The 64,790-nt window shown below is 42.3% G+C and overlaps 1 protein-coding gene across 1 annotated transcript; it reads right to left on the reverse strand.

The window, feature by feature from the left end:
* Positions 1–5,036: 5,036 nt before the first annotated feature.
* LOC132897222 (centrosomal protein of 83 kDa-like) lies at positions 5,037–46,798 on the reverse strand. Its single transcript, XM_060938692.1, has 9 exons — positions 46,672–46,798; positions 46,493–46,572; positions 23,536–23,658; positions 7,409–7,501; positions 7,040–7,219; positions 6,690–6,782; positions 6,371–6,532; positions 5,270–5,362; positions 5,037–5,104 (listed from the first exon to the last, which is right to left on the reverse strand). The coding sequence occupies exons 1-9, from the start codon at positions 46,796–46,798 to the stop codon at positions 5,060–5,062; spliced, it is 996 nt and encodes a 331-aa protein (XP_060794675.1). The 3' UTR covers positions 5,037–5,059.
* Positions 46,799–64,790: the final 17,992 nt, after the last annotated feature.

Raw genomic sequence — 64,790 nt, forward strand, 5'->3', positions numbered from 1 at the left:
GAAAATTCTACCGTACAGGCCGCTATTTGGAATGGTCCAAATAACCGTCTCTCAGAAGAACTTTCAGAAGAGCTCAAGCTCCGTTGACGACGAGACTTGTGACCATAGACTGTCCGTGCTTGCGACTGAAGAAATTTGCTTCAACAACACTGGCCAGTTCTCCTCTTTGTGGTAGTGTGGTTAAAAATAGTGGTTAAGTGAACATGTGCTTGTACACATGGTACTCTGATGGACAAGAACCCCATCCCACCTCACGCCCAGTGTTCCTGGCATAGGCTCCAGATTCACCACCATACTGAGTAGGATAAAACAGTGACTGAGGATTACTATACAGACTTATTATGACATGTTATGTATTCTCATCTCATTATCTCTAGCCACTTTATCCTTCTACAGGGTTGCAGCTGACTATGGGCGAAAGGCGGGGTATCTACACCCTGGACAAGTCGCCAGGTCATCACAGGGCTGACACATAGACACAGACAACCATTCACACTCACATTCACACCTATGGTCAATTTAGAGTCACCAGTTAACCTAACCTGCATGTCTTTGGACTGTGGGGGAAACCGGAGCAAATATTCAAATATTTTCTTAGTCAGGCAGTTATTTGAATTGTACAGCAAGTTTAACTGCTAGTACTGTATTTAGGCAATATTTTCTTGTCCAGGTAAAGACTGTATAATCCTTTCTGGTTCATATCATATCTGGTTCATGTCCACAGACAGGCCTTTCCATCATTGTGTACGGTAAAACATCAACATCAACCCAATTTCTCACGGTGGTGCAGTGGTTAGCACAGTTGCCTCACAGCAAGAAGGTTCCAGGTTTGAACCCAGTGGCTGGCGAGGGCCTTTCTGTGTGGAGTTTGCACTTTCTGTCTGTGTGGGTTTCCTCCACAGTCCAAAGATGTGCAGTTAGGTTGACGTGGGGCGGCCTTGGGCTGAGGTGCCCTTGAGCAATTCCCAAATAGCAAAAATCAGTTGAATCAACATTGAAATAGCGTTTGGCAGAAAACATTGAAATGATATTGAAAGTGTCCCCTTGAATTTGGGTTGAATCAACGTTGAATTTTCAACCCTATCAGCATTGAATCAATAGTGATTCAACCATCATCTAAATATTTAGATGATGGTTGAATCACTATTGATTCAATGCTGATAGGGTTGAAAATTCAACGTTGATTCAACCCAGATTCAAGGGGACACTTTCAGTATCATTTCAACATTATTTCAATGTTTTCTGCCAAACGCTATTTCAATGTTGATTCAACTGATTTTTGCTATCTGGGTGGTTACTTGGGGAAAACAGTAAAGAGAGTTATTAGTGTGCTTGCTAAGCACAAAGCCGCGTGAAGCACACTGTTGTTCTTCTTAAGTTTACTTTATTATTATTTAGATCTACCTAAGGAGAACAATGACTACCGAGGTATAAGTGTCACCCCCATCATTGCAAAAGCTTTGAGAAGATAGTGTATCACATTCATCCATCCATCATCTGTAGCCACTTATCCACTTCTACAGAGTTATTAGTGTGCTCACTAAGCACAAAGCCGTGTGAAGCACACTATTGTTCTTCTTAAGTTTACTTTATTATTATTATTACCACCTTGCCCAGGACGGAGTCCACCAGGGGGTGAAGTACTGTTTTTGGTTGGGTTTCTTTGTTTTTTTTTGTTAATGATATTACGGGAAAACGGCTGGATCAATCTTCATGAAACTTTCAGGATAGATGGGCATTGGTCTCAAATAGAACTGCCAACATTTTGAGGGTCATCCGGTCAAGGTCACCAAAAAGGTCAAAATTGTTTTTGTTGTGGCTACTGCCTCATATAGAGGTGCTAGCCACTATGTCATCATGCTGTAAGAATGTAAGAGTGTAACAATCACGCACTGCGCATGCACATACACGTGTTCTGATTAAAATGGCCGGTGAGTGTATACAATTCAGTTCACCACTTGAAATAAATGGACTAGACTAAAGAAATTGCTTTCAGACATGTTTATGCTTATTACAGAGGGAAAGTGCATTCCACTGAGCTCTAGCACCGGGCCATTTCTGGGAAATAAGAGTTTTAGTCATGGTGACAGCGTGTGCATGTCAGCCTCAGTTCAGAGGTTTCAGTTTCAAAAACTGTAAGAGGTAAGAGTAGAATAATACAGACACTTGGTATATTTTACTTCTGTGATTTTTAAATCGTTCATTTTTGGATTACACTTCATTTTTGTGGCTACTGCCTCATAGAGTAAATATATATGCTATATTTACTGTATGGACATGGCATCAGAAAACAATTTTATTTATAAGCAGTAGCCACATGTACACATAGGGTATCTATTTTTTTCGCAATATATTCCTTCATATTTATCATAAGTGCTACCGGGCGAGGTTTGTTTTGCCTGGCAACACTTAATAATAATAATAATAATAATAATAATAATAATAATAATAATAATAATTCACCTTTTTTTGGCACTGCTACTCCTCCTACAGCTTTTGAGATATCAACACTGTTCCAAATCTGACACGTCCGGCCAGAACCATGCTACACACTCTCTGTTAATTTACCCAGCACCATGTAGGTCATGTAAAAAACATTTTAGAGTGCAAAGTGTCATGTCGCGCTGCGAGTTGAGCCATTTTAAACTGAGATTTTAGACCATGCAGGTACACATACTTTGCCACACACACACGCGCACACTCTCTCGACACACTACACACACTTTGCCACATACTTTCTGTAGATCATGTACAAAAAAAAAAAAAAGATTTTGCAGCACAAAGTCTCATGTCTGATCCAGTTTCTGTCGGTGACCCAAGCAAGCACACTTGACATTTTCTCTGTGGAGATGGAGTCTAGTTCCAGCTTGTGCTTTAATTTTAGCATCATTGTGGCATTTACAGTGGGTATTAAAAAAAAGTGTACACACCCCTTTAAAATGGTAGGTTTTTCTGATGTAAAAAAAAAAACGAGCCCATGATAAATAATTTCAAAATTTTTCCCACCTTTAATGTGACCTATAATCTGTACAATTCAATTGAAAAACAAACAAATCAGTTAAGGGGAAAAAACATAAATTAAAAATGTACAATTAGCTGGTTGTATAAGTGTGCACACCCTTAAACTAATACTTTGTTGAAGCACCTTTTGATTTAATTACAGAATTCAATCTTTTTGGGTTTACACCTGCCATCAATTAAAATGACTCTGATTAACCCCAAATAAAGTTCAGCTGTCCTAGTAGGATTTTCCTAACATTTACTCAGCTGCATCCTCCAGCAAAAGCCATGGTTCACAGAGAACTTACAAAGCATCAAAGGGATCTCATTGTTGAAAGGTATCAGTCAGGAGAAGGGTACAAAAAATGTCCATGGCATTAGATATACCATGGAACACAGTGAAGACAGTCTTCAAGAAGTGGAGAAAATACGGGACAACAGTGACATTACTGAGAACAGGACGTCCCTTCAAAACTGATGAAAAGACAAGACGAAAACTGGTCAGGGAGGCTTCCAAGAGGCCTACATCAACACTGAAGGAGCTGCAGAAATTTCTGGCAAGTACTGGTTATGTACTACATGTGACAACAATTTCCCGTAAGACAAAAGCCTTTTTTTTTTTTTTACAAAGAAAAACACCCAGGCCTGGCGAAATTTTGCAAAAAAAAAAAAAACATCAACTCTCCCAAAAGCATGTGGGAAAATGTGTTATGGTCTGATGAAACCAAGGTTGAACTTTTTGGCCACAATTCCAAAAGGTATGCTTGGCACAAAAACAACACTGCACATCATCAAAAGAACACCATACCCACAGTGAAGCATGGTGGTGGCAGCATCCTGTTTTGGGGTTGTTTTTCTTCAGCTGGAACAGGGGCTTTAGTCAAGGTGGAGGGAATTATGAACAGTTCAAAATACCTGTCAATTTGGCCCAAAACCTTCAGGTGTCTGCTAGAAAGCTAAAGATGAAGAGGAATTTAATCTTTCAGCATGACAATGACCCCAAGCATACATTGAAATCAACAAAAGAAAATTTAAGTTTTGGAATGGCCCATCCAGAGCCCAGACCTAAATCCAGTGGAAAATCTGTGGGGTGACCTGAAGAGGGCTGTGCACAAGAGATGCCCTCGCAATCTGACAGATTTGGAGCACTTCTGCAAGGAACAGTGGGCAAATATTGCCAAGTCTAGATGTGGCAGGCTGATAGACTCCTACCCAAAAAGACTGAATGCTGTAATTAAATCAAAAGGTGCTTCAACAAAGTATTAGTTTAAGGATGTGCACACTTATGCAGCCAGCTTATTGTACGGTTTTTATTTTTTATGTTTTTACCCCTAACTGATTTATTTGTTTTTCAATTGAATTGTAGAGGTTATAGGTCACATTAAAGGTGGGAAAAGTTTTGAAATTATTTATCGTGGTCTCTTTTTTTTTTTTACATCAGAAAAACCTATCATTTTAACAGGGTGTGTACACTTTTTATATCCATTGTATATGGTATACAATGAGGCATACTTGTTTAAAAACTGATAAATTCGGTAAACTACTTGTAAAACGAGCAAAACTACGATGTAATCAGAGAATATAAACAGCCAAGATGCTCCAAGCGACCACTATATGACGTCATCACATACGACAAGCCCATCTGGCATTTTAAAGAAAATTCCTTTTTCTCGAACACTATTTGGTCTCTGAAAATGAAACTTTGATTTTTGAAGTCTGCGACTACTTTTACTTAAAATAAGTTTGAGAATAAATCCGCTGCAGGACCCCTTTAACCATTACATGACAATTAGCTGTTTTTTCTCAAAGTTTCTTACACATGTCTTTTCAGGGAATTTTTCCTGGTCACCTTTGGAATTTATATATTTCTGTAAAGCTGCTTTGTAACAATGTCCATTGTTAGAAGCGCTATGCAAATACAACTGTATCAAATTGAACTGAAATAGAATGCTAGTAGGCACTTGGCCAGTAGCTTACAGAAACCACAGTGACAATTAGGTTGAGTTATAGTAAGTAGAAATTCAAGTGTTAAATACTGTCCCTGGCAGGTATTTAGGGTTCATAAAACCACAGGCTCCTCAGATCCAAGAGATATGTGACGATTCTGTGAAAATACAGATTTAATTTCTAAGTTAGATGATCATGTAAAAGCTTGAATATTTGCTTCTAAATGTTCATGTGTGAATGAGGTACTGTGTTTACTTTTCTGACTTATAACTGACACATGGTGTACTTCATCAGTCATGACGTAGTGAGAGGGAAAGCTTACTTTAAGTAACTCACGGCACTGTTCTAAATTTTCCCTCATCTCTTGGTACTGCAGCTTCAGGATACTATGTACCTCCTGCTCATGCTCCCTCTCCTAAAACAGCATGAAGAAAAAGAGGTTAAAACAAGTTTCTGTTCTTCACATCTGCAGTGAGCCATATCCTTTCAGTAAAAAATGAACCCAATATTTTAAACTCATTCTCATTATCTCTAGCCGCTTTATCCTGTTCTACAGGGTCGCAGGCAAGCTGGAGCCTATCCCAGCTGACTACGGGCGAAAGGCGGGGTACACCCTGGACAAGTCGCCAGGTCATCACAGGGCTGACACATAGACACAGACAACCATTCACACTCACATTCACACCTACGGTCAATTTAGAGGCACCAGTTAACCTAACCTGCATGTCTTTGGACTGTGGGGGAAACCGGAGCACCCGGAGGAAACCCACGCAGACACGGGGAGAACATGCAAACTCCACACAGAAAGGCCCTCGCCGGCCCCGGGGCTCGAACCCAGACCTTCTTGCTGTGAGGCGACAGCGCTAACCACTACACCACCGTGCCACCCTATTTTAAACTGGAAATCATTTTTATTTTAAATAAATATAGCCTAGGCGGCACGGTGGTGTAGTGGTTAGCGCTGTCGCCTCACAGCAAGAAGGTCCTGAGTTTGAGCCCCGGGGCCGGCGAGGGCCTTTCTGTGCGGAGTTTGCATGTTCTCCCCGTGTCCGCGTGGGTTTCCTCCGGGTGCTCCGGTTTCCCCCACAGTCCAAAGACATGCAGGTTAGGTTAACTGGTGACTCTAAATTGAGCGTAGGTGTGAATGTGAGTGTGAATGGTTGTCTGTGTCTATGTGTCAGCCCTGTGATGACCTGGCGACTTGTCCAGGGTGTACCCCGCCTTTCGCCCGTAGTCAGCTGGAATAGGCTCCAGCTTGCCTGCGACCCTGTAGAACAGGATAAAGCGGCTAGAGATAATGAGATGAGATGAAATATAGCCTATGGTGTAACTCATCATGCAGCATGAACATCACAAGTCCTCGCATTATTAATTTATCATTATTATTTAAGAAACTGCTTAATGCAGTCAATTTCTCACTTACTATCGTTATTTCATCACACTTTCTGCGAGTCTCACAGAGCTCTTCCTCCAGCTGCTGCACTGAGGCTTGCAGTGTGCTCACCTGGGACATCAGGTAAGACTCCAGATGAGCAAAGGACGCATTCACCAGCTCATATTTCTCTTCAACATCAGCCAGAGACAGCTGGAAGTTTTTACAGCCAAAGTTTGTTAGCTTTATTTACTTCTACAGACAAGTTCAGACAATTTTGAGACTTGATTCATCACTTGTTAGAACCTCCTGAAATGTTTTGTGGACAAAATGTCACCAAGACATGACTAAACAAGGCATAAAACCTTACCTTTAGTGACTCCTCGTTTTGGGTAAAAGTTTCCTTCATCTCATTGTACTGTAACTTCAGGATACTGTGAGCCTTCCGCTCATGCTTACACTCCTAAAACACAGGCATGGAGCAAAAGAAGTCTAAAGGTTTGTGCTTAATGTTTTACAGTACACCACTACAACACACCACTATGATGCAGTACTTCTATTCAAGTTTTAAAAAACAAGCATTTTAAACGATAAATGCAATTTTTATTTTGTTCAAGTAGATATAGACTGTGGTGTAACTCATCATGCAGCACAAATAATGATGAGTCCATACATTATTTCTAAAGGTTTTGCTTGATGCAGGATATCACCTGCACTCACTTTTCTTATCTTATTATTCCTGCGCTTGATCTTAGAGAGCGCTTTCTCTTGCTCATGCGCCCAATCTTGTAGTAAGGTCAAGTCAGGTCTCAGGTTGGAGTTCTCTTTCTTTAGCTGCGCATTAGACTCAATCACCTGCTCATATTTCCTTTCAGCTTCAGAAAGAGTGACCTGCAGGTTCTACAACCAAAGTGCATTGGCTTAATTTATTTCTACACACACACACACACACACACACACACACACACAAAATTTTGAGGACTCATCACTTATTGTAACAGCTTGAAGTGCTTTGGGGTTAAGAGAAAACGTCTCAAAATGGGGATTACATAGAAATGGAAAATGAGTGAGTGAGTGAGAGAGGTTTACCCTGAGTGACTCCTCGCAGTGTGTTACAGATTCCGTCATCTCTATGTAACGTGATTTCATGATACTGTGAGCTTCCCGCACCTGCTCACACTCCTAAAATACAGCCATGGAGCAGATGTTTAAACTTTTGGACTTACTTTTCACAACTTCAGTCAGCCACAGCCAGTCAGTTAAAAAAAAAAAAAGAGAGAGACCCCGCATCTCAAAGTACAAATACACTTTTTTATTTTAGTTTGTATATATAACATGTGGTGTAATTTATCAAACTGGAAAAGAATGAATTTATTCATAAAACATTTGTAAGAACATTTCTACAAGAGATCGGAGTTTCATGAAAATCCTGAAAATTCTGAAAAACGTTTGTATCCTACTCATCGCGAGTATATGTAAATTTACGCAATTTAAGACTAAGATTAATGTAATCCTCGACTTGATCAAAGTACAAATTCCATAACTTGGATGGATTACTGCATATATATATATATATATATATATATATATATATATATATATATATATATATATTAGTGCTGTCAAGCGATTAAAATATTTAATCGCAATTAATGTCGCGACTGTCATAGTTAACTCGCGATTAATCGCAATTTAATCGGACATTTTTGTCACATGAAAAACCATTGTAATTCTCTTATCAGCATAAAAATGTGAATGGGCTTGCTTTGTACCAATGTTTTTTTTATTGCAAAGCATAACACGTCTTGACACAGCCACTGCAAAGTGAAACCTAAGCCGAGCACAGGGGCTAGCAAAAGAACCATGAGTGAAGTGATCTACTGCTTGAGTTAGTCTAATCAGAGAGACAGGTTACACAGTGACGGTAGGCTTGACATGCTTGATTATAATATAAAGTACACTATTATATTAACTTTAAGTTGTTCGTTGATAAATATTGCATTGAATCTGATCTTTACTGTTTCAGCTCACTTAACACATTTTGTACTTTTACACTTTCTGCCTGTTGATGTGTCGCGCTGTCCAATCAGAGGCGGCCAAATTTGCATATTACAGTAAGGATTTCTGGGATAGCATTGAGTTTACAGTTCAGAGGGATCTGGCTTCTTTAGACGCTGTCTTCTTAAAACTGAATAAATATTTAAAAAGAACCAAATGAGTCAGTCTTTTGAACGGCTCTTTTCAAAGAACGGATCACAAAGATGCGGATCCCATCAAAGAGCCATAAATCCCATCTCTACTAGCGCGCCCTGCCCGCGCTGGTTCTTTGGGGGGAGGGCAGAGGACTCTGGCTGTGCGGGGCATTACAGTCTAGCTGCTATCGTTTTTCTAAGCAAAGTCTCTGTTCCAAGTTCCTGGCAGTTTCAAAAGCTTATGAAAAACCTACATCATGTCACAGAGCGTTAATCTCGCGCTAAAAAAATTATCGCCGTTAAAATTGAGTCAAGTTAACGCATTAATAACGCGACACTTTTGACAGCACTAATATATATATATATATATATATATATATATATATATATATATATATATATATATATATCGAATATACTGTTGAGTTGAAATAGTTTATTTTTATTACGTTTACAGCATTTAGCAACCTGCAGTAGTGCTCGGGAGTCTCTATCAAAAACACGTCCTAATGCTAGTTCAGGAGGGTCAGGGACTGAAAGAATATGAAAAATGAAGGAAGCGAGCCAACACATGCCTGCAAATTAAGACAACTGAACTGGTCATTCAAGTTGGAAAAAATAAATTTCATTGTATAAATGGAGGATGCACCATTCCATCTGCACATAGCTGTTAGCCATAAACAAATGCCTCAATTACATTATGTTACAGGCATTTAAAAGATAACCTTAACCAGCACAACATACCACGGGCGATTGCTCTAAGACAACGAGGGAGGCTCAGCCTCCTCTAAAAATGACGAACATCGTGTAGGATGAATTGTGCTAGGCTTATGTTATAGCCGACCTTATAACATTGCTATTTCAGATCCAGAATCATAGAAATATATGTGCTCAACCCAACTACAGTGCGAAATCATTCCGTTATAACTTTCCCCAGTTCGCCTAATGTGTGCGTGAGTTTTTCCCCCTCGTGACAGCGCGATGCAGCCCAGCCTCAGTGGATTGGGAGCTTGTGCTTGTCAATCTCAAAATGCAAGACGATTATTGGACAAATACTGCGAAAACGCCCGCCCACGGAGTCTCACGGACTCCCAGCCTCAATGGACTTCAACGGCATTTGGGAGCTCTGCGCTTTTCAATCTCAAAATGCAAGATGGTTATTGGACAAATACTGCGAAAATGCCCGCCCACGGACTCCGAGCCTCACATGGGAGGGACATGGCAGTTTCCGCGAGGAGACTGGTGATTGGTGAAAGCGGCCGGATATTTTCTTTGATTGACAGCTCGTTTCAACTATAGACAGGCAGTGGTACAGTGTTGCCAGATTGGGGGGTTTCCCGCCCAATTGCGCGGTTTTAAGTGCATTTTGGCGGGTTTTGAACATATTTTGGGCTGGATAACGTCAGCAGTATCTGGCAACATCAGTTCAGTCCTATGCGGATTCACAAGTGCTGTGGTGTATTGTAAGAGATCAGCTTACATTTCGATTTCATTCATTACATAGGTTTCTACCAGCTTTTTTAGTTTGTATATATTTTCATTGTAAATAAAGTGTAAATATAGTGTTGTCAAGTTTGCTATCTTAGTTCCAGAAATTTCGTTTATTTGAGTGACTGAACTTGAACTTGAGGGGGCTAGTCAGCTAGCAAGAAAGCTGCGCACGGATGCCAAGCATTGCTGATTTAATTTTGGCGAAGCCATTTGCCAGTCTTCCTTTCGAGGAAAAAATTAAAATTAAAGAGCAGGGTAGACCAACGCCTCAAATCGACTTGGTGAAAAAGGTCGGGAATAATACTCGTTCCTTTCAGCTCTCCTGGTACGAGAAAGTGAATTGGCTAACAGCAAGTGACCCACATCAACAACAGTAAATAGGCTACTTTAGTAATATGTCATGGATGGACCAAAAATATAGAATCTATTTAAAATGTTTATGCTGAGTATATTATATTGGAATATATATTTTTCTGGATATGAATTAAACACAGCTACAATTTGGAAAACATTTTTAAACAAAAACACAGCCGAGAACATTTCACACTACAGACCTGGATTAAAAGTGAAGGGTTATCAAAATTGTCAATAAAACATTTCTCAGTCAAAGTAAGTAAAATATAGGGAAAGTGTCATTGAATGAAATGTGTGGCACCCAGCTCTATGTTTGGCTCCCCAAGGTCAATGCTTGTGCCTATTCCAGAACACTCTGCTGTTACTGCTGAGGTTCCTGACAAAGAGCTGCTTTCAATAATGATCAATTTTTAAACAACATGCCACAATTTTAAAATATAAAATGTTAAAATATACCCCCCCAACACCACCATCATGTATATTGGACTGTAGGCTAATGGGCCAAAATAACCTGTTATTTCACAGTTTGTGACGCTGCCAACAATCAGCCAGATCAGAGGCAAGAGTATGGGCAAAATTGATGTTTTTTCTTTTAAAATCTGGAAATATCATAACCGACCAGCCTCCCCTGTTTGAAAGGCTACCAGCCACCACTGCAACATACCCAGAGCAGACCAGGGAGAAGTTAGTAATTAAGTGCTTGCTCAAGGTCACATCAACCATTCCTGCTGGTCTAGGGAATTAAACCAGCAACCTTTTGGTCCCAAAGCTGCTTCTCTATCCATTAGGCCATGGTTTCCCCATGGCTTTAGAACAAGTTTTATTATTATTGAAGATTTTTAGCATAATATTAAGCCAAAATTACTTCAATTTCTGCCTTTCAGTTTTTACTCTCAGTGCTCATTTCACGCTCTGAGTGGTTTGTGAACTTGACCTTTTCTGGAGTTTTGAGGACATCACTGAATGCAAATGAACTGTGTCAGGAACACTCTTTGCACTTTATGAGTGATCAACATATGCACAAGAATATGAAGAAAATCAGTGTCTGAAACTTTTGTAAATCCATTTTTTTTGAAAATCAAACAATTTTAAGTTTGATTTGGTTTACACAAACTCTTACACACATCTTTACTGAAAGAATGATAGGCCCATTGTGAATACTCAGATTATTTATACAGGAACTGCAAAATGCAAGGAGTTTCTCACTTACGATCATTATCGTGTCATACTTCCTGTGTGTCTCATGGAGCTCTTTGCCTTGCTTACGCACCAAGTCTAGCAGTATGTTTGAGTCAGATCTCAGGAAGGCGTTCTCTTCCTCTAGCTGAAGATTGGACTCAATCACCTGCTTGTATTTCATCTCAGCTTTAGCTACAGTGACCTGAAAGTCAGACAATCAAAGCATGTTAGCTTAATTTACTTTTACACACATTCAGATACCCAAAGCTCATGACCATAGGTTTCATGAACAAATTTCAAGAACAAATTTCACATGAAGGACTAATTATTTCTCCTCCACAGTGGAGGAGTTTAAGTATCTCGGGATCTTGTTCACGAGTGAGGGAAGGATGGAGCATGAGATCGACAGGCGGATCGGTGCAGCCTCCGCAGTGATGCGGTCGCTTTACCGGTCCGTCGTGGTGAAGAAGGAGCTGAGCCAAAAGGCGAAGCTCTCAATTTACCGGTCGATCTACGTTCCGACTCTCACCTATGGTCATGAGCTTTGGGTAATGACAGAAAGAACAAGATCGCGGATACAAGCGGCTGAAATGAGTTTCCTTCGCAGGGTGGCTGGGCGCTCCCTTAGAGATAGGGTGAGAAGCACAGTCACTCGGGAGGAGCTCGGAGTAGAGCCGCTGCTCCTCCACATCGAGAGGAACCAGCTGAGGTGGCTCGGGCATCTTTTTCGGATGCCTCCTGGACGCCTCCCTGGGGAGGTGTTCCAGGCATGTCCCCCCGGGAGGAGGCCCCGGGGAAGACCCAGGACACGCTGGAGGGACTATGTCTCTCGGCTGGCCTGGGAACGCCTCGGTGTTCTTCCCGAGGAGCTGGCCGAGGTGTCTGGGGAAAGGGAAGTTTGGGCTTCCATGCTTAGACTGCTGCCTCCGCGACCCGGTCCTGGATAAGCGGAAGAAGACGAGACGAGACGAGACATTCAGATACCTTTGAGGACTCAGCTCATCACTTGTTATCACAGCTTGAAGTGCTTTGGAGATGAGAGACGTTTCCCAAAAAAAAAAAAAATGGGACTATGTGACAATGGACACATACAAACAAAGCACTGATATACATGGTGAAGAAATGCTGAAAAACAAATGTGAATTCTGTGTTTCACTGTAGGAATAATAAATAGAAGATAACAAGGACATAATTTTGTTTTGTGCTGGGGAAAGAAACTTCACATACTAGTTGATAAACCAAGTGAATTCTCACAAAGTATTTCTGAAGGCTTTTAACTCGGCTGTATTCAGCAGTATGAGTGGCTTTCATATTGAAGTGCTTCAGTGTAAGTTGTCTTTAAATCCACAATTCTAACAATCACAAAATGATACATGTTACATCACTGACACAATGGCCCTCATTTCCAAAAGAAAAGTAGGACAGAAAACTGGGCAGTGGTCATTTCCATGCAAAGCTTGTCATTTATCAGTGTGGATATGAGTGGAGTCTATGATCAAATTTCATGTCAAATCTTAACTTATGGATGCAAATTTTCAAGTCAGGATGGACTTGCGGTGCAGCACAGTAAATCTGGCTGATTCAGAGACACAGGTCCTAGTAATGATCTGCTGTGTTAGGCAAGGTTGCTCATGACATTGTTAAAAGCAATTAAAATTAAGCATTAAAAGCAATGGGAAGGCTAACCAATTTGGAATGCAATTAGGTTAGTGACGGCATCCCAGGAAATATGTCAGCAATGCAGCACATCGCTCCTCGCACAGCCACTCCCATGGTGTTGAAGAAATAGTGGCACTTCAGCACCATTGTTTTGAACAGCCTGAGACAGTGTGACAATGGGGCAGAGCCAGCTGATCATGCATGGATGGAATGGCATGACCTACACCTTAATTCACCCTCCCTGAGCAGCCAGGAGAGTATAAAAAGGCACTGCAACAAGCACAGGTTAGTTAGAGTGCTCTGGACTGAGAACTCATGTGTTTTCTCTCTCTCTGTGATCAGGCCATTTTGCAGTCGTGGAAGATGTGGACGATGAGCTCAAGCTCCGTGGACATCATACCCGTGATATGCGTCATCACCAGACCACCACTAGGACACAACACAGCCAGCTCCCGCCAGTGACCTCATCCAAGGCCTTCATTAGAATGTGCAGAAACACAGATGGTCCCTGAGACCCACACCAGAGCAACAGAGTCATCCGCAGTGGTGGCATGAATGGCCTGGTTAAGCTGCTATGGAATGTCTGGTTTCATGACCTCTTGTATACTCCCTTTGATGCGTGTCTTCAATTGCAGACACTGAGCTTTTAACTATGCTTCTCCATGTTGCTCTACCCGAGGCATGCCTTTCCTATGTCTGATCGATAACTCCAGCATTCTTCATGTTCCTCTTCAAAACATCTTTGTACCTCAGTTTCTGTCCTCCTTGTTTCCCTCTTTCCTTGGCTCAGTTCTCCACCGAAAACGTCTTTGGGTAGTCGCGTGTCAGGCATGTGCCAGATGTGTCCAGCCCAACCACATCTGGAGGCTGTGATAAGGGCTTTGACGCTTACAGTTTTGGCTCGCTTGAGGACTTCTACATCAGGGACCTTGTCCTGCTATCTTATTTTGAGGATTTGACGCAGGTGTCAGAGTTTTAGCTTGGTCAGTTTCTTGAAGTGTTTATGGTAGAGTGTCATGCATTTGGTGATATAAAGCAGAGATGGTAAGACTGTGCCATTGTATACTTTCAACTTGGTGGTTCTCTTGATGTCATGGCAAGAACATGGTTGTTTTGTAATGCACCAAAGGCTTTGGTGGCAGCTTGAATCCGGCGGTCTACCTCCAAGTCTGATGAGTTTGTGTTGATAACTGCACTGCCTAAGTAGATTAAACTCTCAGAACTTATAAGAAGCATTCTATTGACCAAAACAATGTTGTTTGGCATTGCCTGTGGCTCAGGTGAGGGTTGGTACAAGAGTTCTGTTTTTGTGGTACTGATTGTCAATCCAATCCAAACAGGGTTGCAGCTATGGCAAAGCGATCAACAATTTCCTGCATGTTGTCCAAATTTGTTGCTACAAATGCAGAGTCATCTGCATACAGCAGTTCTTGCATGCAAATTTGTCAAGTTTTGGTTGAGGACTTGAATCTGGCAAGATTGAAGAGTTTGCCTTCCGATTGAGTTCTGATGCAGACCTCCTTTATTTAGGTTAGTGCCCATAGTCTCTAGGACTGCTGTAAGGTAGAGTATAAACAATGTTGGGGCAAGAATGTATCCTTGTTTGATGCCATGATTGACAGGAAAAGCTTCAATGATGTCTTCTCTGATCGAAACCTTCCCAGACATGCTCTCATGGAAGAGCTTAATGAACCATATCAGTCTTTCCAGGCATCCATACACTTCTAGTACCTTCCAAAGCATCTCTCGGTCAATGGTGTCAAAGGCCTTTGAGAAGTCTACAAATACCATGTACAGAGGTTGACACTGCTCGATGGCTTTCTCTTGGAGTTGTCTTGGGGTAAAGATCATATCTGAGGTAGATCTGGAAGCCCTTAAACCGCACTGACTTTCTGGAAGTACAACCCCGATTCCAAAAAAGTTGGGACAAAGTACAAATTGTAAATAAAAATGGAATGCAATGATGTGGAAGTTTCAAAATTCCATATTTTATTCAGAATAGAACATAGATGACATATCAAATGTTTAAACTGAGAAAATGTATCATTTAAAGAGAAAAATTAGGTCATTTTAAATTTCATGACAACAACACATCTCAAAAAAGTTGGGACAAGGCCATGTTTACCACTGTGAAACATCCCCTTTTCTCTTTACAACAGTCTGTAAACGTCTGGGGACTGAGGAGACAAGTTGCTCAAGTTTATGGATAGGAATGTTAACCCATTCTTGTCTAATGTAGGATTCTAGTTGCTCAACTGTCTTAGGTCTTTTTTGTCGTATCTTCCATTTTATGATGCGCCAAATGTTTTCTATGAGTGAAAGATCTGGACTGCAGGCTGGCCAGTTCAGTACCCGGACCCTTCTTCTACGCAGCCATGATGCTGTAATTGATGCAGTATGTGGTTTGGCATTGTCATGTTGGAAAATGCAAGGTCTTCCCTGAAAGAGACGTCGTCTGGATGGGAGCATATGTTGCTCTAGAACCTGGATATACCTTTCAGCATTGATGGTGTCTTTCCAGATGTGTAAGCTGCCCATGCTACATGCACTAATGCAACCCCATACCATCAGGGATGCAGGCTTCTGAACTGAGTGCTGATAATAACCTGGGTCATCCTTCTCCACTTTAGTCCGAATGACACGGCATCCCTGATTTCCATTAAGAACTTCAAATTTTGATTCGTCTGACCACAGAACAGTTTTCCACTTTGCCACAGTCCATTTTAAATGAGCCTTGGCCCAGAGAAGACGTCTGCGCTTCTGGATCATGTTTAGATACGGCTTCTTCTTTGAACTATAGAGTTTTAGCTGGCAACGGCGGATGGCACGGTGAATTGTGTTCACAGATAATGTTCTCTGGAAATATTCCTGAGCCCATTTTGTGATTTCCAATACAGAAGCATGCCTGTATGTGATGCAGTGCCGTCTAAGGGCCCGAAGATCACAGGCACCCAGTATGATTTTTTGGCCTTGACCCTTACACACAGAGATTCTTCCAGATTCTCTGAATCTTTTGATGATATTATGCACTGTAGATGATGATATGTTCAAACTCTTTGCAATTTTACACTGTCGAACTCCTTTCTGATATTGCTCCACTATTTGTCGGCGCAGAATTAGGGGGATTGGTGATCCTCTTCCCATCTTTACTTCTGAGAGCCGCTGCCACTCCAAGATGCTCTTTTTATACCCAGTCATGTTAATGACCTATTGCCAATTGACCTAATGAGTTGCAATTTGGTCCTCCAGCTGTTCCTTTTTTGTACCTTTAACTTTTCCAGCCTCTTATTGCCCCTGTCCCAACTTTTTTGAGATGTGTTGCTGTCATGAAATTTCAAATGAGCCAATATTTGGCATGAAATTTCAAAATGTCTCACTTTCGACATTTGATATGTTGTCTATGTTCTATTGTGAATACAATATCAGTTTTTGAGATTTGTAAATTATTGCATTCTGTTTTTATTTACAATTTGTACTTTGTCCCAACTTTTTTGGAATCGGGGTTGTATGTCCGCGCAGTATGATGTAAACAAACTGTAATCTGTTGGCTACGTCAAGATCACATGTTCAAACCGTCCAATAAAAATATCGAAAGAAAACGTCAGACATCCCGGAAGTTTCCGATTCATTATAAGCAATCTCATTGGCTGCCGATCTTGTCTCGCACCAGACGGACAAAGCCGACTGATTTTAATCAGCTAGGAGAAGACTCGCTGGAAAATTTGATCCACATCAGCATGGATGACAGTGAGATGGACTATGAGAGGTTTGCCCAACATTGGGCCAAGCAAAAGCCAAGGAGAATTAATCTGCTTTAAAGGAGTAGAAAACTTAATTCATTAGTTTGGGTTTGCAGAAAGATTATGTACTTCTACACACTCTCACGAAGTGAAGTTGTCCAAATGTGTCAAATGTAGCATAATTTCAAATAATAATCATAAGCAGTTTTGGCAGTGTGATGTCACTGGGATCCATTTAACAAAAGAAGGCTCCGGATTATTCTTTTGTTAAAGGCTCATAGTGACGTCATACTGCCAAATATGCTTATCATTATTATTCGAAATGATGCTACATTTGACACTTAACAAATTCTCTTCATGAATGTGTTAAGTACATAATCTTTCTGCAAACTTAAATGTATGAAATAAGTTTCATTTTCCTTTAAATATGTTTTAATCTTAATCTAGTCCATTTAATAAAGTGCCAAAATTTAAACTTTATAATATGCAGTTGCCTTACTTTTCAGTATATCTTAGTTATACATATATTATGGTAATTGCATCAGAAACATTCTAAATCATTACAGTTATAGTAATACAGCAACTTATTTTAAGGTGGCAGTTCTTAGGTTCAGATCCCTTTGTGATCAACAGGAGGTCATGATGATCGATTCTCTTCATTGGATTGCATAAGATGGAGCAAACCACTGTTCATATTTTCATGCACATTTTTGTTACAACACTACTTGATCATAGATAATTAAGTGCAAGGTATCCCTGTAGATTTTCAAATCTATCGTATACCTAAGTAATCTATAACAAAACAGTTTAACTTGCATGTTGAACTTTAAGGTGAAATTTCAAATATGTATACATTAATACTATTTAGGTCAGAAATCACTGAACCACTGTTAAAATCTATCCTGTAATCATGTATCTAAAACCTCTCAGAGACCCTGAAAATGCATCTGAGAGCATCTATTTTCAAAAAATTTTCCGGCGGGGCATGCCCCCGGACCCCCCTAGTTTCACTTCACGCCGTTGGCACTCAATTGTCTGTGTCTTATCATGCCAGAATTTAGAGCTTTAATTTTTTTCTGGGGAAAACACTGCAGGGCGGCACGGTGGTGTAGTGGTTAGCGCTGTCGCCTCACAGCAAGAAGGTCCTGGGTTCGAGCCCCGGGGCCGGCAAGGGCCTTTCTGTGCGGAGTTTGCATGTTCTCCCCGTGTCTGCGTGGGTTTCCTCCGGGTGCTCCGGTTTCCCCCACAGTCCAAAGACATGCAGGTTAGGTTAACTGGTGACTCTAAATTGACTGTAGGTGTGAATGTGAGTGTGAATGGTTGTCTGTGTCTATGTGTCAGCCCTGTGATGACCTGGCGACTTGTCCAGGGTGTACCCCGCCTTTCGCCCGTAGTCAGCTGGGATAGGCTCCAGCTTGCCTACGACCCTGTAGAAGGATAAAGCGGCTAGAGATAATGAGATGAGATGAGAAAACACTGCAAGTGCCAGGTACATACATTCTTGGGGCTGGCAGGATACTACCAAAGATTTGTGCCTAACTTCTCTCTAGCCTTTCCCCTCTCAGACCTGACCAAGAAAGTCAAACCGGAAAAGGTGAAGTGAACCATCAACCAGAGCAAGCATTCCAGTCTCTGAAGAAGGCCCTCACAAACACCCACATCCTCCAAAGTCCAGACCTCGACTTCTCATTCATTGTCCAGATGGATGCCTCGGAGACAGGCCTGGGTGCCTTGCTCTCACAGGTCATAGACGGTGAAGAGCATCCCATGCTGTACATCTGCCGGAAGCTGCTCCCAGCTGAGAAGAACTATGTGGCTGTGGAGAGAGAAACCCTGGCCATCAAGTGGGCAGTAATCGAGTTGAGGTAATCTATTTGTCCAGTCATCATTTCACACTGGTCACCAACCATGCCCCACTTCAGTGGATGGCAGCTACCAAAGATACCAATGCTTGAGTTATTCACTGGTTCTTGTCTCTGCAAGACTTCTCTTTCCAGATCCAGCACAGATCTATAAGCCTGCGCTGGAACACCGACGGCCAGTCGAGGAGATACAGCCTCGGGGCCAAGCCTGGGAGGATGGCAGTGTCACAGTTAAGGGAGGGGATATGACAACAGCCCAAGAAATCCTCTGACAAAGCAGCGCATTGCTCCTCGCACAGCTGCTCCCACGATGCTGAAGAAAGCAGCACTTTGGCACCATTTTTTTGGACAGCCTGAGACAGTGTGTCTATAGAGTGGAACCAGCATGTCTATGAGGTGGAGTCAGCTGATCACACATGGCTGGAGTGGTATAACTGGTGCCTTAATTAACCCTCTGAGTAGCCAAGGGAGTATAAAAAGGCGCAGCAACAAACACCGGTTCGTCAGAGTACTCCAGACTTCACTCTCTCTCTGGGCTCAGGCCACTTCACAGATACAGAAGAAGAGGATGATGAGTTCGAGCTCCATGGACATCACGCCCGTGATCTGCGTCATCACCGGATCACCACTAGGACATGGTACAGCCAGCCCCCACCAGTGTCCTCGCCCTAGGCCAGTTGGGCTGCCTGCTGCCCGCACTGACTGCACTCACCTCACACTTCTTCAGTACTTCCCCATTCCCTGCTTTTTATTAAAACGAGACACGTTTTTTGCACTGAAATTTGGGTTGTGTGTCTCTGCTCTCTCTCACCCTCGCAGCATGAGTCTATGAGTTTAACAGCTTTAAAGAAGCTGTTTTAACACCAATAATAAAGAAAGGTGAGGTGCTGAAGCGATTTATTATGCAAAAGGTTATGTGTCAAAGCAAGCTGTCACGCAAGAGGTTAGTTGCCAAAGCAATTTGTCACACGAGAGGTTAGGTGCCAAAGCAATTTGTCACGTGATTAGATGCTTATTCAGTCACCTACTGCTGGGTTTCATGTGACGTCACATACGCTTCATTAGTTATTCAAAACTTTAGCTGTTGGTCTACCAAAGCTCAGTTGACAAAGTGTTTGCACGAAGAAGGTGCATTGCTCGCATGAAAAATGCCTTACGCTTGCATTGTTTTAGGTTGTTCGAATCAATCAAACCGTGAAACTGATAAAAGTTTCTTCAGGGTTCCCCATGAACTAATAAAAAAGGGTGAACAAGCACAGGATTTCACAAAAAGATGTTGAGAAAGGTGGCTTTTCTCACTGAAATCGAAGGGAGCCAAATCGAAGCGCTCTCGAGTTTGCAGTGATTATTGTGTGAAAGGTTTGTATATCCCTCTCAGCTGTCATTAGTGTTTTCCAAGTACTTTTCTTGCTATGTGTCGTTATTTTATGGTACTTTTTTTAGTCACGAAGCACTAAAGTCCCCAGCTGTTTCTTTGTTTACTCCTCACAAAGTCCATATGCATGAAGGTCGCAACAAAATTCTTACCCAGCCATACAGTTACAATGCGCCATGATCACTTCTCCATCTTGTTTAACTAAGATCCAGGTCTTTAAAGGGGTTTCTGATGAGCTTTGTGAATGATTAACCTGAGAGATAAGAGTGAACACAAGTGAGAATGAAGCAAACTGTTGTTTTCACTTCAACTTGCAGCGCTTCGTTGTAAAGACGCGAACGAAAAGCTTAAAAAAAACCACACTTACACGGGTAAAAACAATACAGGATTCATTCAGCAGCGACTTGATACCGAGGTCCTTTACCCAGCCGCATTCAAAAAAAGTTGTAAGCCTCCATACTCTTCCACGCTTTCATCTGTTTTGATGTCTGCAACACCAGATAGTTCGAGATGTCAGGGAACTCGACTGAAGGGTAGTTTTTGAAATCGTATGACAAGTCCTTTCCCAGACTGTAGGGGTCTATTCCATTGCACATAGCAATCTTCTGAATATATCTAAAGTGAGCAGTGGCTTCTAAATTACGAGCATACTCTAAGTTATCGCGAGTTGTTTGCACTATAGCAGCCTGTGGCAGCGGGGGCATGGTCAAGCGTCGGTCTGTGACCAGAGGGTGGAGTCAGGTCAGGCGGAGGTAAGTGGCAGAATCACTACACCTGATATCAATTAACCTGTGGTTGTGTGTCTTCCCAGCGACCACACCCTATATAAGGAGAGAGAGAGCAGAGGAACGGAGCTTTCTCCCCAACCAGACGGCCGATGAGTGTGTGCGTGTGTCTGAGTGTCTGTGAGAGTAAAACACTGAAAAGTGTTGTAATAAAGAATTTTTGGAAACTCCGTTCTGGCCTGCCGTGGGAACAGCCGCCAAATGATCCTCCGCCAACTTGATGGCCCGATCCAGAGACGCCAGGCGATGGCACTGGACCCACTCCGCTGTTCCTTCAGGAAGCCGGACAATGAACTGCTCCAGTACCACCAGATCGATGATTCCCTCTGCGTCGCAGTTGTCAGCCCTCAGCCACCGTCGGCAGGCATCCTGGAGTTGCTGGCCAAATGAGAACGGCTGGCCGACCTCCTCTAGGCATAGAGTGCAAAAGCGCTGGCGTTGTTGTTCGGGGGTGCGCCCCACACGCTGGAGAACGGCCCGGCGCAGGTCTGCGTAGACCAGCCGGCTGTCGGTGGGGAGCTGTAGCGCGGCCAGCTGCGCCTCGCCCGTTAGCAGGGGGAGGAGGCGCGCCGCACGTTGTTCCACCGGCCAGCCCGAGGCCTCTGCTGCTTGTTCGAATAGTGCGAGGAAGGCCTCGGGGTCGTCGTGCGGGCCCATCTTCGTTAGGGTGAGGTGGGGTGGGCCCACGGCGGTGGAGGTGGTGGACCCCGCCGACGCAAGGAGGTGCCGGAACGCCTGTCGATCTTCCTGTTGCGCCAGCACCAAGGCCTCGAACCGTTGTTCTTGCTTCTTTCAGAGGGCGACCAGCGCCTGGTGCTGGCTCTGTTGGGCCGTGGCGAGGGCGTGGACCAGGTCCGCGAAGGGGGAGGACTCCATGGGACTATTCTCCTCTGTGCTCCGTCCCGGGTTTCGGCACCACTGTAGAACTTTGCGCAGGTGGGTGGAGCACAGAAGCACGGCAGGCCAGAATGGAGTTTCCAAAAACTCTTTATTACAATACTTTTCAGCGTTTTACTCTCCAAGACACTCAGACACACGCACACACTCATCAGCCGTCTGGTTGGGGAGAGAGCTCCCTTCCTCTGCTCTCTCTCTCCTTATATAGGGCGTGGTCGCTGGGAAGACACACAACCACAGATTAATTGACATCAGGTGTAGTGATTCTGCCACTTACCTTCCCTGACTCCACCCTCTGGTCACAGACCGACGCTTGACCACGCCCCTGCTGCCACACAGCCGTTTAGACCACCAGCTATTTCACTTCCAGTAAAACCACTAAGAAAAGTGACATGACTGAAACCCAGCAATTTAAACAAGAACTTCACTAGTCACCAAATCTCTGCAGTATCAGATCTGGGTCTGATAGAAGTAATATGTAATATGCATCCAGAAGACATGAGATGGCTTTTCAGCACTGCAGATATTTATCTGCCTTCCTTTAATATTGTACACATCTCCACATCATAACCTCAAGGGATGAGGCCTCTACATATAAGGGCATGATATGTATATGATGACTGTTTTCAGCCACCATATTTATCAACACCCGTTCATTCTTAAGCTGTGATTGGCAAGATACGAACATTTCATCAATCACATGTGAACCCTGTCTTAAGATGATTTTTGCACTCGGGCCTGCAATGGTTTCTATGTTCGATTGATAAATGAAAGTGGGATGGACAGTGAATTCTTTGATCAGTAAAAAAAGGAGCAACTTATTAATTAGCACTCACAGACTTTTGCCTCATATTTTTCTAATGCATATCTTTTTTCTACAGTTGCTAGAATTTTCATGCTGTCTCCATCAATGAATAAATAAGCTCCTCATGAGCCGGGTCAGGTGTGAACATTTCAAAAATATTGCTTGAGAAGCATCACTTACACAACACAGGGATTCACTTTTTACTTTTTGCTCTTTGATTGGGAAAAGCATGCATTTTATTCGGGGCACCCACAAGCTTGTTATTATAGTGTTAAATGGTGTACTGTGCAAGCACTGCAGGCAGGACGACACAATTAAAAGTCTCATGTTTTTAGTTTGATTGAAAAAGTTACAGCTTTTCTGTTTTGCATGACTGGTATTCAGAGGAAATACAGCATGAAGCCAGTCAAGCATTTCACAGAAGAAACATTTCAAAAGATAACAAATGCAACAGTCTACCAGTCTTTTAGTGTATGTGCAATAGTTTGCTCCACATCATTCTTATTATGGCATGGATAAGGCTACATGATATGAAGCATTCTTCAACGCTAATATTATATAATTTTTTTAAATTATTTTATCTTAACTGTTCAAGCACCAACTACCAAAGCAAATTCCTTGTATGTGAGAACGTACTTGCTAATAAACTTGATTCTGTTTCTGATTCTAATATTTCCATTATTGAGATATTCATAGACCTGAAATTTTAACTTTCTATCTAATATTACATTCAGCCGTCAATGCTCATGCCCCTCAGGCTCCAAACAGGTGAGAATGAATTTCACAGTGCACATATTTTTTCCTCAGTATTTATCATATTGTTTGGAACTCGTATGATTATTTATAGTACAATTTAGATGAGGCCTTTGTCACTCACCTTGTTTTTTATCTCACACTCTCTGTGTGTCTTTGAGAGAAGTTCTTCCAACTCCCTCACTCTGTCCTCCAGGTTGGACCTGTCCCTCTCCATCGGAGCACCGGATACCTCATCCTTCTGATTCTTCAGGGAGACAAAACAGTACTTAAGAATAGACACGTAAAAACATATCATGTGACGATAAATCACGATACAAATTCATGACAATTTGAATAAATGAAAGAAGAAATAAATCACAATCATTAACAGGCTGTGTAATCTCTTAGTTTTTCCCAGTTGTAATTGCATTGTTCAGACAGCAGAAGGGCACAATAATGTAAAATAGTGAGAATCCATGTGACTTAACACTAGGTGGAAGTAACACAGTTCTAATCATACATGTCAAGTTATACGGTTTCCCCGTATTTTGTACGGGAAAATACAATTTTTTGGCTAATACGGCGTACACTGATTTTCATACGGGAAAATTACATTTTGTATCCGAGATTTTTTCCGTTACTCCGAGAAAATTTTCTTAGCATCCACCATTAATTTTTTCAAACACGCATGGCCAATGAAATGGAACTATTTTCGATTTATGTGGTTTTATAGTTGCACGTGGTTTTCTCGATCATTTAAGTACATCGGCTTGGACTGCCCAGACTTTTGTGCCGGCTGCAGAAGTTATGTTCTGCTAATTTCTTGCGGAACACAACATCCCCCCAACTGTGGCAGACCATTTTTCGCAAGTAGCGGAAAAAAAATTCCCGATTCAAAAACTTCACAGGTAAGCATTTGTGGGGTTTTATTTATTTATTTATTTAATTAGTTTTTACTGTTTGCATGTGGGAAAGCTTCCTCCATTATCATGATAATTTAGGGAGGCGATACTGGGAGTCGCTGTTTATACAACGGCAACTGTAGTTACCCGGCGATTTTGCTTCCCTAAACATTTTAATTGCTGATAGACATTATATGTAGACACAGATGACCAACACTCATTACTACCATCAGTAATCAGTAAACTGGAAAAGTATTGAATTAAGAGTAATGGTGGTAACGACTGTTGGTAACCTGTCTCTAAAATGTGTAGTAGGGGATGGAAGCAATTTAACACCATCTACATGTTTGCCGTGCTCTGATTTTCTTTTATTGACCAGGAAAATAATAGATGTATATTGGAGAAAGGTCTTCGATGTAAAAACTGCTCTGGGTGTTGCCAGGTTTCCAATGCTGAAACAACTTTTTACTGCTTTGCTGTGCCTCCCACATAGCAATGCAGATAGTGAGAGGGCTTTTTCATTGGTTAGGAAAATTCATACTGAGTACAGAAAAAATATGGCTGCAGACACATTAACTGCATATCTGCAAATTAAAATGAACTGTGATGAGGAGCTACAACTGCTACCCAAGCAGTGATATTATAGTTAGTGCCAAATCTGCAACGTCTTTGTACAGCAAAGAACACTCCAAAAAGGAATAAGATTTAAATTCTTGTTATAAATTACTGGGAAGATTTTCAATTTAACTTCATAATTTATTAATATTTTCACTTATCCTTGTTTACATAATATACTTGATGTGGTTCAGTCATCTTTAGTTGGATCTAACACTGCTTGTGGTGTCAACACTTTTTTCTCAAATGGAACTTTTACTAACCTTCATTTACTGTTTGACATGATTATATATAATTTATTACATGTAACCTACTATTTTAATTAACATAGCTACTTAGTACTGCTGTTATATTTCAAGTAATTTTCTTTGGTGGAATGTAATATTGTAGGTGATGTCAACACTTGTCAAATAGAACTTTGTGTCATTTTTATGAACTATTTAATATTAATACATTTTATTTGCTAAATTTACATCAATAATTCTGATATTACTGATACAATGTATATTAAACAGGGCTTTGAACCAGAATTTTTTTCCTATTGGTTCGTTCCGAACAGAAACGGAATTTTAACGTTTCCGGTTTTGGGTTCCACCATTAAATAGACGTTCCCGAACCGGTTAGAACAAAACAATTTAATTCCCGAACCGGTTAGAATAAAACAATTTCATTCCCGGAACGGTTAATTACGTTCCCTGTCAGCTGTTTAACAAATGGCTATAAAATTATGTATCTGTCTCATCCAGCTTAAGCCAAATGTAGGCTAATTCTATTACAACCTTCATTAAATAAGACAAGAAATAATTCAAAACAATTATTATTTCAAATGTTGGTGATTTGGATTCTCAGTATGTCTTCCCATCTACACAAACAGAAAAAGTGCCAAAAATGAAAGATAATTCATTTAGTGTGTTACCAAAGGCTAGTCAGGCCCTATGCATTGATAGGCTAACAGAGGTTAACGTCATTTAATGTTCGCGAGCCTCTCATTAATGTGGACAAATATATTGATATCATGTTTGAAATTGACGTTTTTGAATAACGATAGACTGCAATATTTACCTCTTATTTAAGATGTGGAGACGTGATAGCAGTCCACCCTCCCGCTCTCTCCATTCAGTCAGCGAACGTCACACAGGAAGTGAACCCCAGCGGGTCATAGAAACTTGTGCAGGAGAAGAATGACTTTTTTATTTGTAGGCTACGGAAACTTTGAGGAACGAAATAAAAACCAGTATTAACCGGTTACCATTATTTTTAATAAGCGTTTCTGTTCCGGAACATAAAAAAATAATAAAGTTTCTGGTTTCGTTTCTGTTCCATGTGAAATAGAAAAAGTTCCCGGTTTTCGTTTTCGTTCCTTGAACCGGTTCAAAGCCCTGATATTAAATAATTAAGTTTATAGTTCAGTCAGTCATTCTTTTTAGTAGATAATTGTTTACTTGACTGTACATATAGTCCTTTTTAATTCAGTTGTTTTCTCTGGGATCTAAAATTAATTTTTATTCAGTACATGCTTATTTGATCCCTTTAACTTGATGCAGTGTGATAAATATGCCTATTACAATAGGAATGTATAATGTAGAATAAAACAATCGGTGCTTTGGATTATATATTGGAATTTTTCTCGTGTATAAGGGCTCATGGGTGTATGTAAGGGAAAAGTACAGATTTTATAAGGGCATGGGTAACTAAAGGTTGACATGTATGGTTCTAATGCTGTGAAAAGAAACAAAAAACATCTGAAATGGGAAAGAGCTGCTGTGTTACTGACTGTACAAATAGATTCAACAATAATCCTGACGACACCCTTTACAAATGTTCATAAAAGTTTATTAAGAAAAGGCCTATTTGTTATGAAGGTTTTTCATTTAACAAAAGGAATGTTTTAGTGAATAGGCTATTAAATTTTACTGCAACCTTTACAAATGTGGGTAAATAAATATTGTTTGTTATTAAGAAATGAAAAAGATTTTAATTTCACAAAAGCAATGTTTAAGTTGATAAATAATAGGAACATAAAGAATAGGAAAATAATAGGAAATTTTGGGAATAAATATTCATTTCTTTCCAAAATATCAGAGGAAAATCACATCATGAACCCAATATCGTGAATCGAATAGAATCATGAATTGATTGAATTGTTACATGCCTACAAAAGAAGAATGTGACGACCCTCTGCGTCTCTGTCAGTCTGGGCTACCGCGGAGTCTTGGCTGGCGGGAATGGCAGAGTGGTTGGTTGGAATTAGCTGCACCTGGCAGTTGGCTTTAAAAGCCGGGAACAACTTGCCCCTAGACAGACTTGGCCCGCCCCCACACTTACAGCCTAATACTCACATGCTCTCTCCTCCACGACACGCACTCAGTGTATCTTTCATACATTCTCTTGTTGCACCACAATCATTTTCCCATTCTCACTCTGATCCCTACCGGCATTCCACTCACTCATTACATTCACAATCAGAAGCCCACATCCCCTAGACATACCTTCTGTTTTTTTCTGATACAAATAAATTTATTTTATTAATTTAATTTTGGTATTCAACTCTGTTCATGTTTGAGGCCCACGCGAGCCTGGGTCATAACATGAAATTGGGGGGCTCGTCCAAGATTGGTTGTGGAAGTTCAGCAGGAGAAAGGTGAGCAATATACTGCTTTGTATGTTGCCTATACCGAGCAAGCTCCTTAGAAAGTGCCTCAGCTGACTCGAGCTCACTCGTTTTCTTCCAGCGAGACACCATTTCTTATTTTGCTTGTTTGTTATTTTGCCTTTTTTATGTTTTACGGTGGGGCGGCACGGTGGTGTAGTGGTTAGCGCTGTCGCCTCACAGCAAGAAGGTCCTGGGTTCGAGCCCCGGGGCCGGCGAGGGCCTTTCTGTGTGGAGTTTGCATGTTCTGTCCGTGTGGGTTTCCTCCGGGTGCTCCGGTTTCCCCCAAAGACATGCAGGTTAGGTTAACTGGTGACTCTAAATTGACTGTAGGTGTGAGTGTGAATGGTTGTCTGTGTCTATGTGTCAGCCCTGTGATGACCTGGCGACTTGTCCAGGGTGTACCCCGCCTTTCACCCGTAGTCAGCTGGGATAGGCTCCAGCTTGCCTGCGACCCTGTAGAAGGATAAAGTGGCTACAGATAATGAGATGAGATGTTTTACGGTGAACTGTTGACAGCACGCTTCGAAGTGTGATATTGAGTCGCACCTCAGCTTTTTGTCCTTTTATGAGTTCGCGATAATCTCCTCAGCTCGGTGAATCATAGGGGGCTAGGTGGGTTATTAGGAGCTGCTCAGACCCAAGAGCTCAGGGTTTAGGCTACCATCGACACACATTGCAGGGTTAGCTTGTTGGTGGTTGTTTGTGGTATTTATAGGAAGGTAATGTATTGCTTGGCATTGTAAAAGGTAAGGTCTGTTTGTCTATTGTTTTGCTGTGTTTGGTTATGCTGTTGCCTATGTTTTAAGTCTATGTGTTATTTGGTATTTGCTGCTAGAACTATCATAGCTACTAATTAAATTATAGCGGGCGAGTCATCGCTTGCTTGTTGTGTTTGTGCGGTAGGCCAATGGGGTTTAACTACTGCTAAGTTTATGTAGCTTACAAGTACCGGAAGTAGCCCATTGTTTGTAGCCTTGTAGCTTTGAGTTAGCTAGCCAAACGTGTCTACCAATGGTTTGTGGACGCCTAGCGTTAGAGCAGGTTGTTAAACAGCATCTGGGAAATCAATCCTTGCCTTGTTTTGTTATTGAGTGCGTAAGATAATTGTCTTGGTCAGATATTCCATGTTGGTATTCCTTGATGGGAATTTGTATTCCCTGTATGCACAGTCGGTTGTACTGTACTTGTGTTTAATGTCACAGATTATTTAGAGGAAATGATACCTGTGTTATTCATAGGTGTTACTGGGGTTTGTCTGAACTTTTGTGGCGGAGAGGATTTTTTCATTTTTTGATTAAAATCTGAGTGTTTTGGGGTGAGTGGAAGGCCTATATTTACTGGGGTATATTTATTAAATTGAGTGTCTTCACCAGTAAAGCTTGGTCATGTCTTCTGTTGTGGATGATTTTGTATCAGTGCCCTCTGAAGGTACTTGAGAGGTGTACAAAGGAACAGTTGGTGTTGATTGCTGAACATTATGGGGTAGAGCTAAGTAGTGAGGTTAACAAGTTAAAGCCCATACTCTTGAGTCACCTTAAAGCCAAACTAGTTGAAAAGGAGATTCTTGTTTTAAAACCTGAGGAGCCTATTAGTCCTGGGGCATCAGTTGCATCGGTTGGGAGTCAAGCCATTGAGATCAGGTGAAAAGAATTAGCGGTACAGGAGAAACAAATGCAGCTCAATGCAGCCAAACTTTGTGCTGATCGTGAAGCTCTAGCTGCTAAGAAGAAACAGATGGAGAATGAGCTGGAGCTTAAGAAATTAGAGTTTCAACGCAAACATGAGGAATGCAAGCATGAGGAATGCGAGCGTGAACATGAGCGCGAGGAACGTGCTGAATGTGAGCATGAGTGTGCTTGCGAGCATGAGAATAGCCAGAGGGAGTTTGAATTCATAGAGCATGAGAGGCAATTTGAATTAAGGAAATTAGAGCTAGAGCTGGCTGCAAAATGTACCCCAATTCCATTTTCGTCTCCCACTCCTGCTGCGCCCCCTGTTCCTCCTGTGTTCGACATAGGATCCACAGAGGGTTTGTTTTGTTTTTGTGGCGTTGTTTCTTTAGGTTTCCTGAAGGAACCCTCTCAGGGGAGGGAGGTGTGATGACCCTCTCCGTCTCTGCCAGTCTGGGCTACCGCGGCGTCTTGGCTGGCGGGAATGGCAGAGTGGTTGATTGGAATTAGCCGCACCTGGCACTCGACTTTAAAAACTGGGAACAACTTGCCCCGAGGCAGACTCGGCCCGCCCCCACACTTACAGCCTAACACTCACACTCTGTCTCCTCCATGACAGGCACTCACTGTATCTTTCATACACTCCCTTGTTACACCACAATCATTTTCCCATTCTCACTCTGATCCCTGCTGGCATTCCACTCACTCATTACATTCACAATCAGAAGCCCACATCCCCTAGACATATCTTCTGTTTTTTCTGATACAAATAAATTTATTTTATTAATTTCATTTTGGTGTTCAACTCTGTTCATGTTTGCGGCCCATGTGAGCCAAGGTCATAACAAGAATGAACAAACACATCAGTTATCATATAAAAAGAGTTTAAAATGATCCCAGACACAACTGAGTGTCCTGACTTGTCTCGGTTTGGACACGTTTTCATGACAGGTGTTTGTAATATTCAGTCCTTCATGTTCAGTTGCAGCTCTCTGTTCCATCTAAAGGACCAAATTGTCTACAATACAATATACAGCATGGAAACTTTCAGAACTCTGAGGAAACTTTATCCTTAAAACTGCTCACTGTGCTATCTAAAATTGTCCCTCCCCCAATCAATAACTTTACTTTGTTGGGAGGGTAAATTCAAGAAGATTGTAAATTATTTAAGCACTTATCATTTCTAGCTGTTTCACTAGCTTGTGTTTGCTAGATCTAGTTATACTTATAATAATATACACTTGTACTAGATAATGTATACTTATTCAATGTTTAAAATTATGTAGAATTGTTTGTACTATATTTTAAAAGCAAAGTAAAAGATACACTACTGTTAAACCAGACACCACAGACACTGAAGAGCTTCATCTCTTTTTTGGGCTTTTTTTTCACCTTTCTTATCAAATAGGACAGGAAATGAGTGGGAGAGAGATATGGGGAGGGATCAGGAAATGACCTCGGGCCGGAATCAAACCCAGGTCCCCGGATTTATGGCATGGCGCCTTATCCACCTGAGCCATGACGTCCCAGAGCTTCATCTCTTCAGACAAAACAGTGTCACTTCATGAACATCAGTGAAGCAGGAAACAGGAACAAGTTTAAAGCAGGGAAAAAGCTCTACAGGAGAGCTGTAAGCATCTATTTACTGACTGAACAGACTACGAGTTTATGCGGCACGCAGAACGCAGGAACCACTCAAGTATAAATGTTCAGTAAGAATTATAACCAATTTTCCATTAAAAACCTGAAACTCAGTGATAATGAGCCTCAGTAGAGTTGACCTCAACCATAATCAAGACAACAGCTAACAGCTGAGCTAATGCAGCGATCTACAGTGGTGCTTAGAAGTTTGTGAACCCTTTAGAATTTTCTATATTTCTGCATAAATATGACTTAAAACATCATCAGATTTTCACACAAGTCCTAAAAGTAGATAAAGAGAACCCAGTTAAATAAATGAGACAAAAATATTATACTTGGTCATTTATTTATTGAGGAAAATGATCCAATATTACATTTCTGTGAGTGGCAAAAGTATGTGAACCTTTAGGATTAGCAGTTAATTTGAAGGTGAAATTAGAGTCAGGTGTTTTCAATCAATGGGATGACAATCAGGTGTGAGTGGACACCCTGTTTTGTTTAAAGAACAGGAACCTATCAAAGTCTGATCTTCACAAAACATGTTTGTGGAAGTGTATCATAGCACAAACAAAAGAGATTTCTGAGGACCTCAGAAAAAGCATTGTTGATGCTCATCAGGCTGGAAAAGGTTACAAAACCATCTCTAAAGAGTTTGGACTCCACCAATCCATAGTCTGACAGATTGTGTACAAATGGAGGAAATTCAAGACCATTGTTACCCTCCCCTGGAGTGGTCAACCAACAAAGAATCACTCCAAGAGCAAGATGTGTGTTAGGGTTTTGCTGGGATTCAAACCTGGGTCACTGGTGTGATAATCCAGCAAACCCCCACTAGGCCACCAGGGGGATGACTCAAGTGCAGAGGCATGAGGTGTAGGTAGAGTATCAAAAAACAGTTTATTTACAATATATACAATCCGATGGAAAAAACAAAAAGAAAATCCAAAAGCTCAGAAGATGACCAAAAATAAAAATATCCAAAGGTTCAAAGTCCCAAAAAACAAAAGGAAAGGCAAAAATGCAGAACGCTCAGAAGATCAAAAATACAAAGTCCAAAGAAAGCAAAAACATCAAAAACACAAGGGCACAGGCAAGATACGTGGGACAGAGAAAACTAGCACTAGACAACATAGCATAAAGACTCTGTGATTAGGGGGAACAAACAGAGGGGTATTTATACACAAACTCATTAAGGAACAGGGCGGGGCAGGAAACAGGCAATCAAGACAAACACAAAACACAGTGGCGGCCTCTAGAGGCCAAAACAACCATGACAAGATAAACATAACAGCGGCCTCTAGAGGCCAAAACAGTCCCAGTCCTAACAACGTGTAAAAGTCGGCGAGGTCACAAAGGACCCCAGGGTAACTTCTAAGCAACCAAAGGCCTCTCTCACATTGACTAATGTTAATGTTCATGAGTCCACCATCAGGAGAACACTGAACGGGGGGGGGCGCTCTTGAGCGATGAGGAGATAAGACGCGCTAGCTGTAGCTCCTGCAGAATTTCATTTAAAATGTCATATTAAACCAAACCCACGCAAATTGGACTCATTTACACGAAGGTCTGTGAATCTGTGATACTCATAGTGCCGACAGTGCTCCACAAATGCCAAAAACTAAACCGAACTCCAGGGCCGAACCGTCTGAGGCCCAACTGAAGCACCGAGCCAGAGTGGGAAAGACAACCCATGCATGCACTCAAAGCACGGATCAACAGGCAGTGCTAGTTGCCATAGCAGCACTCCAAGCGGACTTATCCCAAGTTAAGTCGGACATTTGCGCCAAAATTGATGAAAAGATTGCAGATGTGAGTACAGTTTTGAGAGGTGAAATTGCTGCTTTGAAAGCGGAAAGTGACAATAAGTTTATTACTGTACACGCTCGCCTGGACGGCCAAGATGACACGCTGAAAAGTTTAGTCGAGTCAGCTAATGGTACTTCGGACGTCGTTGCGGATCTCGAAGCTAAAGTTAAGGCATTACAGGGTCAAGTCGAACAACTTTCAGACAAATGCTTAAACCTGGAGGGCCGGTCTAAACGGCAGAATCTGAGGATCGCTGGAGTTAAGGAGGGATTAGAGAATGGACAGAAACCCAGAGACTTCGTAGCTCAGCTGTTAGCAGAGGTTCTACAGCTTGATGAAAAGCCAGTGATTGACCGAGCACATAGGGCACTGCGAGAACACCCAGAAGATACCCAACCCCCGCGGCATCTGATCATCAGGGTACACTACTGCCACACCTTCGAGGAGATCCTGCAGAGGGTGAGACAGTCCACAACCCTCACATATCAAGGTCAGCAAATTCTAATTTTTAGAGACTTTCCACCTGCCATTGTCAAACGCCGTGCGGCTTTTACCCCTGCTAGAAACTTACTGTGGGATAGACCCGGGGTGAAATTTGACCTTTTATACCCAGCTAAGCTGAGGGTGATGCACAACGGGAAGGAGACTACGTTCACCGACGCAGAGGAGGCGCGTTTGTTTGCTGAACGCCTCTCCACCCTCGTCAATGAGACTAATGAAGGAGGAGGAAAAGATGTATAAAGCCACTTAACGGCTGTGAGCGCAGAATATATAAACACACCCTTTCAGGCATTTATACCTCCTTTCTGTGTTCGGCCATCTACCTTGAGGCTGACTTTATTGGATAATATTAATACAATATACTTCAGTGGTGTTTTTTGTTTTTCAGAATAAGTCTCAAGATATGGCTAATAATTTTTTTTCTTTTTCTTTTACACTTTTCAAACCAATAGGCCAGTTACAGTGTTTGAGTTCACATAATATGTGAAGATCTTCTTTCAATGTATTCCTGGGAGAATGCACGACCTTTAATTTGAATTATAATGGGTTTGGTGAGGGATTTTGCAACTGCAGGGCTACTAGGATCAAGAGTTTTTTACTGTTAGCTGTTGAAGTTAGAGTTCATTCTTTTTTTGGAAGGTTCTTATTGCGCACTAACTAGGAGGCTGACAATCTTTAGTTTTTGTCTTGTTTTTTTTTTGTGTGTCTGAATGTGTTTAAGGCGGATAATAGGGTGGGAGGAGGGGTGGAGGAGGGTGGGAAGGAGTGCTACTCGTTTTTTGGCTTTATATACCAAACAAAAAAGAGGGAGACATTAATGTATGACCCAAAGTGCACTGGAGGAGGTGCGACAGGTGAAATGCCAAGCAGGGAATACCACCTTAACCTGTACATACTACTATGCTTTTAATCCAAACATATAATGCATGTTGGGAAACAGTTTGAGATGAGTGGGGGCAATTTAACCTTTTGCTCATGGAACGTGAATGGTATTAATGAACCTGTGAAGAGAGGTAAAGTACTTGCTCACCTTAAATCATTAAAAGCTGATATTATTATTTTTTTTTTACAAGAAACACACCTAAAAATGATGAACACAACAGACTAAGATGTAGGTGGATACAACAAATTTACCACTCTAATTTCTCCATAAAAGCCAGGGGCGCAGCTATTCTGATACGCAGGGGGGTTCCCTTTAAACAAATGTCCTCAATTGTCGACAAGGATGGATGATATGTAATTCTTATGGGGGAAATCCACTCTACCCCAATGACCTTGTTAAATATATACGGGCCGAATAGTGACGATCCTGAATTTTTAAGAAAAGTCCTAAATTTGATACCAGATATTTTCAATACTAACCTAGTCATTGGGGGTGACTTTAACTTTGTTTTGGATACTTATTTGGATAGATCTTCTACCCTGAGAATAGAACCCTCCAAAGCATGCAATCTCCTAAAGTCATACACTGAGAATATGAATCTATTTGACGTTTGGCGGATTTCTAATTTTTCAGGCAGAGAGTATTCCTTTTATTCCAAAGTACATAATGTATGTACAAGGATAGACTTTTTTCTGGTTGATGGTAAATTGCTACCTTACTGTTACAACGCTAAATACCACATTATTATTTCTGATCACAGCCCAGTGTCATTTGCACTTAAGCTCCCTGGACATATATCCAACCAAAAAAATTGGAGATTTAATCCCCAGCTCCTCACTGATGGCAAGTTTTGTGAATATTTAGAAACACATATAAAACTCTTTTTTTGAAACAAATGATAAAGATGACATCTCACCCATATTATTAATGGGAAACATTTAAGGCCTATTTCAGAGGCTGTGTTATATCTTATCAATCATCCCTTAAAAAGAGGAATAAAGCACAACAAATGGAATTGGAAAAACGAATTTATCAACTAGATAGAGACAATGCTCAACAACCATCTTTGGAAAAACACAGAGATAGCTGCGCTCAAATATGAGGTGAATAAAATAATGTCTGACAGGATTTGTAGAGCCTTTACATTTGCCAAGCAAAAGTACTTTGAGTTTGGTGATAAACCACATAAATTATTGGCAAGGCAATTGCGTAAAATTGAAAATGATGGGACAATTCATAAAGTTAAATCCAAAACTGGCATTGCCCTCACCGCTCACAAGGAGATTAATGATCAATTCAGGCAATTCTATGAAACTCTATACACATCCGAACATAATGCCGCACCAGATGCAGCACAGTCTTTTTTGGATAAATGCAACCTCCCGTCTCTAAGTGATGAGGAGCGTAAGATTCTAAATGCAGACATTAGCTGTGAGGAGCTACTATCAACTATTAAATCACTGAATAATGGTAAAAGTCCAGGCCCTGACAGGCTTAGCAACGAGATATACAAAAAGTTTGGTGTTTTGTTGGCTCCATATTTATGTAAACTATATATCCGGTCGTGTGAGGACGGCATATTACCACAAACACTGACTGAGGCCACTATTACCCTACTATTAAAAAAAGGGAAGGACCCGGAAGAAGTGGGCTCATACAGACTAATTTCATTATTAAATACAGACCAAAAAATTCTAGCTAAGACACTGGCCAAGAGACTTAATGCCTTCATGGGTAAATTAGTACATCCAGACTAAACTGGGTTTATCCCCAATAGAAATTATTTTCATAACCTCAGACGTCTTCTTAACATTATGCACTGTGATAGGCCGCCCACACAGGACCTTGTCATACTCAGTCTGGATGCCGAAAAGGCATTTGACAGGGTGGAATGGCCCTACCTTTTTGCGGTCCTGGAAAAGTTTGGGTGTGGCCAGAGATTTCTGTCCTGGATCAAGCTACTGTACAATAAACCCTGTGCTAGGATACTTACAAATCAGACACTTTCCACCCCATTTCAACTTGGTAGACGTACTAGGCAGGGTTGCCCGCTTAGCCCATTGCTATTTGCCCTAGCCATAGAACCGCTTGCGGAAACTATCTGAGCACATCCCAGGATACATGGTTATGAGACAGGATACACTAAAAACAGGATCTCATTGTATGCAGATGACATATTGTTGTATATCACTCAACCCCTAGTAACCGTCCCGTCAATACTGGAGGTGTTCAGCTTGTGTGGTACCTTTTCTGGGTATAAGATTAATTGGGGTAAAAGTGAACTGCTACCTATACGGTTTGGAGATCAGGACTGGCTCAAACAGCTTCCTCTACGTGTAATTCAAGACAATTTAACTTACTTGGGAGTGATGATCACCAAGAAATACAATGCCCTTTACAAAGCCAACTTTCCCACCTTATTAAGAAAGCTGGAGCACAATATCCAATTTTGGAGGACACTCCCAATTTCCCTACTGGGAAGAGTCAATGCCATCAAAATGATTTTTCTCCCTCAGATACTTTACCTTTTTCAAAATCTACCCATATTTCTCACTAAATCTTTCTTTAAGAAACTAGATTCAATTGTTCTTCCTTTCATATGGAACTATAAAGCACACAGAATTAAAAAAGACCATCTCTGTAAGCACAAATCTAGTGGAGGTCTGGCGCTGCCTGACTTCAAGCTATATTATTGGGCTACTGGATTGCGCTCCATTGTACACTGGCTAGACGACGCCCCTTCACCGTTTAGTGGGATGGAGATGGAACGGGAAGACTGTCTACCATATTCAATAAGAGCGGTTATACTAGCACCTGCGAAGATCAACAGATCATGTTATAAAAACAATCCTATCATACATGATGCTATTAGGGTATGGAAGCAACTAAAAAAGTATTTCAACCTCAGTGCACTGTCTTCTTTATTGCCAATAGCAGCCAACCCTACCTTCATCCCCTCCACTGTGGACAGAACATGGAAGGAGATGGGGATAGGTAACATTGGAGACCTGTACATTAGGGGCACCTTTGCTTCTTTTCAACAACTCCAGCAGAAATTTAGCTTACCACAGACTCATTTTTTCAGATATCTTCAGATTAGGAATTATGTCAAAACACATCTTCCTAATTTTGAGGTGGTAGTGCCAGATACTTTGGAGATCTCCATGAAAATATCTGCCAACTCTCATTTCATAATCTCTCTGCTATATCACACATTGCTGAGTATGGACCAACCCAGAACGAGCACTTTAAAGGACAAATGGGAAACAGAGCTTGGAATTCCAATACCCCAATATGTGTGGGAGGAGTGTTTAGAATACATACATGAATGTTCCATTAATACTTGACATCGCTTGATACAATTCAAAATTCTACACAGATTACATTACTCCAAGGCCAAGTTGCATAAGATATTCCCTGACGTCTCACCAATATGTGAGAAATGTGAATGCACAGAGATTACCTTATCATACAGTTATGCCTTATGTCATAAATTACAAGAATACTGGTGTGACATATTTCATTTCCTGTCTAGGATTCTTGAAGTCCAAATAACTCCGGACCCTGTTTTGATTATTCTGGGAATATCTGATGAGCTCTTGAAGCTTAATGTAGCACAACAGCGTCTTCTGTCATATGGTGTTATAACTGCCAAAAAATTTATTCTTTTATATTGGAAGAAAAAAGAGGTACCCTCCTTCAAACACTGGCTATCAGATTTGACAGATACTCTCCACCTGGAGAGAATCAGATTCATCCTAAAAGACAAGTTAAGGCAATTTGAAAAAATCTGGGAACCTTTGGTCTCTTACCTTGATAAGGCAACTGATTAGGACGGCCAATAACTTCGCATTGCACTCCTGGGGAGGGTGGGATATTCACGGGTTATTGGGGGGGTTGATGTTGTCCTGTAGGTCTTGTATTTTACACCCTATTTACAGTGTATTGCAGTTATTTTTATTGTTTATTTTTCTTGTGCCTTAATTATTATTGTTCTCGTCAGTATTAGTTTTGTTATCTGTGTATGTATGGGCATTTCCTTGCAGTTTGTTTGTGTGTAAGTTTTTCTTAAAAGAAACATGTGAATGTCAGTCGAAGTGCCTTGTGGAAAGAAATGTTTCATAATAAACATATTTGAAAACCTGAAAAATAAATAAATAAATAAATAAATAAATAAAAGGAGAACACTGAACAGCAATGGTGTGCATGGCAGGGTTGCAAGGAGAAAGACACTGCTCTCCAAAAAGAACATTGCTGATCTTCTGCAGTTTTCTAAAGATCACGTGGACAAGCCAGAAGGCTATTGGAAAAATGTTTTGTGGATGGATGAAACCAAAATAGAACTTTTTGATTAAAATGAGAAGCGTTATGTTTGGAGAAAAGAAAACACAGCATTCCAGCATAAGAACCTTATCCCATCTGTGAAACATGGTGGTGGTAGTATTATGGTTTGGGCCTGTTTTGCTGCATCTGAGCCAGGATGGCTTGCCATCATTGATGGAACAATGAATTCTGAATTATACCAGTGAATTCAAAAGGAAAATGTCAAGACATCTGTCCATGAACTGGATCTCAAGGGTCATGCAGCAAGACAACGACCCTAAGCACACAAGTCATTTTACCAGAGAATGGTTCAAGAAGAATAAAGTTAATGTTTTGGAATGGCCTGAAGCGAGCAGTTCATGTGAGGAAACCCACCAACATCCCAGAGTTGAAGCTGTTCTGTACAGAGGAACGGGCTAAAATTCCTCCAAGCTGGTGTGCAGGACTGATCAACAGTTACCGGAAACATTTAGCTGCAGTTATTTCTGTACAAGGGGGTCACAACAGATACTGAAAGCAAAGGTTCACATACTTTTGCCACTCACAGATATGTAATATTGGATCTTTTGTTTCAATAAATAAATGACCAAGTATAATATTTTTGTCTCATTTGTTTAACTGGGTTCTCTTTATCTACTTTTAGGACTTGTGTGAAAATCTGATGATGTTTTAGGTCATATTTATGCAGAAATATAGAAAATTCTAAAGGGTTCACAAACTTTCAAGCACCACGGTAGCTCATACACGGTAGTTCCTGCTGACAACATTTTAATGCTTAGATATCAAATTTAGCTGGTGAGCTCGTCAAAAACATCATATTTAGATTAGGTTAGATAAAACTTTATTGATCCCTTTGGGAGGGTTCCCTCAGGGGATTTAATCTTGTCTTAGATTATTTAACTCTTATTTAAGAGTTTTTGGACTTAACCCAGAGGATGTGCTGGAAGTAGAGCCTGAAGCGAGGTTATTTATTTATTTATTCTTTGTGTGCAAGTGACGCCACGCTTATTTTCCAAACTGGAAGTCCGCCAGGTTGGATGATAAAATAACCAGGAACCAGCGCTTCGTGTGTGAGCTGCTGCAACACTTCGTGATTTTCTTTTGATTTCATTGCCTTTGAAGAAAGACAATGCCTACCTTGTGTGTGGGATATAATCGAGGTAATAATGCTACTCATGACAAAGAGAAATGGTTCTTTACATCGGCATCGCCAGACCCATTTTACTGGTGCACATGCCCCAGTATATATCTGCTGTGCCCCAGTAAAATGTCCTGATCACATTTCAGAAACAGTAATGTCTTTGGCACTGCAGAATAACCGTATATGACCGATGCGTCCAAATCGCACCCATTTGTCCCTATTAAATTGCTGGTGGAATACTCATCACACAATTAACATATATATATCATGAAACCACACGACTTGAGCTTCCCAACTGTTCTCCCCACTAGTTGCTGTGATAAACGGCTTGCAATAAAATTAACATCAATGAATTCACATCAAGTGGTTAGCGCTGTCGCCTCACAGCAAGAAGGTCCGGGTTCCAGCCCCGTGGCCAGCGAGGGCCTTTCTGTGCGGAGTTTGCATGTTCTCCCCGTGTCTGCGTGGGTTTCCTCCGGGTGCTCCGGTTTCCCCCACAGTCCAAAGACATGCAGGTTAGGTTAACTGGTGACTCTAAATTGACCGTAGGTGTGAGTGTGAATGGTTGTCTGTGTCTATGTGTCAGCCCTGTGATGACCTGGCGACTTGTCCAGGGTGTACCCCGCCTTTCACCCGTAGTCGGCTGGGATAGGCTCCAGCTTGCCTGCGACCCTGTAGAAGGATAAAGCGGCTAGAGATAATGAGATGAGATTTAATATAAAATCATTGACACAACACCAGACCCTGTCCCAATGGATTCCATCAAAGATGCCGTCCCAATAGCTTTTGCAACGTGGAATAGCAGGTAGCTGCACTATTCGTCTTAACCATCTATTATTGCATTTTGTATTTTTTATGCTAACACCATTCAGTGATCTCTCACTCTGTAGAGTAGACTGCTCGCAGGGAGCTTGAGGGCCTAGTATTCTAAGAAAACCATCAGGAAGTGCAGCAAACACAATACTGTATTCTCTAGGTTGTACTGGGATGGAAAATTTGTTTAAGAATTCAATATATGTAAGAAATTGGCCTTCGTTATTAATCAATTGAGAAATAAATAAAATGTTATTGGAGACCCACTTTTCAAAGTACATAGATTTGTTTTTAAAAGTGATAAGTTTATTATTCCAAATTAAATGTTTGTCTCATCTCATTATCTCTAGCCGCTTTATCCTTCTACAGGGTCGCAGGCAAGCTGGAGCCTATCCCAGCTGACTACGGGCGAAAGGCGGGGTACACCCTGGACAAGTCGCCAGGTCATCACAGGGCTGACACATAGACACAGACAACCATTCACACTCACACCTACAGTCAATTTAGAGTCACCAGTTAACCTAACCTGCATGTCTTTGGACTGTGGGGGAAACCGGAGCACCCGGAGGAAACCCACACGGACACGGGGAGAACATGCAAACTCCACACAGAAGGCCCTCGCCGGCCACGGGGCTCGAACCCGGACCTTCTTGCTGTGAGGCGACAGCGCTAACCACTACACCACCGTGCCGCCCTTAAATGTTTGTGTGGTGAAAAATTATGTTTGTAAGTCAGAAGCCAACAAAGGAGAGCCTGTTTATGAAAGTTAGATAACTTAATAGGGAGTTTATCAACCTGAAAATTGCAACGAAGCAAAAGTTCTATGCCACCGACTTTCTGGAAAATAAGACTTGGTAAAAGGTACCATAACTTGTTTTTGTTTTTTATATAATCTTTAATCCGGGCGGCACGGTGGTGTAGTGGTTAGTGCTGTCGCCTCACAGCAAGAAGGTCCGGGTTCGAGACCCGTGGCCGGCGAGGGCCTCTCTGTGTGGAGTTTGCATGTTCTCCGGGTGCTCCGGTTTCCCCCACAGTCCAAAGACATGCAGGTTAGGTTAACTGGTGACTCTAAATTGACTGTAGGTGTGAATGGTTGTCTATGTGTCAGCCCTGCAATGACCTGGTGACTTGTCCAGGGTGTACCCTGCCTTTCGCCCGTAGTCAGCTGGGATAGGCTCCAGCTTGCCTGCGACCCTGTAGAACAGGATAAACCGGCTAGAGATGATGAGATGAGATAATCTTTAATCCAGTTCACTTTGAAAATTGTATTGGACGAATGAAAGTCTAGAGCATTTAACCCCCCCTGATCACAAGGGCTACCTAGAACTTGTTTGTTCAAATAATGAGGTTTATTCCTCCAAATAAAATTGAATGAAGTAGCATCTATTTCTTTAATAATAGATTTTGGGATGTCAAGAACTCTAGCGGGGTAAACTAAACGAGATAAACCTTCCGTTTTAGAAGCTAAAATGCGGCCTTTGATAGAAAGGTCATGCATTAACCATAGGTTAAATCTTCTTTTGATTTTAGGCAGGGGCGTGTTTAGCCTATTTTTGGGGGTGCTCAAGCACCCCCAAAAACGAGCTCAGCACCCCCTAGCTCAGCACCCTCAAAAACACTGCTTTTGGACGTAATTTTCAGAAATAAGTGCCCTTGCGCACTGCGCAATGAATGTGTGCGCGGCCGTGTGTGTGTTCTTGAATTCACCTGTTACGTGATAGTCTATGAGCAGTAAAATACCTCTCCTCCTTGCGTCCCCTCTGATTGGGTTGCCTGTCCGTGCGAGCGCTTGCTACGACATGGTGTTTTTTTTAACTGGATTCCACGCCGATGAGGAACTCGAAGTAGCACCTGAGTATTACTGGCATAGCGAGATGTGAAGGTACGGACTGGAGTTACAGTTGTTAAACACAACACAATAATATGCATAATGCAATATCGATGTTCCCTGGTCTATGAACAGAATGATAAAAACGACATTTATCATCCATATCGAGATACTTTTGTGCAGAGCTGTACAAGTGCTACGGTGCTATACCACCGTGTGTTAGTCAATTTTATTTAATGTAACATAGCGTTTACGTTTGCTTATCATTTATATATTTATATATTTATATTTATATATTTTTCATAAATAACATCATAATAATTAGCAAATTAATCAAAACAGACACTGAAACGTACATGCACGAAGCAAACAATTAAACAAATGACTATCAAAAGAACACGACCAAAATATAACAAATATAACAAAAAATATAAACTAATGTAAACTAATGTAAAATCATAATAATACACACTATTATTACACAGTACACAATAACACATTAATTAACAATTACCACTGTTCAAAATGAATAGCTCCAACATTACAAATGCAGTAGTAGGTCTTGTTTAGTTAAAAATATAACGTAAATATTTGTGTCAGTGGTCGTAAATGTGTAGATATCATAGTTTATTGGGTCAGCTTCTGTTAAAACATTGCATAAGTCTAGTCTAGTCTTCTTGTCTAGTTAAGTCTAGTCTAAATGCGGAATAAACGTGGAAACACTGTCGTTCAAGCCAGGTGCCTCTGTCAGCTCTGGGGGCTAAGCACCCCCAAAGATCAGATGCTAGAATCGCCCCTGATTTTAGGGATAAGGGGGTTAAAGTTACATTTCACTCTTTCTGACTGATCTTTGCAAATGTCAATACCCAGGTAGGTCACTTTGCCTGACACTGGAATACCTTCAAGTTCATTTAGAGATAAGTCATCTTTTAGAGGGAAGAGAACACATTTTTTGAGATTTAAATGCAAGCCTGATTATATTTGAAAATTCCTTGATACATTCAATTACCTTTTTGACCTGCATTTCATCTTTGAGAAAGATAGTTGTGTCATCAGCTAACTGACAGCATTTTATTTCTCTTCCTGAAATGCTGATACCCTGAAAGGAGTCATTAAATAAATGCAGAGCCAAAATCTGCATAACTAAAATGAACAAGAATGGTGCTGCAGGGTCTCCCTGCTTTATTCCTCTAGATATGTTAAATCTGTGAGTGGTAGCTCCTGGAAGTTTCACTGAACTATTACAATCACAATATAAAGTTTTTATTGCCCTTTTAAAAAAAGGGCCGAACCCAAAAAAGTCCAGAACATCAAATAAGACATTATGCGTTACAGTGTCAAAAGCCTTATACATGTCGATAAATAAGATAAAATTATTGCCGGTAAGAAATTCTCTATATTCAATTATATCTAAAATTAGTCTAATGTTGTTACTGATAAGTCTTCCTTGCATAAATCCTGACTGGCCTTTATCTATAATTGAGGGCAGACACAACTTGAGACGTTGTGAGAAAATATGTGCAAATAATTGAGCATCACTATTTATTAAAGTAATAGGTCTACAATTTTCAATTAGTAAACGATCTTTATTAGCTTTAAGTATCAAGGTAATTAGCCCTTGACACAAGGCAGGAGGGAGTTTACCAAGATCTATAGCTTCTTTGAACACATGCAATAAAAATTCAGCAATGTATTCTTGAAAGACTTTAAAAAATTCTCCTGTAAGGCCGTCATTAGCAGGGGATTTATTGTTTTTTAACCGACTAATCTCATCTCATTATCTCTAGCCGCTTTATCCCCTTCTACAGGGTCGCAGGCAAGCCGGAGCCTATCCCAGCTGACTACGGGCGAAAGGCGGGGTACATCCTGCTGGACAAGTCGCCAGGTCATCACAGGGCTGACACATAGACACAGACAACCATTCACACCTACGGTCAATTTAGAGTCACCAGTTAACCTAACCTGCATGTCTTTGGACTGTGGGGGAAACCGGAGCACCCAGAGGAAACCCACACGGACATGGGGAGAACATGCAAACTCCACACGGAAAGGCCCTCGCCGGCCACAGGGCTCGAACCCAGACCTTCTTGCTGTGAGGCAACAGCACTAACCACTACACCGCTGTGCCGCCTGTTCGGTCAATCTGCCTTACATTATTCTTTAAAGAGGACAAAAAAGGGAGTGTATCATAAATTACATCTGGCTCAGTGTATAGTTTTCTATAAAATTCTTCCACAAAGTTGGATATTTCCTTGGGGTTTTCAGAAATTGATTAATTAATTTTTAGTTTATGTATGTTGTAAATGCTGGCATTCCTTTTTTCTAAATTATGAAAGTATCTAGTGTTCTTTTCACCTTGCTCCAACCATTTACATCTGGAGCGAACAAAGGCACCCTGTACCATGTTCTCATATATACCATCTAATTGCAGTTGTAGACCAGATAGTTTATTGATGTCAACTTGGGACAGTGTGTCTTTTCATAAATGGCTATTAAGACTACGTTCAGACTGCACCCTGAAACGACCCATATCCGATTTTTTTGCCCATATGCAACCTGTATCTGATTTGTTATTGACAATCTGAACGACACAGATACGATTTTTTCACATGCGACCCAGGCCGCTTGGATATGTGGTCCTAATTCCGATGCATATCCGTTATTTTCACATGCGACTGCAGTCTGACCGGACAGGTCGCATTCATGCGACCTACACGTCATCAACAAGAGACAAACGTCACTATTCTGCGTTGGCTAATCCCGCCTCTTTGGTGGAAAACAACAACATTTGTACAGTTTTCAGAATTTAAATAGGCTTTTATAGAATTGATCAAGCTAATGGTGGATTTGGTAGGGACCTGGATGTTAAATCATCCTGTATTACAAGATTATAAGATTGTTCTGGAAATTTCCAGTAATTTGACACCTTCGGTCTCATTAGTCTGCTGCCCACATTAATCAGATTATTGTGTGAGTTCCGCCGCCGCCACAAAAACCACATCGCCAGGTCTCGCCTCATCTCCATGCTTTACTTGCAAACTTGAAGAGTGCGCTTTTTTTTGTTTACGTATTACGTAGATGTGCTTATTATGTGTCAATTTGCGCATGCGGGACACTTTTGGGTCGTTTTCCGTTCATACAGGAGATCGCATACAAGTCTCATATAATTGGTAATGTGAACGGCCTAACAAAAAAATCGGATTTCACAACAAATCGGATATGGGTCGTTTCAGGTTGCAATCTGAACGTAGTGTAAGTCCTTAAGAGTTTTATCTTGTAGAACTCTTTTTTTCTCTAGCCATTTCCTTACCCCTTGAAATTGCAACGTTACGAATTTGGATATACTACTTATGTACATGACCGACTAGTGGCCTAGTGGTTGCGTGTCCGCCGGGAGATCATGAGTTCTATTCACGGTCGGGTCATACCAAAGACCATCATAAAAATGGTACCCACTACCATCTGGCAAGGCACGCTGCAATACAGATGTGCATGGGGAGTTAAACTCTCGTGGTTACCAGAGGACTAGCCCCCCACTGTAACCCTAGCTATGTAATAGGCGAGAGGCCGAGGGCTACGGAAACGGAGATCGGCGCCGCCCGATGCGCCATCATCAGAGTTGGGCCTGGTTAGTACTTGAGTGGGAGACTGCCTAGGAATACCAGGTACTGTAGGCGCGGGAAGGACTTTGACTTTTTTTTGACTTATGTACATGTCCTTGCAGGCGGCACGGTGGTGTAGTGGTTAGCGCTGTCGCCTCACAGCAAGAAGGTCCTGGGTTCGAGCCCCGGGGCCGGCGAGGGCCTTTCTGTGTGGAGTTTGCATGTTCTCCCTGTGTCCATGTGGGTTTCCTCCGGGTGCTCCGGTTTCCCCCACAGTCCAAAGACATGCAGGTTAGGTTAACTGGTGACTCTAAATTGACCGTAGGTGTGAATGTGAGTGTGAATGGTTGTCTGTGTCTATGTGTCAGCCCTGTGATGACCTGGTGACTTGTCCAGGGTGTACCCCGCCTTTCGCCCGTAGTCAGCTGGGATAGGCTCCAGCTTGCCTGCGACCCTGTAGAAGGATAAAGCGGCTAGAGATAATGAGATGAGAGATGAGATGAGACATGTCCTTGCATTCTGGATTTGTATATCATTCAACATGGCGGCGGGTGCATACGTCACACTGTTTTTGTCACGTGGTTGCACACGAAGACTACAGATCAAGACACGTTTTCCCACCGGTCTCATCCAGGACTAAAATAAAAAGTCACTAGAGTGTCCATAAGGGACTGTCTTACTCAGAGTCCTGAGATGTAAGTGATTGTGGTTTGGTGAGTACCTCAGGGACAGCGCTGTCAGTCTGTATGTTCCTGATTCCATCCACATCACACATCAAGTCAGACTCCACCAAAGCAAACTCTACATACAAACACACAAAACACCTCATCAAACATGCACTCTGCTCATAAAGGACTGGAAAAATCCTACAGATAGAGAGAGAACCTTGTGTTCTCTCACCATCGCCGCGCGTTTTAAAATAATAATAAACTCCTGTGGCCGTAACTGCAACTCCAGCCGCATACAGCAGGGGGCGCAGTGGAAGAGCTGCGGCCCAACAGCGAGTTAAACTCTGTGAATGCTGCATTGAAGCGCTGAGCTCGGTGAAACAGCCTGGCAGTTAGAAAGAGCAAGTCAACACCGGAACTCCGCCTCTCTCTCTTCTTTTACTGACAAGTAGAATCGTTCTGTTATTTTTAACGTCTTTTTTATTGACAAATAGAATCGTTCTGTTACGTCACAATGACAGGACCACTGAGCTCGATATAAAATCCTGAGAGCTCATACCCTAGACCAGGGCTTTTCAAAGTGTGGGGCGCGCCCCCCTCCCCTGGGGGGCGCCAGAGTTCTTCAGGGGGGGCGCAACGTGAGAGACAAAATGGATCGATTTTTAGTACCTAAAGCTACAGTGAGTGAGGAGACAAAAAGTCTGGGCCAAGCAAAAAAACAGAGCCTCCAGGATGTTGCGATTTGCAACTTCAGCGCAAATTCAACCAATCCCCGCGAATTCAGGGTGGTGTTGCAATTATATCCAATCACCGCAACTTTCCCGCAAATTTGACCAATCGTTGGCGTCGTCTTGAGGTGACGTCGACAAACTACCTTCCGCCTTACTTCCGTGTGTTCAAGAGAAGCAGCATGCGCGTCGTGTTGCCAGATTAGACGATTTCAAGTGTATTTTGACGGGTTTTGAACATATTTTGGACTGGAAAACATCAGCAGTATCTGGCAACACTGAAAGTGTGTTATGTTTACAGTGAAGGACTGTGTGCACTTTATTTTTTATTTTTTACTTAATACAAGAAGTTAATGGATGCCAACATTTTTGCCAAAATGGTATTTTATTTTCCATTGTTTAGGCAGCTTCATCATACTGTGAGATTCTGTTCAAATTGTTTTTTTCTTCTATGAAGCCTGAGCCATTTATTTTATTAGTTTATAATTATTGTTTAATTTAGTCTTCAGGAGAGACTGCCTGCACACACTACTAGTATTAATAGTTTTTTTTTTCTTACATAAAAGCTGAGGCATTTATATTATATTTTAAGATAACTTCATGTTGTGCTGTGAGGTTCTCTGCACTTTAACTTTAGAACCAACAGGTGCATTTGGATAAGTAAAGCCGATTTTTCTGCATTTTTGTAGTTCTGGTAATCTTTTATATTGGTAAAGTTGTTTATAAGACCATTTCTCTTTGTTTTTTTAATCAATAGTTTTTCAGTAATAACTTAATATTTAACATATCACTCAATTTTAATCACAAAAAGAGAAAATTGCAACAATTTCTCGCAACTTTCACTTCCTCCCACAATGTAATCGCAACAAAAACCTAAAAAAACACTGCAACTTTCATCGCAATTTTTTTGGAAAACCCCCCGCAACATCAGACATTTTAGTCCGCAACAATCACAAAAAAGGCCCGCGGAATCCTGGGGGACTGGAAAAAGAAGGAAGTATGACCACGATTATTTAAAGTTTGGATTTTCATGGACTGGATCTGAAGATGCTCCACTGCCACAGTGTGTTGTCTGCCAAGAGGTGCTAGCTAACGATGCTATGAGATGTTTAAAATGTGTAAAACAAGATGTTTTTAAAAGCACAGATGTTTAAAATGTGAAAAAGAAAAAAATAATGTGTACAACAACCACACATTCACATCACACATTATCTCTAGCCGCTTTATCCTGTTCTACAGGGTCGCAGGCAAGCTGGAGCCTATCCCAGCTGACTACAGGCGAAAGGCGGGGTACACCCTGGACAAGTCGCCAGGTCATCACAGGGCTGACACATAGACACAGACAACCATTCACGCTCACACCTACGGTCAATTTAGAGTCACCAGTTAACCTAACCTGCATGTCTTTGGACTGTGGGGGAAACCGGAGCACCCGGAGGAAACCCACGCGGACATGGGGAGAACATGCAAACTCCGCACAGAAAGGCCCTTGCCGGCCCTGGGGCTCAAACCCAGGACCTTCTTGCTGTGAGGCGACAGCGCTAACCACTACACCACCGTGTACAACAACCATTTTTTAAAAATACGAATGGAACATTAAGTATAGCAACAACAAAAATTGTAAGGGGGGAGCGCTGTTGTTTATTTGCTCTCCGAGGGGGGGCGGACTCTCCCACACTTTGAAAACCCCTGCCCTAGACCATAGATTTACATAGAAGACTAGATGCCTCGTCCCCGTTGCCCGTCAACGAAGTCGAACGTCCGCACATGGCGGCCATCTTACCTCAGACAGCTGGCTTACCCATTACATTGTGTTGGTAGCGATATGTACTTTTCAGATGACCGTAACTTCCTCAAATTTCAATCGATATTCAAACGGTTTGGTTTGATATATATAAAAAAACCAAACGGAAGTATGTATTTATGATATTAATGATGAATAATCATTTTATGTTTTTAAAAAAATACATGCTGAAATTCCTATGCTGTGAGAAGCCTAACACTGCATACTTATGGATAACTGCGGCCTTAGGACAAATAACCATACAATTTATTTCCAATTTTTAGTGAAAATATTTTTACATGTGATAGGGCCGTAGGGGAAGCTAAAGTTAAATAAACAGCTTACTCACTTCTGAAACTTCAGAAATACTTCATCCACCTCAAAAACCTAATAAACTCACATCATAGCATAATAACAAATGCACTGCCCGAGTAAGTAATGTGGTGCGTTCATGTGCTATGGGAATTATGGTAAATACCAAACGCCGACATGGAAAGCACACATGAACGCCCCCTCTTGTGGTATTTTCCACTGGGCAACTCGTAGAAAATTTTGATACACGAGTTGCCGAGATGAGATGAACTTTAACCTTTTCAACATGCCGGCGAGCGCGCGTCACATCCATAACGGAATTTCGTCACATCCATAACGCTGACTTTTCCTTCCGAAACTCTGCATGAAATACAAAATATTTTAAACAAAGATTTTTTAATATTCACCTTGGACCCCTCTATCAAATGGATCTCTCCATTTTGACATTAGGTTTACAATTTCACAGAGTTTGATAAAAATGTACAGTCACCCAAGAAAAGTGATACTTTTTCTGTCACATCCATAACGCATCTTTTATTGGCATTTTCTGGCATGCCCTAGATGTACTATGGGAATTGTTCTTGTTCTATCACTTCTCCAGTATAGTACAGCCTTAAAATATGCAACACCTGTTTAAATACTGGGAGACAATAAAACATGCACTGGGTCATTTGTTGCCATTTTGAGTTCAAGTGTCACATCCATAACGCTGGAATTGCTCTCTGAAATAGACATGGCATATGTTTAGAAAATCAGCAATTTAACCACCATAACCCTTTGAAAAACTCTCTAAATATCAGCTAAAACTATCAAAGTTCTTAAATAATATTTAGGATGGCTATTGTTTTGCTGTTTTGTGGATTTTAGCATACATTTCTGTGGCTTGTGGCAATAATATAGAATTGTACATGATCAAAGTTGGTTTTAGCTTGGGTTTTACATTATAAGAAAGACTGACAGTGACATATTAGGTTGGTTACAAATTGGTTCAACTTATTCACATCTGTAAAATACAGGCCTAGGTGATATCTCTGGGAGTGGTTTTGATGTATTACATGTTGCTTTATTTTTGCATGGTGAGGTTGACATTTACATGGAATTGCCCAAGACTAGCTTATGAACCAAGAAAGAAGTGGTTTTCACCTACGGAAAGCTGACTCTCACCTTTTAAACGAGTCATGTTATGTATATTCTATTATTATAATACGTATATTATAGCCTAATACAAAATATTCTGTGGCTGTCCAAAGAACGCCAACAATGATCTAGATACTGGCTACTCTCATTGTGGCTACAGCCAAATTTCCAAAAACTGCGTGGCATTCAATGTGTTAAGAAAATCTCTACTTGTCATGATCAGGAAATATTCAGCATTTTTTGACTTTTGATAACTCATATTCCTGCTGCAGCTGATGAACAAGGCAATCTATAATTGTTTTAGCCAAATAACAGGCCTGATTCTGAATCTGGTCCACCATCTTTAATTTGTCAACAACAACAAAAGCATGTGAACACAACACACTGGTAAATACCACTTCCCAACTGGAAAATATCATCTTCCCATAGCACATGAACGCAGCAATAGTATAAACTCACGGTAGTTTGTGACAAAAAAAGCCCGGCTGCTCATATCAGGAACTGTATTGGACATTATTTCACTAAGTAAATAACGCTACCGATTATCCTTAAAAAAATGATGTATTATCTTACTGGTGAAAGGTGATCCCGCGTGCCCTACTTTCCAGACATCGCCGGTTCGAGCAACCGAAAGCCGCGCAGAAGTCTGGCATCTCGTCACAGTCAGTAATTTAATTTCCTCTAGAAATCATAATGTAAGTTGTTTTAAATTAACCAACCCAAAAATGAAAACCATGTGCAAGTGCAACTTCAGTTATTGAAAATATTATCTCATGACCTTCCATGTAAAATTACTTGGTGCTACGAGCTAGCCTAGCATGAAACACAACTTTGACAAAGCTGCAGTAAGTCGTTTTTGAAGAGAAAAGGTACGATTTTAACATGTTCAAGCACCCAGAATTACAACCACATTAATAATGTTTTAAGAAATCAAACCATTTGTATATACGTCAAAATTTCAGCAAGATAAGAGTATAAACATTTAAGCATCTCAATGGTCTTACCTCAGTGTACCGCAAATTCTGTGGAAAAGCTTGTCTGTGGTAAGATGGCCGCCCTGTGCGGACGTTCTGGAATACGCGGTGAGGCATCTAGTCTTCTATGTATATCTATGCCCTAGACGAGTGAAGCCATCTAGCCGGCAGCTTACCATTCATATCGCGTGGCTTGTGTGTTAAACCGTGGTATCTGATCAAACTTGCCTCAAGAAAAGTATCTCCTGACTTTTTTCCCCTTTCATTACCTCCTTTTATTTTCTCAACTTGACCGACATTATTGTTTTTCTTTTCTTTTTCCAGTCCAGTCTCAGATCATTTCTTTTTGAATGGCTCTTTTACTCATCTCATTATCTCATCTCATCTCATCATCTCTAGCCGCTTTATCCTGTTCTACAGGGTCGCAGGCAAGCTGGAGCCTATCCCAGCTGACTACGGGCGAAAGGCAGGGTACACCCTGGACAAGTCGCCAGGTCATCACAGGGCTGACACATAGACACAGACAACCATTCACACTCACATTCACACCTATGGTCAATTTAGAGTCACCAGTTAACCTAACCTGCATGTCTTTGGACTGTGGGGGAAACCGGAGCACCCGGAGGAAACCCATGCGGACACAGGGAGAACATGCAAACCCCGCACAGAAAGGCCCTCGCCGGCCATGGGGCTCGAACCCAGGACCTTCTTGCTGTGAGGCGACAGCGCTAACTACTACACCACCGTGCCGCTCCATCCATCCATCCATCCATCCATCCATTTATTTATTTATTAATTAAAATACCAACACAAAAGCTGTACAATACTTCCTTTCTATTTGGGACAGTTGTTGAAACAGGATTCATGTTATTTGCCATTTTCACTTCGTTGTCACATGTCTTAACAGTATTTATTGGTCACATAATTCACTGTCATTTTAGGCACAAACGATTAGATTTTGATGCTTTTTTGTGGCTACTGCCTCATAGAGGCTATAGCCACTATGTCATCGTGTTGTAAGAAAGAGTGTAACAATAGTGCATGCGCATACAGGTGTTCCTATTAAAATGGCTGGTGAGTGTATACAATTCGGTTCACCATTCTAAAGAAATCGCTTTCAGACATCCATCCATTATCTGTAACCGCTTATCCTGTGCAGGGTCGCGGTCAAGCTGGAGCCTATCTCAACTGACTATGGGTGAGACACCCTGGACAAGTCGCCAGGTCATCACATGGCTGACACAAAGAGACAAACAACCATTCACACCTACGGTCAATTTAGGGCCACCAAGTAGCCTAACCTGTATGTCTTTGGACTGTGGGGGAAACCAGAGCACCCGGAGGGAACCCACGCAGACACAGGAAGAATATGCAAACTCCACACAGAAAGGCCTCTCTCGGTTGCTGGGCTCAAACCCAGAACCTTCTTGCTGTGAGGCGACAGTGCTAATCACAACACCAACATGCCACCCCACGCTTTCACACGTTTATGTTTTTTACCAAGGGAAAGTGTGTTCCTATTTTAAAATTTATTCCAGGTTGTTCCCCTTTCTTCGCCTTCTTTGGCCAGTGGTCCCATGTGTGATGTAGATATAAAGCACAGTTGTTACAGGAAGTTGTCGAAAAGAGTATTTTTCATAAACTTTATTTTAACAATTCAATTTACAAACTCCATTTAGGAGTATAGTAGTTTGCATATGAAACTGTACAAACCAAAACATACATGTGTATTTATTTATATTTGCATACATATATATAACACACCTCCAGTCATACATGTATACATACAGTTAGGTCCATAAATATTTGGGATGAGATCAGGTGACTGACTTGGCCATTCAAGAATATTCCACTTCTTTGCTTTAATAAACTCCTGGGTTGCTTTGGCTTTATGTTTTTGGGTCATTGTCCATCTGTATTATGAAACGCTGACCAATCAGTTTGGCTGCATTTGGCTGGATTTGAGCACACAGTATGTCTCTGAATACCTCAGAATTCATCCGGCTGCTTCTGTCCTGTGTCACATCATCAATAAACACTAGTGACCCAGTGCCACTGGCAGCCATGCATGCCCAAGCCATCACACTGCCTCCGCCATGTTTTACAGATAATGTGGTATGCTTTGGATCATGAGCTGTACCACACCTTTGCCATACTTTTTTCTTTCCATCATTCTGATAGAGGTTGATCTTGGTTTCATCTGTCCAAAGAATGTTCTTCCAGAACTGTGCTGGCTTTTTTAGATGTTTTTTAGCAAAGTCCAATCTAGCCTTTTTATTCTTGAGGCTTATGAGTGGCTTGCACCGTGCAGTGAACCCTCCGTATTTACTTTCATGCAGTCTTCTCTTTATGGTAGATTTGGATATTGACACGCCTACTTCCTGGAGAGTGTTGTTCACTTGGTTGGCTGTTGTGAAGGGGTTTCTCTTCACCATGGAAATTATTCTGCGATCATCCACCACTGTTGTCTTCTGTGGGCGTCCAGGTCTTTTTGCATTGATGAGTTCACCAGTGCTTTCTTTCTTTCTTTCTTTCTTTCTCAGGATGTACCAAACTGTAGATTTTGCCACTCTTAATATTGTAGCAATTTCTCAGCTGGTTTTTTTCTGTTTTCGTAGCTTAAGAATGGCTTGTTTCACCTGTATGGAGAGCTCCTTTGACCGCATGTTTTCTTTACAGCAAAATCTTCCAAATGCAAGCACCACACCGCAAATCAATTCCAGGCCTTTTATCTGCTTAATTGAGAATGACATAACGAAGGAATTGCCCACATCTGCCCATGAAATAGCCTTTGAGTCAATTGTCCAATTACTTTTGGTCCCTTTAAAAACAGGGTGGCACATGTTAAGGAGCTGAAACTCCAAAACCCTTCATCCAATTTTAATGTGGATACCCTCAAATGAAAGCTGAAAGTCTGGACTTTATGTCCATGTCCATTATATAACTATAACTTGAATATGTTTCAGTAAACAGGTAAAAAAAGAAAATTTGTGTCAGTGTCCAAATATATATGGACCTAACTGTACATAATATGTGTATATATCTATCAAACAGACAACGTTTGTATTGTGAAACAGAAGTAACAAAAACAGTCAAGTCAACTTTATTGTCAAATATGCTATACATGCTTGACATACAGCACAGATGAAATTTCAGTCCTCTCTGACCCACGGTGCAAACAGGCAATGCAATAAATAAAAATAAAAATAGAATAATTGAAAAAAAAACAATATAAACACTCTAGATAGGAACTAGACATAGACTAAACACTCAGACAAACAATATAAACAGTATAAACACTAGATGAGAACAAGACATAGACTAAACAGTCAGACAATATAAACAGTATAAACACTAGATAAGAACTACACAAAGACTAAACACTCCAACAGACAATATAAACAGTATAAACACTCTAGATATGAACTAGACGTAGACTAAACACTCATATATACATACATATACACACACACACTGGTTCAAATAAACAAAACAGTCAAGGGCACTTGAGGTATAGCAGGTAAACATGAAATTAGCAGTATAAACAAACTAGCAGCTGTTAAGATGAGGTAGTGCGGAATAGTGCAAATGAGCGAGGTAAAGTGAGATGTGCAGTCCCTGAGTTCAGTGTGTTAATGAACGATGAGATGTGTGTGTGTGTGTGTGTGTGTGTTGGGGGGGGAAACTGTGAGGATGACATGTCAGATGCTGAAGGGGGGGCAGGGGGGTGCGCGAGCAGAATCTGTGGCAGGGGGCAGAGGGGGGAGGAGGGGCAGAACAGGGAGGGAGTTGAGCCTCCTGACTGCCTGGTGAAAGAAACTGTTCTTGAGCCTGCTGGTTTTGGCCTGGAGAATCCGCAGTCTCCTCTCCAACGGCAGCAGGAGGCTGTGAGATGGGTGGGTGGGGTCACCTGCAATCCTGATGGCTTTGCGGGTGAGGCGGGAGTTATAAATATCCATTAGAGAAGGGAGAGAGACACCAATGATCCTCTCAGCTGCTCTCACGATGCACTGCAGAGACTTGCAGCAGGACACAGTGCAGGCGCCGTACCACACGGTAATGCAGCTGGTCAGAATGTTCTCGATGGTGCCTCTGTAGAAAGTGTGCATGATGGGGGCCGGGGCTCTTGCTCTCCTCAGTTTGCGGAGGAAGTACAGACGCTGTTGGGCTTTTTTGGCCAGTGATGCAGTGTTGTTGCTCCAGGACAGGTCTTCAGAGATGTGCACGCCCAGAAACTTGGTGCTGCTCACCCTCTCCACTGCAGCACCATCGATAGATAGTGGAGCATGCTGGGTGTACTCTCTCCTGAAGTCCACAACAATCTCCTTCATCTTCTCCACGTTCAGACGGAGATTGTTGTCTTTGCACCACATGGCCAAGCAGCTCACCTCACTCCTGTAGATTGTCTCATCGCCATTGTTGATGAGACCCACCACAGTCGTGTCATCCGCAAACTTAATGAAGAGATTTGAGCTGGATGTTGGTGTGCCGTCGTGGGTCAGCGGAGTGAAGAGGAGGGGGCTTAGCACACATCCTTGGGGGGCCCCCGTGTTCAGTGTGATGGTGCTGGAGGAGTTGCTGCCGACCCGTACAGGATTGAACAGGATTGAAAAAAGAATAATCATAGGGGGTTAACATAATAAAAATAATTTATGCGTGTTAATCAACAAGGATTATAACTTAAAGAGCTGATTTACTTCAGATAGCACCTTTTAAGGATGTTAAATAGCTTTTAATTTCATTTTTAAAACAAGCTAAAGAGGGTTTACTATTCTTCCATTTATTCTTATGTATATGATTGTGGCAGCAGGGGCGTGGTCAAGCGTCGGTTGGTGACAGGAGGGCGGAGTCAGGGAAGGTAAGTGGCAGAATCACTACACCTGATGTCTGTTAATCTGTGTTTGTGTGTCTTCCCCAGTGACCGCGCCCTATATAAGGAGAGAGCAGAAGAAGGGAGCTCTCTCCCGAACCAGACGACTGATGTGTGTGTGTGTGTCTGTGTGACTGGGAGTTTGTGAAAAGCTGAAAGTAAAGAGTTTTCGTGGAACTCAGTTCTGGCCTGCCATACTTCTGTGCTCCACCCACCCACTCAAAGTGTTACAGTGGTGCTGAAACCCGGGAAAGGAGCACAGAGGAGAACAGCCCCATGGAGTACTCCCTCTTCGCGGACCTGATCCACGCCCTCACTACGGCTCAACAGAGCCAGCACCAGGCGCTGCTCGCCCTCTGAAAGGGGCAAGCGCAACGGTTCGAGGCCCTGATGCTGGCGCAACAGGAAGATCGTCAGGCGTTCCGGCACCTCCTCGCATCGGCGGGGTCCACCACTGCCGCGGGCCCTCCCCACCTCACCCTAACGAAGATGGGCCCGCACGACGACACCGAGGCCTTCCTAGCGCTCTTCGAGCAAGCAGCAGAGGCCTGGGGCTGGCCGATGGAACAGCGCGCAGCGCGCCTCCTCCCCCTGCTAACAGGCGAGGCTCAGCTGGCCGCGCTACAGCTCCCTGCCGACAGCCGGCTGGTCTACGCGGAGCTGTGCCGGGCCGTCCTCCAGCATGTGGGGCGCACCCCAGAACAACAACGCCAGCGCTTCCGCGCTCTACACCTAGAGGAGGTCGGCCGGCCATTCGCGTTTGGCCAGCAACTCCGGGACGCCTGCTGGCGGTGGCTGAGGGCTGACAACTGCGATGCCGAGGGAATCATCAATCTTGTGGTACTGGAGCAGTTCATCGCGCGGCTTCCCGAAGGGACCGTGGAGTGGGTCCAGTGCCATCGCCCGGCGTCGCTGGATCAGGCCATCGAGTTGGCAGAGGATCATTTGGCGGCTGTTCCAACGGCAGGATCGCAGATCTCCTCTTCTCCTCTCTCTCTCTTTCTCCCTCCCCTTCTGTGTCTCGTCCTCACCCCATTTCCCCACTGCGGAGGCGGGGGCTGGCTCCACCCCAGCCGGCCCGCCGCACCCGCGGTGCCCTCCCGTTTTCCGCTTCCGTGTCTGTCTCCCCCCCCAGGTGAGTGAGCCCCAGAGCGCCGGTGCAGAGAGAGAGCCCGGGCCGGTTTGCTGGCGCTGCGGGGAGCCGGGGCACCTCCAGCATCAGTGCTTGGCGATGGAGGTGGGCGCGGTGGTCCGGATCCCCGATGCGCCAGGAACCGCCCTCGATCAGGCCGGAGCGTATCGCATACCGGTGAGTGTCCAAGGGGATACGTATCAGGCTTTGGTGGACTCCGGCTGTAATCAGACCTCAATCCACCAAAGCCTGGTGCAAAACGAGGCATTGGGGAAAGCACAATTGGTGAAGGTGTTGTGTGTGCACGGGGATGTTCACAACTACCCTTTAGTGTCGGTCCACATTCTATTTCGAGTGGAAAAATTTAGTGTAAAGGCGGCGGTTAATCCTCGCCTTAACCACTCGATAATTTTGGGGACTGATTGGACGGGATTTTGGGAATTAATGACTCATTTAGTGAAGAGTGGGTCCTGCCGTAGTTCAGCAGGGGGAGGTCCCAGTGTGGCATTGGCGGGAGCAGCTGTCACAGAGCCGTCTACGTCATCACCACATCAGAGTGAGGAGCTGCAGGCTCCTCCTCCTTCTCTCGGGGAATCCCTCGCGGATTTCCCGTTAGAGCAGTCGCAAGATGAGACTCTGCGGCATGCGTTTGACCAAGTGAGAGTAATCGATGGTCAAACGCTTCAGCCAAACACCACCCTGTCCTTCCCCTATTTCTCCATTATGAGAGATAGATTATACCAAGTGACGCAGGACACTCAGACTAAGGAAATGATCTCACAACTTTTGATTCCAAAGAGCCGCCAGGAATTGGTATTCCAGGCGGCTCACTTTAATCTCATGGCTGGACACCTGGGGCAGGATAAGACACTAGCCCGAATAATGGCCCGGTTCTATTGGCCAGGGATTCATGGCGATGTCCGTAGGTGGTGTACGGCGTGCCACGAATGTGAGTTAGTAATCCAGTGGCCATTCCAAAAGCACCTTTGCACCCTCTACCATTAATTGAGACCTCGTTCGAAAGAATTGGGATGGATCTCGTCGGGCCATTAGATTGGTCAACACAAGGGTATCGCTTTATTTTAGTTCTGGTAGACTATAGAAAAGTCAACGTGGTGTCTACATTCGATGCGTACCCAATGCCTCATATTGATGAGTTGCTGGATCGACTAGGCACGGCTCGCTTTTATTCGACACTGGATTTGACAAAGGGTTATTGGCAGATCCCTTTGACTCCACTATCCCGAGAAAAAACGGACTTTTGCACACCGTTTGGCTTACACCAATTTGTCACACTTCCTTTTGGGTTGTTTGGGGTGCCCACTACGTTCCAGCGACTTATGGACAGGGTCCTCTGCCCCCACGCCACCTATGCGGCCGCATACTTAGACGACATCATAATCTACAGTAACGACTGGCCGCGGCACCTGCAACACCTGAGGGCCATCCTTGGGTCGCTGAGGTGAGCGGGTCTCACAGCCAACCCGAAGAAGTGTGCGATTGGGTGGGTGGAAGTACGGTATCTGGGCTTCCACTTGGGCAATGGGTAGGTGCGTCCCCAAATTAATAAGACAGCAGTGATTGCGGCCTGCCCAAGGCCCAAGACCAAAATGGGGGTGAGACAGTTCCTGGGGCTGGCTAGCTACTATCGTAGGCTTATACCTAATTATTCGGACATCACCAGCCCGCTGACTGATCTCACTAAAAAGGGGGCACCAGATCCGGTCCAGTGGACGGAGCAATGCCAGCGGGCTTTCTCTGAGGTGAAGGTTGCACTGTGCGGGGGGCCACTGTTACACTCCCCTGACTTTTCTCTCCCTTTTATGTTGCAGACAGACGCCTCAGACAGAGGGCTGGGGGCCGTTCTGTCCCAGGAGGGGGAGGGGGAGGACTGCCCCGTGCTCTACATCAGCAGGAAGCTGTCGGTGCGTGAGGGGCGCTACAGCACCATAGAGAAGGAGTGCCTGGCGATCAAGTGGGCGGTCCTCGCCCTCCGCTACTACCTCCTGGGGGGCCCTTTCACCCTCTGTTCGGACCACGCGCCCCTCCAGTGGCTCCACCGCATGAAGGATGCCAACGCGCGGATCACCTGTTGGTATCTGGCACTCCAGCCCTTTAATTTCAAGGTGATCCATAGGCCGGGGGCGCAGATGGTCGTGGCGGACTTCCTCTCCCGTCGGGGGGGGGGGGGGGGGGGGAGTCGGTTGCAGGCCGGATGGCTGCCCAGCCTGAGTCAGGCGGTGGGGGTATGTGGCAGCGGGGGCATGGTCAAGCGGCGGTCAGTGACAGGAGGGCAGAGTCAGGGAAGGTAAGTGGCAGAATCACTACACCTGATGTCTGTTAATCTGTGTTTGTGTGTCTTCCCCAGTGACCGCGCCCTATATAAGGAGAGAGAGAGCAGAGGAAGGGAGCTCTCTCCCGAACCAGACGACTGATGTGTGTGTGCGTGTCTGTGTGACTGGGAGTTTGTTAAAAGCTGAAAATAAAGAGATTTTGTGGAACTCAGTTCTGGCCTGCCGTACTTCTGTACTCCACCCACCCGCTCAAAGTGTTACAATGATATTTACCCAAAATTATAATTATGTTTACCCTCTTTGACACCTTCTTTGACAGACCATCCATGTAAATCAAAATCTGAGTCTTATTAAATGAAGAATTATTGATCCCAAGATTTAACCATATATAAATATCTTTCCAAAATTGTATTGTGACCGAGTGATAGAAAAATAAATGTTCAGTAGTTTCAGGCTCTGTCAGACAGAATCCACAAGGATCTACTTCAAAATTGAACCTTTTCCTTAAAGGTCATAGGCAATGGTCGAGGTGAAACGTAGAATATCAACTTTATTGTCTAGAAGAACGACCCAAAAAGCGAATTCAATCTTCCTAGTGTCTAATTTGCACCCTAAAATTGAATAAAACGGTTAAAATGTACTGTTTTGCCCAATTTCCGAAGGTTTGTTTACATCTCACTTATGCGCACTTTCACCGCCAGGGGACAGTCGTCTTGATGTCATTCAAGCCAAACAGACTGGGAGCAGTTCTGTGTTTACTTGCGAACACGAGCACACTTTGGTCATGAGAGGTTGTGTAAAATGTCTGAAAGCGATAGCGATTTTGAGGTAGGAACTCTCCAAATTGAATATTGAGAGGTGAAACCATATATGTATGAACCTATGGCCATTGCGAAGCAATCGGTGAATGTGGCTCACTGGTTTGACTGTGCAGCCTCGGAATCGGACAGCAACTCGGCCGCCTCTGATCGCAGTGACCCCGGACCTCAACAAGACTCGTGCCCAAACGATTTATCCTGGTAGTTATGATAAATTCCTACTTTCGTCATAATACTAAATAAGAGCCCTTTGGAAGAATAATTAAACCGCCCTCCCTAGTGGATACAGGTAACGATTACTTGACAGTGCGCCGGTAGGCCACATTAGCCTGCCATCCACGGCATTATACTGTTTATAGCCTACTCTAAGCGAGGAAATATCCCTTTGTCTCATTTCCACAATGATTGTACAGGATCCCTCAGGATTCTTGACTTGTCAATTGCAAGCAAAGGTAAAAATGTTTACCTCCAATCTTCTCCTTTTTGCTTGAGCGTTGCTGGTCCGTTTCTTCTTTGACTGCTTGATTTTGTTTCACGCGCACAATCCACTCTCTCTGCCTCTTCTCCTCTTTCGGAAAAAGCCAACCCTCTGGCTTCACGCGCACAATCCACTCTCTCCGCCTCATCTCCTCTTTCGGAAAAAGCCAACCCGCTCACTCCGCCTCTTCTCCTTTTTCGGAAGAAGCCAATCCTCTCACTCCACCTCTTCTCTTCTGGAAAAAGCCAATGCACTCTCTCTTACCCCTTTTCCACCAAATCAGTTCCAGGGCTGGTTCGGAGCCAGTGCTGGTGCTGGTTCACAACTCGTTCAACTTGCGAGCCAGCTGAGAACCAGTTTGCTTTTCCATCGCTCGCAGTGCTAAGCGGAGCTACGTCATTACGTCGCTGTATACATCATTACGTCGCTGTATACGTCAGTTACGTCGCTGTATACGGAAGTTACGGCGCTACGTTTGCATAAACCTTGGCGCGAATATCAAAGCAAAAACAACACGGAAGATGCAGCAGCAGCAACAACAATAATAATAATGGATGATTTCGCGTTTGTACAGCTGCTGCTTCTCATTGCTTAAAAATGGCGATCTTTCGCGGTCTTGTTATTGTTGTTGGTCTTAACAACTCCGCCCCCCCACTGACGTAAGCAGTTCTTTCCTCTGGCCCAGCAGAGAGTTGGTGCTAGCCTGGAACCAGTTTTTCTGGCCCCAGAGCCAGTTCTTTGTCAGTGGAAACAGAAAACCCGGTTCCAAACTAAGCACTGGCCCCGAACCAGCCCTGGAACTGCTTTGGTGGAAAAGGGGCATCTGCCTCTTCTCCTCTCTTGGAAAAAGGTAAAAACTTCTTCCTGAACTGGTCCCGTTGTTACAGTTCACTGCACAACAATAAAGCATGGTTTTTCTTTGGAAATTCCCGAACGCATGTCTGCGCTCAAGCCGAATGGCAATGCAAGTAAACGGAAGTGGACTCAACTCAAGCGGTTTGTTTGTCTTGAATGACGTCATGTGCCGAGTGGTCACGAAAATCACTGAACAGAAATTCGCCGCGATCCCCACTAACTTATTTTAATTATTACTTATTAACAATACTTCTTGGGACCAGAAGAAAATTACAGAGGGTTTTTTTTAACATATAAATTTTCAAATGTGCATAAATTGAAAACCGTTGCCTATGATCTTTAAGCCTGGCACACACAGGTGTCTTCTTGTCACAAGCGTTTTGCTATATTTGGATGCAAGTTTCCCCTCTCGGGTAGCTGCATTTATGCATTATCTGCAACCAGTGGGCAATTTGGGGAGGGGGATGCAAGTCACATGGAAATCACATGACTACTTCACGGGCAGGGATTGGCTTAGCCTTTGGAGGTGATTGCTTCATTATCGCAAAGACACGCACACGCGGCGATATCTCTGCAACAAGTCAGTGACTGGCGATTTTTTGTCACAGAGTTTCAAGCATGTTTGATACCTGTGATCTGTCGCAAGCAACAAAAAAATCTGCATCACAAATATCCGCATACAAAGCAATTTTTCGCTTGCGTCAAAAAGTTGACATGACCAAATGACGGAAAATCACCCGTGTGTGCCGGGCTTTAGGGTTTTAGCAGCTGGATAAATATTGTTCAATATTTTAAACTGAATTTCTTTCACTTTGGGTGAAATTGGCCATCTAAGATAACTACAATGTGTATTTGTTAGCGTTACTCCATCGTCAGTTATTCTTACTTTTGTTAATTTTTTTAAATCAGGGAATAGCTTCAATTTTAAAACATTTCCAATTACTTTATTACATTTTCTTTCACCAATTTCCACTTCACCGATTTTCAATTCAGGCAGTTTGACTGACACCTGTGAATATTCAATGGTATTTTTTTTTATCGTGAATCTTAAGGGAAGTGGAATAGCTCTACAAATTTGATTAAATTCTCTATAGGAGCATTTTAAAGGAAACTTTTCTTCAAATGAATTAAATTGCATTAAATTGCCATTTTCATCCATTAGATTGGTAACATATTTAACTTTTTTTTATCATACCGTCCTTGTTTAAATAAAGTCTTCCTATTAATAGTAATGGTTCTATTATTTCACAAGGTGGAGCCATGTGGTGTGAAGTTGTGGGTAAACATCATTTTCCAACAATGCAATATTTGTTTATGGAAGTCAGACAACATAATTGGCAGTTTGGATATTTCAAAGTCACAACACAACAAAAATTCTAACCCTCCAACATTTTTGAATAAACATTTTGGTATGTGGAATCATATAGAATCTGGCTGTGCCAAAAAAAAAAAGCTCTGATCCATTTCAATCTGAATACTTCAATCATAGATTCAAATTTGGTGGCTTTTAGGCCACCATTATTATAGTCTTTAACCATCAGAGATTTCTTAAGGTAGTGGGTCTTATTTTTCCATATGAAATTAAAAATAACAGAATTCACCTTTTTAATCATTTGAGGAGAAACATAAAGTGATTGACAAGGATAAATTAGTTTTGATAAGCCTTCTGCGTTTGTCAGTAAAATTCTGCCCAAAATAGAGAGATCTCTCACTAGCCAATGATTAAGAGATTTTTTCCTACTCTCTATTTTTTCTTCTATGTTTATCTGTTCTCTTTTATTTCTATCTTGAGACATTGTTAAACCTAGGTATTTTATTTCAATTTTTACAGGAATGGAGACTACATTTGACTTGGCACAAGGATAAAGAGGTAATAATTCACTTTTTTTTTATTTAAGCACAGACCAGATGCTCTGGAGAAGATTGATATTATATCTAGGGCTTTTCCAATTATAGTTTTGTCTCTTAAGATTATTTTGTCATCCGCAAATTGACTAATTCGGTATGCATAATCAAAAATGGTGATTTCTTTAATTTAAGGGTGGTTCATGATTAAGCATGCTAGCATTTGTGTACATAAAATAAATAATTTTGGTGAAATTAGGTAGCCTTATCTGATTCCGCGTAAAATCTTAAATTTTGGTGTCATTCCAGGGTTAAGGGACATGTAACTATAAATACCGCGTAAAGCATTTTAATAACCTTGCAGAACCCTTCTCCAAATCCAATTTTTTTTTGAGTGTTGTAAACATAAAATCGTGCTCCAGTGTCGAATGCTTTGAAAAAGTCTAGAAATAAAACAAGACTATCTGACTGAATAATTGATTAGTAAATCAATTATTCAGAATCAGTTGAATGTGGTTTTGAATACAACCCCGATTCCAAAAAAGTTGGGACAAAGTACAAATTGTAAATAAAAACGGAATGCAATAATTTACAAATCTCAAAAACTGATATTGTATTCACAATAGAACATAGACAACATATCAAATGTCGAAAGTGAGACATTTTGAAATTTCATGCCAAATATTGGCTCATTTGAAATTTCATGACAGCAACACATCTCAAAAAAGTTGGGATGGGGCAATAAGAGGCTGGAAAAGTTAAACGTACAAAAAAGGAACAGCTGGAGGACCAAATTGCAACTCATTAGGTCAATTGGCAATAGGTCATTAACATGACTGGGTATAAAAAGAGCATCTTGGAGTGGCAGCGGCTCTCAGAAGATGGGAAGAGGATCACCAATCCCCCTAATTCTGCGCCAACAAATAGTGGAGCAATATCAGAAAGGAGTTCGACAGTGTAAAATTGCAAAGAGTTTGAACATATCATCATCTACAGTGCATAACATCATCAAAAGATTCAGAGAATCTGGAAGAATCTCTGTGCGTAAGGGTCAAGGCCGGAAAACCATACTGGGTGCCCATGATCTTCGGGCCCTTAGACGGCACTGCATCACATACAGGCATG

This window comes from Neoarius graeffei, chromosome 13 (assembly GCF_027579695.1).
Source record: "Neoarius graeffei isolate fNeoGra1 chromosome 13, fNeoGra1.pri, whole genome shotgun sequence".
NCBI lineage: Eukaryota > Metazoa > Chordata > Actinopteri > Siluriformes > Ariidae > Neoarius > Neoarius graeffei.

Bases quoted from the DNA above. Each gene is read 5' to 3' on its own strand.
- LOC132897222 (XM_060938692.1), bottom strand. From the start codon at position 46,798: ATGCAGCATTCACAGAGTTTAACTCGCTGTTGGGCCGCAGCTCTTCCA. The intron at 46,573-46,671 runs GTGAGAGAACAC...GTTTGTATGTAG, and splicing joins TTTTAAAACGCGCGGCGATG to AGTTTGCTTTGGTGGAGTCT. The intron at 23,659-46,492 runs GTACTCACCAAA...GTCTCCCTGAAG, and splicing joins CTGACAGCGCTGTCCCTGAG to AATCAGAAGGATGAGGTATC.